Raw genomic sequence first — 72,089 nt, 5'->3', positions numbered from 1 at the left:
TATTAATAACACTATATTAATATTACACTAATTACCCTCCGGCTCGAAGGACCAATTGTAACTGAGGGGTACAATTCCCTGACTGTATTGTTAGATATGATACTTACTACCACTACCTCTTGTACTTTAGACTCTGGCCACCCAGTACTAGGCATAAATAATTATGGTAAACACTCCCACGTAGATGAAACGATCCAACACAAATGTACCAAGTCGAAAGTCTGCGTTTAATAATAATTAATACATAGCAAAAGGTATGTAGAGCAATCACTTAATTACATTTATGATTTGAAATAGGATGCACTTTTATGGCAAATGAGTATTCGTTGGTATATCAATAAAGAACGTCCAATCTCTGGTGGCGCAGGCGGTAAATATACAACCTGGAATATTTAAGGAATAATAGCAATGATACTTTAATGATTATAGAACTGGATACACTAGGGGGGAATTCCGGTCGCTTGTAAGACAACTGGAGAAGGGGGGGGGGGGGTAGAGTCTGGCTGTATCCGTCTGGCCGAGGGTATCCTGGGAGAACCCACGGTTGTGCGGCTCGGTGCCTCAGCGATCCTCGATCCACAGATGAAAGCAGTTGGACTCTCTGTGGGCCGGCTTCCTCCGGTCCACGATGGAGAGACGTGAAGCGACCTCGTCGTGTAGAGCGTCTCCTCACCTGTCGTCCTCTCCGGGGGGGGGTTTCCAACACACGGCAGTGTTGGTCTTTATCCATAGAATAATCACTGTATACAAAGCATAATCCGTGCCTGGGAAGGCGGGCTGTCGTCGGTAGAATAATCCGGTATGCAGGTCCACTCGCTCGTCGGCTCTGGGGCTCCTCGGGTGCAGCCTCACATGGGGTCGGCCACCCTGGATAAGCAGCCAGTTCTACCCGAAACGATGGGGGTACTGACTACGATAGTATTCTCACCGCACGAAGCACTACATATGAATAGACTATTATTAGCTTAATAGACTACGTCCAACTCGACGATATAGTGCCAAATATGACTATTCAAATATTAATATACACGATGTCTCAATACCGATGGTAGGCCGAACTTGGCCTTACTCCCACACGTGGCGTCGCGGGGAGGCTTTACGTCTGTCACTCTATTGGAGGGTAAGAAACTGGACTAAAGGAAAGTCCTACTTTAGTAGCGCAGTATATATACGCACTATGAACAAATAGTACCATTAGTGGTGCGGTAGCCAGATTCCTACGCGGAACTAGGACTTGTTCGTACATGTTGAGCGGTACGTTTGAACTGGGTCTGGGGGGTATGGCAGCCTGGCACCAAGGTCTCGACCAATAGTAGAATGGAGACTATTATGGGATGTTCAGTAGGCTAGAATGGATATTCAATGCATATTGTACAAGGAATATACAAGGGATATCAGGGAATATTAGAGAATATACAAATACAATTAAATATATATATATAAATAAATATATATATTCGGTTTAATCTGGCCCTTCACAACAGTAGATGTCGCCATAAGACACGTCTGGCCATTGAGTGGGATAATTTTTCCATTCTCCTGTTCGGCTGAAGGGACACTGGCCACCGAAGCAGAATTTTTTTTGCAAATACCGGCACTTGTCAGCAGCTGGCAAGGTACTGATATAGCTAGCCATTTTTAAAGTATTGTAACCTGCTGCTCACAAGCCCCCCCCCCCCCCTCTGATGGAAAATTCCAACGCGGCTCGCAAGCCTTCAGACGCCTTTGGCAATCTGTGCATGTGTATGGGTAGTAGGGGCTGAAAAAGTGACTATAGCTCGGCCGAGAAAGTTCCGATCGACTTGGAATTTGTATCTCCGTGTTCAGGAGACTCTGGCGTATAAAAGTATATTCAATCATGTCTCCAGCACCCCCACAGCCATACAACCACTTACATCAAGGCTCTCATCCACATTCATTAATTTGCTCCCCCCGCTCTCTCCTATAGTTTCAAGTTTCTTTAATAGTTGTCATACAGAAGTACAGAATACTTTTATACAAAATGCTTCTTACTGTTGCGCTCCAGAGACTGTGCAAGACAAGATAAGTATGAAATAAAATAACATAGTAAAATTAGAAGTAAAAAAAATGAGGTCACAGTGTTCAGTTTAGACATATGTACAATGTTCGATGCAGAATAGACGTAGTTACCATACAATATACAATACTGTGCAGTGTACTAATATACAATACTATATAGTGCAAGGCAGAAATGGAGAAATGGGACGAGGTGCAATTTAGGTACAATTCACAGTAGGTGTACGAGTTGTAGTGCAAATCCTTTATCAATAAATATAAAGTGTAAGTGTGTTTGTGTGATCTAAAGTGTGGAGAGTGGGTGCTGCAGTGTGTTGTTTGTTTGAGTGAGTGTGTGCGTGTGGGTGTGTGTGCTGTGTGCATTTGATGGTTGTTGCATAGTGATTATTGTTCGTTTAGCAGCCTGATGGCCTGGGGATAGAAGCTTCTTCTGAGTCTTTCTGTGCTCGCCTTAAGACTCCGGTATCGCTTGCCTGACCGCAGCAGTTCAAAGAGGCAGTTGTTCGGGTGGCTCGAGTCCTTAATAATTCTCTTAGCCTTCCCCTTGCACCGCTTGTTGTAAATGTTCTGGAGGGTGGGAAGCCCCCCTCCAATTGTGCGTTCGGCTGAACGTGTCACTCTTTGTAGTCTGCTACGGTCTTGTGCAGTGCTATTCCCAAACCAGGAGGTGATGTTGCCGGTCAGGATGCTCTCTATTGTACATGAGTAGAAGTTCCTAAGGATCTTCTGACTGACTTGGAACTTCCTTAGGCGCCTGAGGAAGTAGAGGCGTTGTCGTGCCTTCTTCACAACACTGTCAATGTGTGTGGTCCATGTCAAGTCCTCGGATATGTGGGCTCCGAGGTACTTGAAACTGTTCACTCTCTCAACTGGTGCCCCGTCGATGCTGAGGGGGCTGTAGTCCTTGACCCCCGACCTCCTGAAGTCCACAATCATCTCTTTTGTTTTGCTGACGTTCAGGGAGAGGCAGTTCTCCTGACACCACTGTGACAGGTTCTCTACCTCTTCCAGGTAGGCCCTTTCGTCGTTGGCAGAGATCAGGCCCACCACTACTGTGTCATCAGCTAATTTGATGATGGTGTTGTTGTTCCGCTGTGCTACGCAGTCATGTGTGTACAGGGAGTAGAGGAGGGGGCTCAGAACACAGCCCTGGGGGGCCCCTATGTTGAGCGTGATGGATGAGGAGGTGCAGTTGCCGGCTCTTACCACCTGGGGTCTGCCCGTCAGGAAGTCCAAGACCCACTGGCAGAGGTCATAGTTCAAGCCCAGGTCCCTGAGCTTGGCTATGAGTTTGGAGGGGACTATGGTATTGAATGCTGAGCTGTAGTCGATGAACAGCATTCTCACATAGTTCCCCTGCCTCTTGTCCAGGTGTGATGCTGCTGTGTGCAGCACATGGGCTATGGCGTCCTCCGTGGACCTGTTGGGGCGATATGCAAATTGCAGAGGGTCCAGGTTGATGGGGAGGGAGGAACAGATGTAGCCCTTCACTAGCTTCTCAAAGCACTTCATGGCTATGGAGGTGAGGGCTACAGGGCGGTAGTCGTTGAGGCAAGCGGGCGTAGATTTTTTGGGTACAGGGATGATGGTGGACTTCTTCAGACAGGTGGGGATGACAGCCTGTTCCAAGGACAGGTTGAAGATGTCAGTGAATATCGGGGCCAGTTGGTCGGCACAGACTTTTAGGACGCGGCCGGGGATGCCGTCCGGTCCTGCTGCCTTCCTGATATTCACTTTTTTAAAGATCCGTCTCACCTCATGCTCTGTTACCCTGAACACTGAGTCTCCATCAGCAGACCCCCCCCCCCCCCCCCATTGCCGTGGTTTGTAGGCTGGTGTTGTTATTCACAGCCTCAAACCTCGCATAGAAGGAATTGAGATCATTTGCTAAGGAGATGTCACTGTTCAGTTTGAGGGGGGTGCCTTTGTAGTCTGTCATTGTTCTGAGGCCCTGCCACATGCCTCTAGAGTCAGCCTGTTCAAACTGAAGTTCAACTTTATCCCTGTAACGCCGTTTTGCCTCTATTACTGCTCTCCTGACGTTGTATCTTGCCATCTTGTGTTCTTCCATGTTGCCTGTCACCAGCCCGGTGTTGTATGCTGATGTGCGCACTTTCAGAGCCTCACGGACGGATTTGTCTACCCAGGGCTTTTGATTTGGGTAGATTTTAATTTTGGTGGAGGGGATTGTTTCTTCTACCAGAGTACAGACATAGTCAATCACCGTTTCGGTGTATTCGTTAATATTGGCTGTGTTATCACGGAATACACTCCAGTCTGTGCATTCAAGTGCAGCTTGGAGTGACTCCTCTGACGTATAGGTCTATAGGCAACAGAGTTCAAAGTTCATACAGTATGAGTAACAGAGTCACATTTCATCAATTCGTGTGTGATGATGTGAGTACTCACAGTAGCTCTTTCAACATCTTTTTCATAATCTTTTTTAAAAACATAACCTCACTGTATAAAATGACCTTAGGGGCTAGATCCACAAAGAATGGATTGCACGAAGCAAGTTGCACCCTTACTTACAATTCATTATGAATTGAAAATGGGGGACCCTGATGTAAACAAGACGAAAGTCTTTCTCTGGTCTGCATCCCCTTAACAATTGTGTGTATTGAGCTGTACTGTATTGTACCCATTCTGCAATCTGTTAATACAATTTTCATTAAATCAATCACTGTGCAGATTGATTGATTGAATGAAAGTTTTATTATTAACAAATTGCAGAATGGGTACTGTTGTGAAGGATCAGATTAAACCGAATATGTATATTTATTTATATATATATATTTAATTGTATTTGTATATCGTTTGACATCCCCTGTATATTCCTTGTACAATATGCATTGAATATCCCCGTTTCTACTAAACAGCCCATAATAGTTTCATTCTACCATTGGACTAGAACCTGGCGCCAGGTTGCCATACCCCTAGGTTCAAGTTCAATCGTGCCGCCTAACATGTCGAGGCAGCCCCCGGTTCCGCGCAGTAATATGCCGGGCGAAATACGTGTGGTACTATTTGTTCATAGCGCATATATATATGACGCTCGTAAAGTAGAACTTTCTTTTAGTCCAGTTCTTTACCCTCCAACAGAGTGACAGACGCAAAAGCCTCCCCACGAAGCACGTGCGGTGTAGTAGGGCCTACTTGGCCCAGAATAGGCATTGAGATATCGTGTAGATTAATAGTTGAATGGTCATAGTTTGGCACCATACCGTCGAGTTGGACGTATTCTATTAAGCTAATAATAGTCTATTTATGTATGGTGCATCGTTCGGTTCGAGTTCTACAGTTATCAGTACCCCCATCGTTCCTGACGTTATCTGGACGCTTATCCAGGCTGGTCAGACCCCTAGTGGTGATTGCATCCGAGGAGCTCCGGGTCAAGAGCGACTGGACCTGTATATTGGATTACTCTACCCGACGACGGCGAGCCTTCCACGGCTCTTGGATTATGCTTTATGTGCTTTGATTATTCCATGGATAAAGGCCAACACTGTCGAGTGTTGGAATTACCCCCCGGAGAGGACTACAGGTGAGGCGGCGCTCTACACGTGAGGTCGCACCACGTCTCTCCGTTGTGGACCGGCAGATACCGTTCCACAGAGGGTCCAGCTGTGTTCGTCTACGGCCCGAGGTTCTGTGGGCACTGGGTCTAAGACTTTGGATTCTCCCAAGACACCGTCGGCCAGATGGGATACCGCCAGCGACTTCTCTAACCCCCCCCTCCTACTGTCTTACAACCAGCGGGACCCCCCCCCCCCCTTAGTGTATCCAGCTATAATTATTTAAGTACTATCGCTATCGTTTCCTAAATATTCCAGGTTGTATACTTACTCCCTGCGCAACCAGAGATTGGACATTCAATGTTGATTTACCTACGAATACTCATTTGCCATAAAAGTGCATACTTAACATTTCAAATCATAAATGTAATTAAGTGAATATTGTGTACACCCTTTGCTGTATTAAATATTCGATTTGGTCCATTTGTGTTGGTTCGTTTCATCAGGTGGGAAAGTGTTCATCATACTTATATCTTGTACTGGGTGGCCAGAAGTTAAAGTACATGAGGTAGTGGTATTAAATATCATATCTAACAATACAGTCAGGGAATTGTACCCCTCAGCTACAATTGGTCCTTCGAGCCGGAGGGTAACTAGTGTAATATTAATATAGTGTTATTAATATCGAAATGGCCTATGATGAACACTCCACGAAACGATCCTCCTAACCTAGAACGCCCGCGGCGCAGACGACAGACACCTCAGTACTTAGAGGCTTACACTGTCAGTCAACTACCTAGCCTTCGACAAACGGTAAACGTAGTAAAAGTAGAAAGTAAAATTATGTCTGACCTTAACGACCAGGTTTCCCCGACCACAGAGGCCCTAGTAGGTCCTAATGTAACTGACCAAGCCCACGGTGGAGACCAGGAGGGAATTGACATGCCTTTACCCCCCGCCACTACTAAAGAAGTAGTCCCCGACACGCCCCGGGAGGAAGACAACCCTACAGAGAGAGAACTCTGCACGGAAGAAGAAGAGGAGAGCGCCGAGGAACTAGAGCTCCAGGACTCCCCAACGAGTACCCCCAGGAGCGGTTCACGCAGGAGCGGCTCACCTCCACTACCGCCTTCCCCCAGCGAAGCGGAGAGGATACTACAACAGGCGTTCCTCGTCAGCCTGACAGCCTCTACCGAACGCGATCGGCTCCAAGCACAGACGCTTAGCGAGCGCGAACGTCTCCAAGCCCAGGCGACCAGCGAGCGCGAACACCTCCAAGCACAGCAACGGAGCGAAGAACAGCGCACAAGTCTGGAGATGAGACGCTTCCAGATGGAAGAGAATATGGCAAGAGACCGCGCCGACGCCCAGCGCACCGCTGCCGGTGCCCAAAGAGACGCAGAGCGCGACAGACTACAAGCGCAACTAATAGAGCAGCTGATCAAAAGGACAACTCCCTCTCCCTCCGCCAGGGGCTCAAGGAACTCGTCGAGACAGCAGTCAAGAGCAGCGTCACCGCAACGAGCAAGCGACCCTGAACTTGACCAACAGACCGAGTCTAGACCCCCCGCAGACCCCCTTCCCATACCGGTCCAAGCGAGACCCAGCTACAAGGAAGGAGCGGCCTACACTGCGGAGAAGCTAAATAAACGATTACAAGATCTGGAAGATTTGATAGAAGAAGAAGAGGGAGAAGAGGAGAACCAAGCCCGACGACAGCACAGTACTCCACCGGACCAGGAGGTCCCATACAGTCCAGGCTATACCCCCGCGGCGCTGCGCTACAGACCCCCGACTCTATTTACGGGTGAGCACGACGCACGACCAGCCCCGAGGAACAGTACCTGGACCAGCGGGCCATGGTACCCTGCCAGTACCGGCCCACAGCGAGGCGCAAGAGGGGACTCGCCCAGGAGGCCTCTCCCCCAACGCTCGCCGATGTATTCGCCATCCACGGCGTCATACAACGCCACGCCTTCAATCCCAGACTTCGCCTATGAGAGTCGAGCACAGTACACGGAGCTCCGGATGTGCTTAGAGACAATGCTGGCGGATGTCATTGATGAACGCCACAAGTATGCAATATTATTGAAGCACCTGAAAGTACAGCGAGCACACAATATAGCGCTAGCCTATGCTACCTCCTCGACCCCATACACAGCGGCCCTTGCAGCGCTGGATCAAAGATATGGACGTATATGGGATTACGTAATCCAGGAGATAAGGCATATTGACCGCCTACCCCCAGCCACAGACAATCGCTCACTAGATGACCTGTCAATCAAAGTGCAGTCCCTGGTGGGGATGCTGGGAGCTCAACGGGAGAAGGGCAGGCATGAGCTGTACGCCAACTCTAACGTTGAGAGGATTTTGGAGAAGCTGCCACCCGCAAGACAGGAGCGCTTTCGGCGGCAGAGGGACTACCGAGATCCCGACGGCCCCGAGCCATCCCTCCTTGATCTGGCCGACTTCCTGGCGAGAGAGGTCAGCAGCTTACGACTGGACACCTTCGGGCGGAGCACGCCAAGCTCCAGAGAGGGACCCAGGAGAATAAATGATGGAAGAAGATCGGTGACTGTCATGCACCAATCAGAGTCAGTACCGAGCAGTAAGAGTCACAGCACCCCCTCGAGGAAGGAGAAGTGGAAGATAGCGTGTCCCTACTGTGAGAAAGAACACTGGCTGTCACAATGTGACACATTCACAAAGATGAATGCAGAAGAAGTGAGCCAATGGATAAAGTCCAACCGGCGCTGTTATCGATGTGCGCGGCCCCACATGGCAGCCGAATGCCGCCTAAAGAAAAGGTGCAGCCGGTGCGATGGAGCCCATCTAGATATACTACACGATAGTAACGGAAGACGGCCTACACCTGCACCACGGAGCGGCACCAAGGCAAGTGTCATGTACATTGACCCCGCCAGCAGCAACGGAGCTCAAGTGCTCTTAAAGGTAGTCCGTGTGACATTGAGCTACCAGGATAAAGTCATGGACACTTACGCCGTCCTTGATGACGGGTCAGAGAAGACCCTTCTGCTCGCCTCCGCTGCGACTCAACTGGGACTGCGGGGGAGCAAGAACGAAATGACGATTCGGACAATAAGAAGAGATTTAAAGACGATAAAGGGCGAGAATGTCTCCTTCACTATCGCAGCCAACGGGCAGCCAGAGCGACAGTACAAGATCACAAATGCTTTCACCAGCCAAGAAATAGGACTCTCGCAGTACACCTACCCTGTCACCAAGTTGATGGATAAATATGTGCACCTGCGCCAATTACCTATCCCGCTCATAAACGGCGCTACCCCGACCCTGTTGATAGGCTCCGACCATGCAGAACTCATAGTCCCGATTGACCGGGTCCATACCGGTCCCCGAGGCTGTCCTGCAGCCGTCGAGACCCGCTTAGGATGGACATTACAAGGCCCCCTCGCTAAATCTCTCAACCGAACCGCAGCCACTAGCTGCTTCCACTCCCGAACGACAGAAGAAGACACCACTCTCCTGCAGCATGTCGAGAGGCTATGGACCCTAGAGACAATGCCCTTTAAGAACGAAAAGAAAGACATTCGCTCTAAAGAAGACATTTACGCCATCCACCTACTCGAGCAGGGGACAAAGAGAGTCACAGTCGGCGGAGTGATGAGATACGCAACTCCACTCCTGAGGAGAGAGGGAATGCCCCCCTTTCACGCAAAGAAAGACGCTACGGAGCGCTATCTACTGAACACAGAGCGGCGCCTAGCCAAAGACCCTGCTCAACAGAGTGTGTACCGAGCTGAGATTGAGAAGCTAATCACAGCGGGACACGTAACAAAGATTGACATTAAAGAGGCCGATCAGACGACCGAATCATGGTACGTGCCGCATCACAAGGTCCATCACAATGGCAAGGATCGCATTGTGTTTAACTGCAGCTACCAGATCGGATCCCAAAATCTGAATAAAGAGCTTTTGCCCGGCCCCACACTCGGCCCCTCCCTACTAGGCGTGCTACTGCGCTTCCGCCAGGACAAGGTGGCTATAAGCGGGGATATCAAAGGGATGTTCTTGCAAGTGAGACTAGTAGAGGAGGACAAGCCTCTGCTACGGTTCCTATGGAGAGAGAAGATCGGAGATGAGAACCCATCCATCTACCAGTGGGAAGTACTCCCCTTCGGAACCACATGCAGCCCGTGCTGTGCTACATTTGCACTACAGAAACACGTCACAGAGGACCCAGCAGCAGATGAAGAGGTCCAACACAGTGTGAAGAACAGTTTCTACGTAGACAACTGTCTACAACGCGTCTCGACTCAAGAAGAAGCCGAGGCTCTCCTAATCAAGTTACGCGCCTCCCTAATCAAAGGAGGCTTTGATCTCAGGCAGTGGGCCAGCAGTGACCCGCACGTATTGCGCAGCCTCTCCTCCGCAGACAAGGCTGCCAGCAGCGAGACCTGGATGGCGACAATCCCAGGAGAAGCCCAAGAAATGACACTAGGATTAGTCTGGCGCTTCAAAACAGACTCGCTCCACTATAGACACAAACCCTTGGCTCCAGAGCAAGGAAGGTCGGCGGCGATACCGACCACCAGACGGAGTGTGTACAGAACACTCGCCAGACAATATGACCCGCTGGGATGTATTCTACCTTACACCACCAGGGCAAAGATGATTGTACGAGCACTATGGGACAAGGACCAGGGCTGGGACGACCCAATACCCGCACACCTTGCCTCAACATGGAGAGAGTGGGAGACGGAACTCCGCTCACTCCCAGGTGTCCACAGTGAGGCCAGAGACATGCGAGATTGAGCTACATGTCTTCAGCGACGCCTCCGAAGTAGCCTACGGATCGGTTGCTTATTTGCGTGCCCAAGAGATGGGAGGAGAGATACACACTGCTTTCATACTGGCCCGCTCAAGGATAGCCCCACGTAAGCAACAATCTATCCCACGTCTAGAGCTCTGCGCAGCCCTCGCAGGAGCGCATCTAGCCACGTTAATCCAACGTGAACTCACCATTCCGGTGCATAGAACAATCTTGTGGTCAGATTCCACGACAGTACTCACATGGATTAAGTCTGATTCATGCAGATACAAAGTCTTCGTGGGAGTCAGAGTCACCGAGATTCAGGAACTAACAGAAGAAGCAAGCTGGAGATATGTGGATACCAAACACAACCCAGCTGACGTCATCACCCGGGGAATGTCCCTGGATGACCTAACCCGTCACAACATCTACAGTGACGGACCAGCATTCCTCCAGCTCCCGGAAGGAGATTGGCCTACGCCCACCCCGAGGGAAGCAAGTAGAGAGGAGGCTGAGAACAAGAAGCCTATGTTCTGTGGACTGAGCACTGTCGCCTCCACAGACCCGAACATAGATGACTGCATTACCCTAGAGAGTGCGCAACAAAGGACATTCCTGCAGCACCACCCAGGGATTCAGTCCACCACTGACATGTCAGCAGCTGACTACGAAGAAGCAGAACTTCTTCTACTACAACGAGCCCAGAGAGACTCGTTCCCCGATGAGCTAGACTGTCTACAGGGAGGAAACCCCATCCCATCAGACAGCAGACTGATTCACCTGGCACCAGAGAGTGACGCACATAATCTCATCAGAGTGGGTGGTCGCCTGCGGAGAGCCCCCGATCTACCAGATGACATTAAGCACCCGATCGTCTTGAACAGCCGACACAAGGTCACAGAGCTGATCATAAAGAAATACGACGAGGATGTGCACCACGCCGGAGCAGAGAGAGTCTTCGCGGAGATCAGACGTTGTTATTGGATATTACAAGGGAGAGAAGCAGTACGGCGCTTCCAGCGAACCTGTCTAGACTGCCGTAAGTGGCGCGCGCAGCCCAGCATACCACGGATGGCTGACCTACCCCCCTGTCGCCTCCGAATCGGCGACAAGCCATTCCACTCCACAGGCATGGACTGTTTTGGCCCGTTGTATATAAAAAGAGGAAGAGGCACCGAGAAGCGGTGGGGTATTGTATTCAAATGCATGACCACCAGAGCGATACATATCGAGCTCCTTCCGACCATGAGCACAGACTCATTCCTTATGGCCTTCCGGAGATTCATATCACGGAAAGGACAACCGTCTACATTGTTGTCTGATCACGGGACCAACTTCAAAGGCGGAGAAAGAGAGCTGAGAGAGAGCTTCCAAGCTATGGGCCCAGAACTTAAGACCCACCTCGCTCCAGCCCAGGTTGACTTCCAGTTTAATCCCCCGAACGCACCCCACTTCGGTGGAACCTGGGAACGAGAAGTACGTTCTATAAAGACAGCCCTGTATGCCGTACTCGGAGCCCAGACTGTGGCAGAGGAAGTCCTAATGACAGTCCTCACGGAGATCGAGGGAGTATTGAACTCCAAACCCCTCGGTTACGTCTCCAGTGATGTAGCAGATGTCGACCCAGTCACCCCCAACACACTCCTAATGGGCGGCTGGACCCCGCGCTACCCCAGACAATGTACAGGCCCGAAGAAGCGAACGGCCGAAGAATGTGGAGGTACAGCCAAGTACTAGCTGACAAGTTTTGGAGCAGCTTCCTACTTCACTACCTACCGTCTCTACAGACCCGCCAGAAGTGGGTAAAAGAGAGAGACAATTTGACAGAAGGAACAGTCGTCATTATAGTTGACCAGTCACTCCCCAGAGCTATGTGGCCGGCTGGCCGCGTAAGCAAAGTGATCACCGGTGCCGATGGCAAGGTCCGAGCAGCTGAAGTACTCGTCCAAGGGCGCACCTACACACGGCCCGTGGCGAGGCTCATAGAACTGCCCCGACTCCCAGATACTATCGATGATGACCATGACCCTATGACTTTGTGAGTTGACTGACCTTACAGCGGACCTTGAGTGGAAGACAGTGCGGTTAATCTGTCTCTGCTTAGCTAATTAGGTGGGACTAATTAGGGGGCGGCTGTTGTGAAGGATCAGATTAAACCGAATATGTATATTTATTTATATATATATATTTAATTGTATTTGTATATCGTTTGATATCCCCTGTATATTCCTTGTACAATATGCATTGAATATCCCCGTTTCTACTAAACAGCCCATAATAGTTTCATTCTACCATTGGACTAGAACCTGGCGCCAGGTTGCCATACCCCTAGGTTCAAGTTCAATCGTGCCGCCTAACATGTCGAGGCAGCCCCCGGTTCCGCGCAGTAATATGCCGGGCGAAATACGTGTGGTACTATTTGTTCATAGCGCATATATATATGACGCTCGTAAAGTAGAACTTTCTTTTAGTCCAGTTCTTTACCCTCCAACAGAGTGACAGACGCAAAAGCCTCCCCACGAAGCACGTGCGGTGTAGTAGGGCCTACTTGGCCCAGAATAGGCATTGAGATATCGTGTAGATTAATAGTTGAATGGTCATAGTTTGGCACCATACCGTCGAGTTGGACGTATTCTATTAAGCTAATAATAGTCTATTTATGTATGGTGCATCGTTCGGTTCGAGTTCTACAGTTATCAGTACCCCCATCGTTCCTGACGTTATCTGGACGCTTATCCAGGCTGGTCAGACCCCTAGTGGTGATTGCATCCGAGGAGCTCCGGGTCAAGAGCGACTGGACCTGTATATTGGATTACTCTACCCGACGACGGCGAGCCTTCCACGGCTCTTGGATTATGCTTTATGTGCTTTGATTATTCCATGGATAAAGGCCAACACTGTCGAGTGTTGGAATTACCCCCCGGAGAGGACTACAGGTGAGGCGGCGCTCTACACGTGAGGTCGCACCACGTCTCTCCGTTGTGGACCGGCAGATACCGTTCCACAGAGGGTCCAGCTGTGTTCGTCTACGGCCCGAGGTTCTGTGGGCACTGGGTCTAAGACTTTGGATTCTCCCAAGACACCGTCGGCCAGATGGGATACCGCCAGCGACTTCTCTAACCCCCCCCCTCCTACTGTCTTACAACCAGCGGGACCCCCCCCCCCCCCCTTAGTGTATCCAGCTATAATTATTTAAGTACTATCGCTATCGTTTCCTAAATATTCCAGGTTGTATACTTACTCCCTGCGCAACCAGAGATTGGACATTCAATGTTGATTTACCTACGAATACTCATTTGCCATAAAAGTGCATACTTAACATTTCAAATCATAAATGTAATTAAGTGAATATTGTGTACACCCTTTGCTGTATTAAATATTCGATTTGGTCCATTTGTGTTGGTTCGTTTCATCAGGTGGGAAAGTGTTCATCATACTTATATCTTGTACTGGGTGGCCAGAAGTTAAAGTACATGAGGTAGTGGTATTAAATATCATATCTAACAATACAGTCAGGGAATTGTACCCCTCAGCTACAGGTACAATACAGCACGGCTCAATACACACAATTGTTAAGGGGATGCAGACCAGAGAAAGACTTTCGTCTTGTTTACATCAGGGTCCCCCATTTTCAATTCATAATGAATTGTAAGTAAGGGTGCAACTTGCTTCGTGCAATCCATTCTTTTGTGCTATCAGAGTACCATGACACATTCCAGTTCACCTAAACTAGTGAATTAAAGACTGTTTTAGATGTTTGTATATATTTTCTTATATTATTGCAAATGGAAAAATATATGAATGTGTTTACTTTTTATTTGATGTCTTTCCACTTAGGGTTGTAGTGATGGTAAACTAAATTAAATACAGTACATTGCTTTTAGGTTACCCTTTTCAATTGCTGTCTATTCTGTTCATTATCGTATAATATATCTTTTATGCTGGCCTCTCATTTACTTGAAAGACATTCAATGTTCTACACAAATTAAATTAACATTCTCTGACTTTTCTGACAAGCCTTGTCAAGGTATGTCAATTAATGTTTAATTTCTATGTTCAGTGAAACCAGCTTTTTTTGTTTTGTTTTGTTTGCCTTTGCCAAAGAAACACAAAGAACACAATGAAACCACAAAGAAAAATGTGACCCGCCACTCGAGGGTCATTCCAGAATTGGAGGACAATTAGGCATCAACACTTTTGAAAAATGGACCCTTTATTTGATAATTTTCTGTTATGTATTTTATAAAAACAGGTATTAAACCATCAAATAATTGGATTCGTCCAGCTCAGGCATCAAAGGTACATTTTTTATGATACGTTTTATTTGTTGTGTGCTATGTTTGCCGCAACCCTGTTACAAATACTCAGGAAGCTGAAAAAAGTACATTTAAAAATATTTCTAATAAATCCTTTACAATTAAGTAAAGAAAGTCACATGCTTACTGAATACTGATTTAATTTCAGATAAGACTTCACTTATATTAATTTAAGCAACTTTGAAATCGATCTTGCCCAACTTTTCAATAGTCACATATTTCTTTTTACTAATTTCAGTATTTAATTTCAAATATTTGTTCAAATACATTATGCATTTAATCATGCAAACTATTACATTTACAATAGGTTAAACCACTGTGAGCTGAGAAAATCATGTATGATTATTTGAATAAAAATGATATGGCAACAGCCTTCAAATTAGAGTAACAGGGTTGCGCTAAGTAACAGTTACTTTACTTTTGATTGTAGATCATGACATATGTGACAAATACATACTCAGGACCACAGGAATGTTATTTAATAATATTATTTTATTTTGGGACTCAACAGGATGAGTAGGAATGATACAAAATAAACATGTCAACAAAACCACAAACTGGATCAGAACAGGCCAACAACCTGGCATTCTTGCTGCATTCCTCACCTGAATAAGCATATCAACAATAGTAATGAACTGATATATTGGGAATAATACAAAATAAACATGTCAACAAAACCACAAACTGGATCAGAACAGGCCAACAACCTGGCATTCTTGCTGCATTCCTCACCTGAATGAGCATATCAAAAATAGTAATGAACTGATCAATCTTTTAGAAAGCTGATTTTATGTTCAGATTTCATTTTTCGTGGCTGGCCAGATTATCCCATACCTCTCTTGCTATAGCCATGTGGCGCAAGGTAACGTTCTCTAGGGGAGGAATGAGGGTCAGCATATCCTCTGAGGGATACCAGTGGAGATTATCCCTCAATGGCCAGAAAAAAATGGTTTGCCCCCACTCTATGCATACATTTCACCTGGCAGTGGGTCTCATTCACCTCCTGGATGATCCCAGGGTAGATGGTGTGGTCGTACAGCAGGGCACACCATTTCCCCACAACGCCTGGACTGAGCCACTGCACTTCTTCACATACACGTGTGCTGTGTATGGGGTCTTCTGTGTGGTCATCTGTGGGATTAAAGCTGAAGCTTTTTGGCAATCACACTCCAGATTCCCTGTTGCAGAACATATGCAGCTGACATTGTGGTAGAGCATTTTCCCAGGTGAAAGAGTGACCACCTGGTGGAGTCTCATAGTGGACGGTACGGCTGGAAGGTCAGCTGGCATTTCTTTCACTGCATTATCCACAGCTTGCTCCTGAATGTAAAACAATTTCACTTTTGATTGTTCCTTACTCAGAGCTTGGTACAGGGATAGTGCCGTAGGGATATCAACTCCTTGGGCGACAAGCCTGTCGGCCCTCCTCTGCAATGTGCCACCCACACCATCTGGGGCACCTTTTCCATGGCTGGCTTCAAAGTAGTTCCATGATCGTCTTGTAAACCCCCTTTTGAAGATTTCAGTACAAAACAGGTAAAAATTGGCACGCTGCTTGTACTGTGTGCAGGGTCCGTCGCTAAGAAAATGGATGGTTTTCACATCTGGGAGTTTCTCTCTGATTTCCCTCAGGATGGGCTGCAGGTGTTGCCATATGGCAGGTGGTCCCTTCAGTCTGGATGCTGATACAGTGCAGAAGGAGGTAGGGGCAGATGCCTCCCCCACATAGTAAACCCCAGTGTGCAAAGTGGCCTGTTGGTGTGATGCACCAAAATGGATAGCCTGTACTGACGTACTTTACTATGTGGGGGAGGCATCTGCCCCTACCTCCTTCTGCACTGTATCAGCATCCAGACTGAAGGGACCACCTGCCATATGGCAACACCTGCAGCCCATCCTGAAGGAAATCAGAGAGAAACTCCTAGATGTGAAAACCATCCATTTTCTTAGCGACGGACCCTGCACACAGTACTTGCAGCTGTAGTTCTCTGATAAGTCGATATGGACTGCACATTAATTTGCAGGGAGGTCCAGCTTCAGGACCCGCGAGAAAGCATATTGCTGCCTGATGTTGTAGAGATGGCGCCTGAACTTCTGGAGCAAAATCTGAAACGTTTCCACCAGCTCTTCTTGGGAGCATTCAAATTCTTTTTTCAAAGTGACCTTTGAGGCTGCTCCAGGATCATTTGTGTGCTCTTTGTCCACAGTGGCCCACTGAAGGTAGGAGACAGATCGGTGGCTCTGTAGTGGCTTGTGAGTGTATAGGTATTGTTGCTGCAGTTCTCACATTCCCCATACATACATTGCTTGCTTGTGGTGTCACACATGATGGCTTGTGTCAGGCTCTCCAAATTGGATGTGTCAATGATGTGCATCTGGTGAAGCCTTTTGGCAATAAAGCCTAGATTTTCATTTTGTTTGCACATGCAGGTTTCACAATCTGCCAATGTTGGATGCACAATCCAGTAGGGGCGAAGCGTGCAGAACAGTGAGTATGATAGATAGAGGTTGGTGTGCTCAGCCAGGAACTTCAAATGGAGGTGGTTCTTCATTGAATCCATCAGTAACCTTTTCTGCATTTTCTTTTTTTCTTTTGTCAGCGTTTGCTTTTTTCCAGTTGTGATCCTGCTGACATCGTCACGTGAAAAGAACAATCTCACCGTTGACCTCAGTGTAGCAGATAAACCCTTGTGTTTCTTCCTCTGGTACTTGCAGACATTTTCATTTGCCAGTTTTGTCCACCTTCTCATTGAAAAACCATAAACTTCCTCTGCCAATCTCTGCAGCCTGTACTTCTTCAGGACTTTGTTGGTGACTATTCCTGCAATGACCTGTTTGTCACTCTCTCTCTTTGAATGTGCATACTTGCCACATACTTCCTCAGCTACCGCTGTGTGGAACAACAGGGTTCTCCTTAGGGTTGTGACCGAGATGTGTCGAATCAACTTGTTGACTTTGGATCTTGGAGATGGATTGTTCTTTTTCAAACGTTGGAGTCGCTTTCTGTATTTTGCTGCCCTCTGTTCAGCTTTCCTCAATGTATCCTGTACTTTCTGGAACTCCCTGTTTAACTTTGCTTTGGTAGCCCTCAATGTTCTTCTCCCAGCATCACGTTGCCTAAAAGAAAGATATAAACATAAATACATTGTCACATAATCATTTCACTTGCATGTACTTTTTCCCAATTGTAGTTTTGCACCAAACAAAGTAATTACCAGGATTAGATGGGCCTAATAATTACTGAGTACATATATCAAGTAAATTAAATGGTAAATGGTGCATTTACTGTACAGCACTTTTATCCAAAGCACTTTACAATGTTTTGTAAAAGATTTAATGATATTTTTTTAATTAAATTACCTTGAAGTCCCAGTTTGAGAGCTGACTGGGGATTCTGGCCTGACTGGAACGTCTGGACTGACTGGGGCATCAGGGCTGACTGGAGGGGTGTTCAACCTTCAAGTACACTTTTCCTGGCATCACTCCTCTTATGAGCCTCCTTCCATTTTTTACGCTGGGCACGCTGCTCTCTCATACTGCAGTCTTTTAGCCTTTTCTTCTTCCCTGTTTCTACATCTTTTCTCCACTTATCTTTCTCTTTTTCTAAGTACTGCTGTCTCCTCTGTTCATCAGCATCACGCATGGCACGGTAGCGCCTCTGATTTTCAGCAGTGCTCAATGGTGTGGAAGAACTCTGTAGAAATCAATTACATTTCAAACAAAATGTCTATTAACCTTTGATAAAATAATGATTTGGGTAACACCTTACATTAAGTCTGCATTCACTACTATTAGGCACTAATAACATAGTTGTTACTAGTACACGTAAGTACAGTTAGTTACAGATGGAACAAGACATCTAATAATTACAAAGAAATGTGTGTAATTACACATGTTCATGTTCTACTTCTGTAAAGACATACTGCTGAACTGAAGGAGATGCAACCCTGTTACTGTAGTGCAACCCTGTTACTCTAATTATAGTAACAGGGTTGCAAGTAACAGGGTTGCAAATCAATGCTAATGTTAGCTTTTACTTCAGGAAAAGATGCTAGATGAGGAATGTAAGTTACTGTCAATGTCAAGGTTAAACATAGTTATATGAAGAAAGAAAGACAAATTTGAAATAAATGTGTCTTATTGTGATAATATGAGTAACAGGGTTGTGTTGGCTAGAGTGACACAGTCAATCAAGGCTGAAAAGATTAGAAAAATATAAAAAGTAGAAGAGAGTACTTACCTTTGGTCTAACCATTTTGTTAGCAGATGGCTTGATGATGTCATTTCCTGTGTCATGTGACTCACTGTTTTTATTTTTTTCCCTCTATCAGGTGAAATAGGTTTCGGTAACAGGGTTGCACACATGTTGTGGGACACAACTTCAGTGCATAATTACTATTATTTAAAATATGTTGATGAATAAACAAATTGTTTTTATAATTACAAGAGACATATATCAACAATATAATACCAAAAAAGTATATTTAAAACATATATTTAAATGTTATATTGGACATGCAAGTTGGTCATCAAGAAGGTGGGAGAAGAGAAAAGTGCCATTTTAGGGGGTGTTCAAGAGCTATTTGGTATTTTAAATAATATTTTGGAACCACTTTTTCCACAACCATATTTACATTTAGTCTCAGGACAAGTACAATTTACATAACAAGTGCATGTTTTAGTATTTTGTGCATGGATTGTTTGGAATTTCATGGGTGGGACTGAAAATGTCCTCCAATTCTGGAATGTCATTTTTGTACTGACAGGCACTAACGTTACAAGTCATTCTGCATTCTAATGTGCTGTCGTGACCTGAGAGATTATATAAAAGGATGGTGGATGAGAGACACAGCACCAGATATTTGAAGCAGGGAGTTGAGTTTCAGGCACCATGTTTTCTTCTACACTGGTGTTCTTAATCCAGCTACTGGCCTCATTGGCGTCTGCAAGTCATTACGGTGGCGGCTCCACGACCTTCAACACCAAAAGAATAAATGATGGAACATTTAGGGTGAGAGATTCAACTTAATAATATTAACAATATTACAATAATAATAATTAATAGCATAGTCAAGTCAAGTTTTCCTTTATTAATCCCCTTGGGGAAGTTCAAGTGTAATTGCAGCATGGAGGGGTACAGGTAGGTAGGATTATAATAATAATAATAATAATAATAATAATAATAATAATAATAATAATAATAATAATAATAATAATAATAATAATAATAATAATAATAATAATAATAATAATAATAATAATAATAATAATAATAATAATAAAATATAGAACAAAGTGCAAAGTAATAATGATAATAGTGATAATGTTGCACCCTTAAAACAGAAGCTAAAAACTTTTTTTGTATAAAGAACATTTACAAAGAATGCTTGGTATGGAATTAATGTTTCGGACGGCATCATATGAAAGGGTGACATTTGCAGGGAGAGAGGATATCTTTGCTGAGGTGTGGGATCACTTTTTACACCTAACTGAACGGCCTGGAGACGAATAAAAGCTCTGTTTCTGTAATATCAATGATCACTGTGAGAAATAGGATCTGATCTGATGGTACCTGTGTTTTATTTGTATTGTGTACATGTATATATATTCTATGTCTGGTTGGTGTGATTATGGCTTAGCCAATTGTTATGTCATACTCTCACATGAGGCACACACACTCTATACACATAGCTGATACATACATATTTGAGGCACACATACTCTCATACACATAGCTGATACATACATATTTGAGGCACACATACTCATATACACATATCTGAGACACACCCACATATCTGAGACATACATACACATATATATTCACATACACATCTGAATCACACACACTTGCATACACATATCTGAGATATACACACATCTGAGGCATACATGTACACATCTGAGACATACACACATAAATATCTGAGACACATACTTACATACACATCTGAGACACACACACTCACATTCATACACATACCGGAGACCTACACAATCTGAGACACATACTGTACACATATCTGAGACACGCACATACTATAGACGCACATACACATGTATATGTATATATGTATATAATATTACTTTTTGTAATAATTTTTTTATTTATATGTCTGTTTTTGGTATGTCTGTGGTTAAATAATTTGTTCGTTTTGTATGTTTATAAAAAAATAAAAAATAAAAATAAAAAAATACAAACCCTGTCACCCTCTCTCCTCTGTCGGTCCTGCGTTGACCGAAAATGCTATAAATAAAATATTAAAAAAAAATATATATATATATATTGAAATTCCTGTAAGATTTGTGCAAACATATAAAAAAAAAAAAAAAAAGTGCTTTGTTCTGTTACAAAGCATATTTAGCTTCTAGCCACTTTTCAGTCTACTGCTTTGGGTCTCGCTGCCACAGCGCTGCACACACACCTGCTTCAGAACTATTCAAGAGACAACGCTCCTCTTGGTGTTTATTAGTCAGATAGTCCTAACAGTTCACCAGCCGTTATGTGCTCCAGTAATTGTGGTGACAGAGGGCACAAATGTGGTGACAGTGGCTCAGGAGGTAGAACGGTCGTCTGGTAATCAGACGGTTCCCGGGTTCGACTCCGGCTCCTCCCGGGAACTGTGTTGAAGTGTCCTTGAGCAAGACACTTAATCCCTAACTGCTCCTAATGAGCAGGTCAGCATCCTGCATGATGGTCGCCTCCGCCGTCTGTGTGTGAATGTGTGAGTGAATGGGTGAGTGAATGGGTGAGTGAATGTGTGAGTGAATGTGTGAGTGAATGGGTGAGTGAATGTGTGAGTGAATGTGTGAGTGAATGTGTGAGTGAATGTGTGAGTGAATGGGTGAGTGAATGTGTGAGTGAATGGGTGAGTGAATGTGTGAGTGAATGTGTGAGTGAATGGGTGAGTGAATGTGTGAGTGAATGGGTGAGTGAATGTGTGAGTGAATGTGTGAGTGAATGTGTGAGTGAATGGGTGAGTGAATGTGTGAGTGAATGGGTGAGTGAATGTGTGAGTGAATGGGTGAGTGAATGGGTGAGTGAATGTGTGAGTGAATGTGTGAGTGAATGGGTGAGTGAATGTGTGAGTGAATGGGTGAGTGAATGTGTGAGTGAATGTGTGAGTGAATGTGTGAGTGAATGGGTGAGTGAATGTGTGAGTGAATGGGTGAGTGAATGTGTGAGTGAATGGGTGAGTGAATGGGTGAGTGAATGGGTGAATGTGAGGCATAAGTTGTAAAGCGCTTTGGATAAAAGCTGTTATATAAATGCAGTCCATTTGCCAATTGGCAGCAGTCCATGCCCACGGTTGTGGACAATACAGATTCTACTTTTAAGTTTCCTAGTTGGAATTTGTACTTTGAGTGCGGTTCCATTGTATTCTTCCTAGTAGGAGGTTGGACTTTTCTGCAGTTGGAGCCAACTGGTAATGCAATGTAACAAATGTTGGTCCTCCAAGTGCACTCCAACTATATGTAACAGCAGGAACCCTTCTCTATTCACTTACACAATGTCAGGAAACTCCTATTACATTATTATACATTCACATAATGATCTTGTTCCACAGGTGGATCTTCGCTTCAGGTGGACCTTTTTTGGTGGGTGTCATCCATTCAGTTTTAATTTCTGTACCCATGGCAACTGTGGGTTTATAGTCAGGGTTCAAATCGGAACAATCGACGGCGAATCTGGACAAAATTCGTGGTGTGAATCCGAGAGAGTCGTGACAAGAGTTGTTCAAACTAACAGTCCTTTTGAACTGAGGTGGGTCATTTCACTCAGATGATGGAATTATAAGACTATAGTTATGATGTGATGATGTTTACTTATGGAATGTGACTGTTTTCTTCTGTATGTATCAACACACCAGCGCTAGAAGCTGTTGTTGGATCACCACGGTTAACAATGTTGGATCATGGAGACTACTGACACACGTGGATTTGGGAACAAGATCTGATACTGGGGAACCAAACAGATCTCCAGATATCGCCATTTTTCCTTTCTTACGGTAATGGAATTAATTTCTCAGAGTATTTCTTCATACTGAAACCTTTTGCCTCGGGTCATCATTTCAAATACCATAGGCCTACTAACCTGAAATAAGAAAATGCCATTTTTTGGAATACATAGAATACAAGGTAACCATTTGATTAGAAATGACACATGATTGATTGATTGATTGATTGAAAAGTTTATTAACAGATTGCAGAATGGGTACAGTACAGTACAGCTCAATACATACAATTGTTAAGGGGATGCAGACCAGAGAAAGACTTTCGACTTGTTTACATCAGGGTCCCCCATTTTCAATTCATCATAACATATATGACATACATGACATACAGATAGACAGTACTGCTACATCTATACATTTATGACATATCAGATTTGCAAATACAGTACTGTTTGTGATACAAAAGTGTCCAGAAAAGGAGTGTATATACATTTGGCATAGAAACTGTACATTGGAGGAGGTTGGTTGGGTGGGGTGGGGTTGGGTGAGGGCTGTACATTGGAGGTGGGGGGGGGGGGGGGGGGGGGGGTTGGGAAGGGGACACACACACATTTTACACTGTACATTGGAATACTGACAAAGCCTTACTTGGTCATTTACTGTACAACTAGGTTAGGACATTTGTAGGGGCCAGTTTCGAATTGCAGTCTCACGTAGGTGTTTTTTGAGAGTGTTTTTGAAGGTGGGTAGTGATTCACATTCCTTTACAGCTTTAGGCAGGGCGTTCCACATTGATGTGGCATAATTGCGAAACGTGTTTAGTCCCTTGTTTGATCCGAATCTGGGTTTTACATGATTTGTGGAGCTCCCTCTGGTGTTGTGATCGTGGTATTCACTGACCTTTGGGAAGTATTTTGACATGTACATGGGTACCTTGGTCGCGTAGTGTATCTTGTAGACCAGGCCCATTGCAAGTTGCTGTACTCTGTCGTCTACTCTAAGCCATCCTAGGTTGTCAAAGTGGGCAGGGGTGAGGTGGGTTCTAGGAGTCAGGTCAAGTAGTAGTCTGACTAGCTTGTTTTGAGATGTTTGTAATTTGTTTTTTAGTGCCTTTGAGGTGCTTTGGTACCATGAGGTGCAAGCATAGTCGTAGTACCCTTGAATGAGTGCTCCTGCTAGAGTCTTCAGGGTATTCTTGTTTACCAGAGCGGAGATCCGGTACAAGAATCGCGTTCGTTGGTTGACTTTTTTTATTACATTGGATGCCATTTTGTCACAGGAAAGATTAGCCTCTAGGATGGAACCCAGGTAGGTAATTTCATCTTTCCTTGTGATAATATTGTCACCCACTGTAACCGAGAAGCCGTCGGTCTTGCTGAGTTTGTTATTTGAACCGAAGAGAATGGACTCTGTTTTGCCCATGTGTAATGATAGTTTGTTGTCGGCGAGCCATATGCAGATTTTGCCTAGTTCCGAGCTGAGGGCTTTTTCAACCTGTAACTTGTTCTTGTCAGAGACCAGCAGGGCTGAGTCGTCCGCAAACAGGAACAAGTTGCAGTCACAAGCTGACGACATGTCATTTGCATAAATTAGGAATAGTAGCGGTCCTAGTATGCTTCCTTGTGGAACACCACAGCTCACTGTGAGGGGGGGGGATAGTGTACCGTTTACTTCCACCATCTGTTCCCTCCCCTCCAGGTAGGATTGTATCCAGCTCACTGATAAACTATCAAAACCAATTGCTTTTAGCTTGTCAATCAGAATGGTGTGATTGACAGTGTCGAAGGCCTTTTGTAGGTCCAGCATGACCATGCCGCAGTATTTGCCCGCGTCCACCAAATGTTTTGTGGCAGCCATCTTGTATCCCTCTTAAAAATAATTGCTTAAAGGGGAATGCCACCCATTTAAGAATTCATATACTGTGTCCTTCCTGTGCCCAAGAACAGTTGAGTCAGTATTTGTGAACATGCACCACTCTTTCCCAAGGCTAGAAATCAGATAGAGAACCCTCTAACTGGTGATGTCACAGAATGTAAAATCTGACAATGAAATGCAAATTTGGTTTATATTCTAGCATTGCTGATTTCTAGCTTTAGGAGAGAGTCGTGGTGCCTGTTCACAAATACTGACTGAACTGAACAGTCATTTCCACATTGTCTTTCTAGAATTCTGACATGGATAAATGCTTATCATGATAAGGCACTTGGGGTAGTGTGTCATGCTCCACATACACAGGGGTGCGTTGGTCACGGGTCTGTGAGCAGAAGCACGCGCGTGCACACATGCAGGAATGCACTGCACTCGACTGATGCGCCAACTCGCCAAGTAACCACCTGGCTACTTTGCATAACAATAGCTCAGGTCGTCAGGTGTGTTAATACATCCTCAGATACATTCACACAACTTGTGAATGAAATGTGTTACATTCCATTCCTATAGGCAATTAGGCATTGTCTTTATTCTGTGCGCACCCGAGGGAACATTTATGCGCGTGCACGTGGCGTCATTAAAACACAGTGCAACCAGGTATGAAATCACCAACGCACCACTGCACATACAGAGTTGGTTGCTTTTTCCAACCTTCTGATTTTATTCTTGTCTGTAAGTGACTCTTGGACTTCTATTCAGGTGACTAACTGTTACCTTCTGCTTGTGTTAACAAATGTATTCAGAGTTCGTCAGAATTGCCCAAGATTATACAACCTGATGGCCTTTGACCCGGATGGGGACCAGGTCTTGTGCAGATATGGAACTGCCAGAGGAACAGAGTGTAACAGGTGCAGCCAACCCTCAGGATTTCACATTAATCAGGTTGGTTAGCAAATCAATATGTTCAGTGCCGTATCAAATACTTTTTTTTTTTTTTTTTTGCTTCAACCAACTGCAGTATCTAACCTTTTTTAGGGCTCCTGCACATTACACTATAACCACACCTTGAGACCTGGTGTCTATGGATTTGAGATGGTGGTGGAGGACTTCCCAACACATAACATCTCCCTGGCCTACACAAATGGTTCTTCATCTGTCAGGTCTCCACTGAGTACATCTACTACCACAACTAGGCCGACTGCCTCCTCTCCTCCCCTCAGTAAACTTCCTTTGCAGTTCTCTCTCCTTGGTAAGTCATCCTCTCCTGCTGTGCTTGCATGGCATTTTATACACAGCGTATGATTGATAAATAGAAAGATACAATGTCTTGGTAAAGCTCAGGTAGTGATTTTATGATGAATTGAAAATGGGGGACCCTGATGTAAACAAGATGAAAGTCTTTCTCTGGGCTGCATCCCCTTAATAACAATTGTGTGTATTGAGCCGTACTGTATTGTACCCATTCTGCAATCTGTTAATACAATTTTCAATCAATCAATCAATCAATAGTATACTGTATTTTGGAGCAGTTAGATACAATTATATGGTCGATTATCTGGTAAAGATAATGGACCTCATGCTCGAATGGACTTACGAGAAAGTTATGAACAAATTTCTTCGTAACTCGACATACGAACTTCTCGGGCCGATTTTGGCATGATTGAACAGTTTCATTACGGAGATTCTGTTAGGGATTGTGTTGGCAGAGGACCCAAACGCAAACAGAGACGAGGGAGAGGTAGATGTAGATTGTCGAATATGAGCACTGCTCCTTTAATTCGAGACACTTGGAAAATGAAAAGCAAGGTGAGAGCAAGTCTCCAAAAATGTACAAAACAAATGACACGTCACAAGACGGTGCTGTAAATACTCACAGGAGAGACACTTGAAAAATAAAGAAAGCCAAAACAAACAGTAACGACACTAAACTGAGAAACTATAAAATAAACGAAAACAAAATACAGCAAAGCTGGAGAGGCACACGGTGCAAAAACATTAGCAGGTGAGAGAGCCAGGATACACAGGGAGACAAGAACTAATCCGCAAACGGCAGGAACTGACCAAGGGCAACAAGGCAGGAAACGCAATGACGCCACCGGGAGACAACACAGGCATAAATACACAGGCTGATTAACACAAGGGGGTATTTGGTAACAAGACACACCTGAGAGGGAAGGTAGGACTAACCACAGGGGAATAAACTATACTAGAACACAATACAACACAGGGCCGAAATACAAATACCACACTGAACACCACAAGACTAAGGCAGGGGAAACAATGCAAACAACAGAATAACAGGCAAGGACACTAAGGAGGTAAAATACTGAATAATCACAAAACATACTGGGGACAAAACACTAAAGACAATAATCAAGCTATACCAGACAAGAGAAAACAAGGGGCAATAGGTACACAGGGATAGACAGCAGGATGGTGAGAACACTCAGAAAGACAGACAGTTTGAGCAGAAATAAATGTACAAGGTGCAATGTTGAGAATTGTCCAGCAGGCGGAGGAATATTGTTCATGAGTGGAGGGAGACCATGGGAGAGAATGTGAAAAAGTGGGGGCTCTTGAGGAGTACAGACAGGGGAGAAAGGTCTTGGGAATTGTGGACCCTTACAGATTCGTTCATAGCTACAAACAGGATTTAAGTCATAAGTCGGACAGACTAGTGTGTGCCCGTGTTTCTAAGGGCTTAATTTGGGTGAAATCATGGTGATTACATTCACGTCGATTCTACAGACATCCTTGGAATTCAATAATTATAATAATAATAAATACGACAAAATTTGTATCATTAACAATTACGTTTTGCATTATAGTCATGACTCAACGAGGTATTGTGAAATAAATAAATAAGAATTCAAACAAATCTCACGGATATAGCTATAGTGGAATCGACTAATAGTCCATATACCGTCTTGTTCTTTATTGTTGGTTTTATTTATGTATTACATTGCTTAGTGTGCACATCGTAGGAGCCAGTGAACAAACATGCCACTGCTCATCTTACTGTTCACACAAATGACAATAGACACAAAGGATAAGTTCAACAAATTCTTTATAAATCTATAGCTTATGCAGGTGGCTTGGTGAGGATGCATAAGGAGCACTCCTGGCACACACACACATACTGTATACGTGTTTACTCACATTTCTGTTTACTAAATCCAGATTTAACTCTGCCATTGGAAAGAAGAGATTAGGCCCGATTCATAGATGTATGACTTGGCCACAATAAGGTCATTTATAGGCCTGATATTTTATATTCTATATTCATATTTCAATGGCCATGTGTCCGGATGGCAAAATTCTGTACTGTATCTACAAAACCTCCTGTAAATCATCATTTGCTTTGATATTTTGTACATTTGATCTCAAGAAGGTGCTGAATGAGCTCAGTGGCAATTCTGGTCAATGTTAGCATAGTGTTATTCACCGTGAAAGATGGAAAAAAAGTATAATAATAATAATTGATATTCTCCTTTGGTTCATTACAATTTACTCAAGCATAGTAACATACACAATATATGTGACACTGGGAATACATTCCCTGAGGTTTATAGATGTCCCTAGATACCAAAAACATGCAAATTAACCTTGTAGAAGTGGAGAAATCTTCCATTTACCTAGGTATGTACTTTTAGGCAAATTTTCTGAAAATATGGCTAGGGCTTAAACAGGCTACTGGTTATATGCAGGGAAGCATGTATCTTGGTGTTTACATTTATCTTCATTTGAATTGCAGTGGATTCAGCTGCTCCATCTTGCGTTGATGGAGTATATTTTCCCAAGTTCCTGCACCCAACACCCAGAAATGGGGAGCGACTCCATGCTGAAGTCAACCAGGAGGTGGAGATAAGAGTCAAAGCACAAGCTACAAACGCAATGTAAGGGAAATAGGGAGGTGTAGTGGTTACGTTATTGCTGTTTCCGGCCGGTCCACCATCTTAAAAACGCAATGTAATTCCCCATTGACCATTTCTAAATCGTCTCGTTTAAAACAAATAAAGCATTACTATTTGCATGGTGTACCTTTCTGTGCGTATTCATCCACAATCTAAGGATAAGGATAATGGTATCTTTTATTAATCCCTCACGGGGAAATTCCAGTGACATACACATACAGCTCATCGTCTCATTAACAACATCATATCACAATCATTACATTTTTACAGTAACAATGGCACACCATAAATTCAAACAGGCATGTACATTTGTTGACACATGTCGACTACAGAATGCCTGAGACACCATATGCGATTGTCGGCTGCAGCAACACCGGGGTGTTGTTGCGCCAGGCGGGAGGGAGGGAGGAGAGATTGTCCAGAAACCACAATTGCAGAAACGGGAGGGGCGGGGATTTATGACACTAACTACAATGCCGTCAGCTGGGGGATAGGACTTTGGTGATGAGACAGTCTTAGGCTCCCCCCTCCAGCATGCGTACTAGTCGGCTGCCGTCACCATCACGTGGGATAGGCGCCGGGCGTACACGCGGGAGGGGGGATTGGGTATAGGGATTGGGGGTGGGCGGGGCCGCTTGCCACTCTTATCTGCCAGAGGGCTTTCGACTCTAGCAGCTCCCTGATTCGACCTTGGTCCAGGAATTTGTTTTGGCTGAACTGGCAACATTTCTCCCAGCCACGTCACTTTAAATTTGATTTGAGTAGAGTGAAATATAACTCTATTGATTTGAGTGGAGTGAGTTTTAACAACTGACTGAATGCATTAGTCCAAGTGTCCAAGTGTCTTAATCAGTTCATTTTGGTATGTCCGCGGTAAACAGATCCAAAATCTTCTTATTGCAGTCCAAAAGCTTCGATAATCCAAAAATGACCACGTCTTCAAGTTGGTAGCCCGATTATGATGTCGCAAAAGGCAGAGAGGGTTAGCCTTATTCTGCTTCTTGACGAAAATAAGCAATCCACTGATTAGATCCATTTCGAGTTGATTTGAGTATAGTCCGGCAACCGGCACGAAGCACAGAGCTTCATGGAGCAGTAGAGGCGGCAGTAGGAATGGCCTTGAGGAGCCTGGGGAGAGGAGAGAAATGCGACTGTCTCTGGGAAGGGCTGGGAAGGAAGGATCTCATCTATAGTTCAACATGAAAATATTCGCAATTAATCGTAAAAACAATTATTTTCTTTTTCACCACTTTTTTAAGCTCTTTTTAGTCCTATTTTAGCTCTTTTTTTTATCCCTGTGTACTTGTCCATCTTGTTTTTAACAACTAATAAGTGTATGTTATGTATGTTATGTATAAACTGTTTTTTAATTGCTGTTTTTAAATTGCTGTTATGCTGTTAATGCTGTAAAGGACATCTGAATCTCCCCTCGGGATAAATAAAGGTTTTCAATTCAATTCAATTCAATTCAATGTAGGCTGGTGTTGGCAAATATCTGCATTTAGTAAGCCAGATATACAAAAAAGTCAGTGATTATAATAAAATCGGGACATGTTTGTTTCATCTTTGTCTACAGAGTATATGATGTCCGCATCAGTGGACCTCTTAACATCACCAAGCACAGGACCACACATGATGAGTATGTTATCAGATGGACTCCTGTTGAAGAGGACCTGGGAGACCATTTCCCCATTTGCTTTGTCGCTCAGTCAGTAACTGGGTGAGCATTATATTTATTTTCTTCCAAGAAAGATGCAGCATCCCCACATTTTAGAAGTGTGTGTGAGAGAGTCTAAACTGTGTGAGTCGTTGGCAAACTGATTCTCCAGCCTGGGGTTGTACTGTGACCTGGCAGTGATGATGACACAGTTGAACTTACGTTTGGTTTGGTGATATTCATCCCCAGGGCCGGACTGGGGAAATAATTCATACCGGGGGATATAGCATGAAATATAGCCCCAGTCAAGCCACTTTTTAAGCGGGGGGTCTGGGGTCCCCCACCAGGACATTTTTAGTTACAAAGACTTAATTTCCTGCATTCTGGTGAATTTTAGTGCATGTGAATCACAAACGAATGAGCCAACAATTGCTTAGTACAATGTACTGTTATGAAACTCAAATAAAACTGTTATGGCACTAGCAATGCTACTCTCTCCACCTTCAAAAAGAAAAAAGCAAGAGCACAACATATTTTTCTATTTACTATTATAATACAGTTAACCCTCTCCACCTATTCAAATACCATATTCATACCATTGAGCAAGAGCACAATACCATATTCAGTTTACTGATGCACTACCCATCAACAGTTAAATAGCCCTTTACACAAACATTAAATAACAGACCTTTCATTACAATACTATAATAACAGTAGCCACTGCCAGAATAGTAACACATGTATCGCACAACGAAGACAGAAGATTGCGTTGTCTCAATAATTTTAACTATAAAATGAGCTCAAAGTATGAGCTCACTGACTGAAATTTCCAACAAAAAGCATCAATTGTCAAATAATATTGATCACATTAACTAGATAGATGTTTTTGAGGAAATTAGAAAGGGAACAACAACTTAACCCTTGTGTCTGATCAGATTCTTATTTTTTTGATAACTTGTAGCCAATATATGTGGCAAAGGTGTGTAATCTTTGAATTATCTTGGATTTTTTTTTACTCTTTCTTTCATAAATTGTTTATTCAACTTCAGCCCGATCATAACCACCACATATTGTTTTTTGTAATGTCAGATTTAACAACTCCTTTCAGAAAAGTGGGAGTATTTCATTTTTAATCAGAAGTTGAATAAAATATTTATGGAAAAGAAAGTGGGAAATTATTTTAACATATATTCTTTTTATGGCGTTTTTCAATTTAGTCCCCCTTTAGTTTTCAGACACAAGGGTTAAATTATTTGTTTCTTGGCAGATTTAACATTGGGCTTTTGTTTTGACAGGGGAGATGATGCATTGCATGGCTTATTTTGATCACTGACTAACCTGCTGGTTCCTTGACCTTGGTGCAAGAAAACATTTGATAAATGTTGCCGGATTTAGCAGCATCTGCTGTAAGGGCCTTTCTTTTTCTTTGTTTTATCCCTCTCTCCTCCACCCTTTCTCTTTCTTCCACTGTCCATCTTGACATCAACGTTAATTGACTTTCGCTCTACTGTATCTCTCCCGAGTCCCTCACTACCTGGCTCACTGCCTGGCTGTTATTCTGCAGAAAGCCATCTGCCATTCCATTCGCCGCCTCCGCTGTCAATCAGTTGTATCGCCTGGTCCCGCCTCCACCAATCACAAGCGGCAGCACGGCTCCATTTGTGTGTGTGTGTGAGCCCCGAGAGGGAGAGAGTCAAGAGAGATAGTTCTCCAACTCTGTCGCAGACAGTGAAATCCTGGTTGTTCCCCACCCACCTAGGCTATCTAACTATCGCGCAGCCACAACTAGAAACAATGGCCTTGCAAAAAAAAATTATAATAATAATAATACATTATTATTATTATTTTTTTTAAATATAATAATAATTTTGTTTGTATCTGTGCAGGCCAGGCCACGGGGAAAACTCCCGGTGCTCCCGATGGCCAGTCCGGGCCTGTTAATCCCCACCCTTTCCTTGAGCTCCTTGATGTTCTTCAGGACCCTGAGCTCCTCAGTATTTCCTCCAGACATTTAACACTAGCACAGCCGACAAGGGGTCACATGACTAAATGTATCCTTGTCTCTCGGTCGAGCTCCAGCTCTGTCACTCAATGACTTTTCCTAAAAGTACCAGTTTTATCTGGCACGGTTTCTGAAATTTCTAAATGTCTTCAGGAAAATGGAATTAGAACGTTATTTCAGCTATTTCTGCTGAGCGGCCACCTCCCTCCCTCCTTGACCCTCCCTCCCTCCCTTTCACTCTCTCCCTCCCTTTCTCTCTCTCCCTTTCTCTCCCCCCTCCCTTTCTCTCCCTCCCTCCCTCTCTCTCCGTCCCTCTCCCTCCCCCTCTCTCTCTCTCTCTCCCTCTCTCTATACCTCCCTCTCCCTCCTTCTCACTTCATCTCCCTCCCTCCCTCCCTCCCTCCCTCCCTCCCTCCCTCCCTCCCTCCCTCCCTCATTGACCCTCCCTCCCTTCTCTCCCTCCCATCTCCATTCTAAAGGCTGTCAGGTCTTCTGACCCGTTCCCGGCGGGAATTAGTGTCATTTTCTCCATGGCTGTGCTAGTGTTAAGAAGCATTAATGTCAAATTGCAATAATGCCCCTTCTGCCAATCTGCAATTTTTTTTGTAAATGCAAATAAATAAATAGGCCTTAACAATATGATTGTAGGGAATAGCTGTTCTTATTCAATCATATAAAAAAAGTAAAAAACACAAGGTTTATAATAGATGTATTTTCTAATGACTCAGGAACGGCGTGCCCAGTCCATCTCCAGCCAGTCACCACCACAGCTACAATCCCACAGTTTCTGCACAGTAAGTTACCTTCTTCTTTCTTTCTACATTGTGTCTAGGAAAATGTTTCAAATCAAATCAAATGTATTTGTAAGGCCCGACAACACACGTTAATGTCCCCATGGGCCGGATACGTCTTCTTTATACAAGTCAAGAAGAAACATCACAATAAATCAAGAACAAAACAAAAACACTATAAAGTCCAATTTTTTTTTATAAATAAAATAAATGAATGCAACACTCCCAGACATACCCCACACGAAGGTAAGGAAAAACTCACTAAAAGCTAGCAATAGGAAAAAATGCACCACAGGCAATTTGGAGGAGAGACACTTTAGAAGGGCCGTTCAAGGGGGGATCTCCCTTCTTAGATGTCGGTGATAGTAGTGTTGCAGTAAAACAGGTGAAACAGTTGGTAAGCGTGCACTCATACAGATGCAGCACTCAAAAATCAAACCAATTGTGCTGCTTGTGTGCTGCTTGTGCCACTTAAGTCTAGCACTCAGGTGTTAATTTGCGGGGGCTGGTGGCTGGGTCTAAACGTGAACAAACGGGGGGTACTTAACTTAAGTGCTTCCCCAGGGAGGGGGTCAGTGGCTACTGCCCTCAGACCCCCAAGATAATTTGTATATGGGCAGTCTGACTTGGGGTACTGACCATATATTAGTGTTGCAATCAGGGCTTGATATTGGCACCTGCCCACCCGCCAGATGCCGTTAGAATTCCCCTGTGGCGTGTACCTCTGTCATTCTACCCGCCCCAGTGGCTAGTGGCTTAAAGGTCTGTCTGTGTGTATGTGTGTGTGTATGTGTGTGTGTTCATGTGTGTGTGTTTAGTGTCTTTTTCCCCGTGCGTTCTAAAAATAAAAATAAATCTCTGCCTTTGATTGGATATAACACGTTCATTATGCAAAGACCAGCCCTGATCTGCCTCTGATTGGCTTTGATCATCACCCTGATGCTGAATGACAGAATAAACAAAAGAGCCAGGTGGTGAAACCTGAAACCTCTCTTCAAAGTTATTTTCACACTGAGTCGCGCCGTCGTTCATTTATCGACCCGTTTTCTGCCAATCAAGCTGGCGGGCTTGTTGAACACAGCTGCCTACAACCTCCACAAGTCTCTGTAAGTAAGCTAGCTAATGGCTAATGCATCCTTACACTACTGGCAAGTATTTTCATATCTTAACCAGCGCTGCAACTTGCAAGACGCTTATAATGAAACGTTCCAACGGCGACATTGTTCATCAATTGATTCAACCTAGAACCTACGTGCTCTCTTTCTCTCTCTCTCTCTCTCTCTCTCTCTCTCTCTCTCTCTCTCTCTCTCTCTCTCTCTCTCTCTCTCTCTCTCTCTCTCTCTCTCTCTCTCTCTCTCTCTCTCTCTCTCTCTATATATGAATTGAAAATGGGGGACCCTGATGGAAACAAGACAAAAGTCTTTCTCAGGTCTGCATCCCCTTAACAATTGTATGTATTGAGCCGTACTGTTTTGTACCCATTCTGCAATCTGTTAAATAAAGTTTTTCATTCATTCATTCACTCTCTCTCTCTGTCTCTGTCTCTCTCTCTGTCTCTCTCCCTCTCTCTCTGTCTCTCTCTCTGCCTCTCTCTCTGTCTCTCTCTCTCTCTCTCTCTCTCTCTCTCTCTCTCTCTCTCTCTCTCTCTCTCTCTCTCTCTCTCTCTGATTGATTGATTGATTGAAAACTGTATTAACAGATTGCAGAATGGGTACAGTACAGTACGGCTCAATACATACAATTGTTAAGGGGATGCAGACCAGAGAAAGACTTTTGTCTTGTTTACATCAGGGTCCCCCATTTTCAATTAATCAGGACATATAATGACATACATGACATACAGATAGACAGTACTGCTACATCTATCCATTTATGACATACCAGATTTGCAATACAGTACTGTTCGTGATACAAAAAGTGTCCAGAAAAGAGTGTATACATTTGACGTAGAAACTGTACATTGGAGGAGGTCTCTCATTCATCACGGTGGTGAAAAAAGTTAGTCTGGAGCCCATTTTCACATGTCCATTTTAATAATCACATTATTACCATTGTTGGGTTATGATCGGCGTGTTTGGGGATTTTTGGCTGGTGAAAATGCTGAGTGGCTAGTGACTTTGGAAAACCACTAGCCACAGTGGCTAGTGAGCCAAAAGGTTAATGTCAAGCCCTGGTTGCAATGCATGATAAGTAAAGAGTGAAAAAAGCTAAGGAATCGGATGGAGCTGGGACATTTGGGACGAATACAAATTTAAGATGAAAACCTCCCCAGCCTGTGGGAGGCAGTGGAGGTGTGAAATAGGAGTCACAAAATCACAGCAGGAGAGGCAGGAGAGGAGCGGGAGATGAGCAGGAGAGGTTTGATTTTTGAGTGCTGCATCTGTATGTGTTTCTCTGAATACTGTCTCTGTAGGCAAGTTGGGAGTGTATTATAGATGTTTGTATGAGTTGGAGGATCATACTGGTAAGGAAGTAGTTATTATGTAGTGCAGTGGTTCTCAACATGGATCCAGGGACCCCCAGGCAACCTTGAGGGGGTTCTAGGGGGTGCCCATTAAACATTCTGATTTCACTATTATTTAGTTGCCTAGAAGTCAACTTGATGAGAGTGTATAAAGAATGACAATTCAGATAGTTATCCCTCCACTGTCCTCAACTACAATATGATAGGATAGTTATGGGGAAACTATTTTATTGATAATTTCTAACAATAACCATCTTCTCAGATGGGGGTCCCTGAGAGAAATTTGTATTAAATGGGGTCGTACTGTAATGCATATCAATTTGAGGTTTGCGAACCGTCTCAACAGTTGAGAGCTACTGATGTAGTGAATAGCCTGGCAAGCTGCTAGCAATCTCAAATAGCCATGGAGAGGTCATGGTTAAAGTGGTAATTCTTTATTTTTTATTTAACCTTTATTTTAACCAGGAAGTCCCATTGAGATACAAGATCTGTTAGCAATCTCAAATTGCCATGATGAGGTCATGGTTAAAGTGGTAATCTGCTAGCAATCTCAAATAACCATGATGAGGTCAGTTTTAAAATAGTATAGATATCTGCAATATCCACATTTTGGCAACATCTATTGGTGATAATCAGTGTTGGGACTAACTCGTTACAAACTTAAAAGTAACGTGTTACAGTAACGCCATTACTTTTGGCAGTAACTAACTAGTACTCTAACGCATAACTTTTTTTAATTCAGTAACTCAATTACTGTTACTAAATGACGTGACTGTGTTATTTTTATGTAGATTGGCGAGTGGTAGCGAGCTGCAGCACAGTCCTGACTCCTGTGTCACATGCAGAGACACGTTGTGGGCATGTTTGTGTTTACTCTAGTCTAGACTGTCATGGCGGCGCCCACTAAGTCGAGTTTTTACACATGGAGATATTCTCACTATTTCTCTTTTGTCGAGCACAAAGAAAATAACGTTTTAGTTAAATGTAAATTGTGACTTGGCTCAAAGATCCTATCTACTGCCCAAAACAGCAATTCAAATCTGTTGAAGCACCAGGAGAAAGAACATGCTTCAACGAAGCTAGTAGCTGAGTCTGACGCTAAAGACCCGGACTCATCCCACTCATACAAAAATGGAAAATTAGCTAAAGAAAAGGTTTGAGGGGCTGGACTACATCTCGACCACCGCAGACATTTGGTCCGTCCACAACAAAGGCTTCCTCGGGATAACATCTCACTGGATAAACCCCACTACTTTACAATGTCAGAAAGCTGCATTGGCCTGTAAAAGGATAAAGGGTAGGCACACGTACAATGTCATTGCTGGTGAGATTGACCACATTCAAGCGATTGAAATAATGTTGTTTTAGTTTTTTAAGTAACTAAAAAGTTACTTTTCACACTAACACATTACTTTTTGGTGTAAGTAATCAGTGAAGTAACTGAGTTACTTTTGAAATTAAGTAACTATTAATGGTAACTACTATTTTTCAGTAACTTGCACAACACTGGTGATAATCGATTCATGGTAAAACGTGACATAAAACGTATCCCTTCCTGTGTGCCAGATGATTTTCCTGGGAATGTCCACCCAGTGTTTGTAATAGCAGAGGACAACAAATGTAAAAAAAAAAGAAAAAAAAAAAATGACTAAAAGACATTTTATTTATATAAAAAGTATTAATATATGAATCAATAGATAAGAGTTGAAGTTGTGAATTTAGTCAAAATCAATTCAGTAAATTTTTACAGAAAAACAGAAAGTACAATAAACCTTGACCACATCTTAAGACTGTGGAAGAATTTAACCGGAGCTAAGAATGTACTCAGTCAAATATAGACTTAGTTAACACAGATTTATTTAAGGGTGAAGGAGAGAGGATGGGTGACCGGATGTTAAAGTGAGCTAGGAAGGGGAAGGAGGGGGTAGACAAGGGGGGATGGTAAAGGTAGAGACAATGGGTAAAAAAAATCAAGCAAAGCAAATTAATAAAGGGCAGATGATTTACAGGGGGTTTTGTACATACAGTACAGAATTTTGCCATTTTTTTCGAGACGTTCAAAGAAAGGTAAAGAAACAAACTATGTTGTATTTTATGGCAATAACGTTCAGGTTTATTTGACTCTTGAGATATAATCACGGAAATAACGTAAGAGTTTTTCGCAAATAATATTTTCAACAGCTTTGACAGAGCCTGGTGTGAGCTGGGTATTGTAGTTTTGTGAAATGTCGATGTCCATCGAAAGCCCTGGGTCTCCTCTCTCTTTTTTTTTTTAAACTTCATTTTTTAGCGTTTATCGCTTTTTCTGGTCAAGCATGACCGACAGAAACAGGTTGAATGGGATATAGATCAGGGGAAGACACTCTGAGAAAATACGGCGAGTCCGGGAGTCGCACTTGTGTACCCCAGATCCGTGACGCGCACGGTTGTCCCCGACGCCGAAATGGCGCCGAGATACGCGGTGAGCTACTGGAGCTCCCCGGGTCTCCTCTCTCTTAGGACTACAGCGGTTTCATGACGCATTATTTCCTTGCGTCTAATTCATCCGATATCCGCCGGGATGCACAGAGATATTTATAAACTCATATTTCGCTAATAACACTTAAATACATTGGTAAACAAACGTAGTGCTGAAAATATAAATCTTTGATAGGGTTAGGGTCTTTACTCTTGGCTACATTTGAAAACTGTATTGATCTATTTATCAGACCCCGGACTGACCCAGGACTGTATTGATCTATTTATGACAAGATATTAATTCCGTCGGGCTTAAGGGGTTAAAGTAAGTTGATTAACTAATTTATGAACTTATCTACGTGGTCCTCATTTCACACAGTCCAGCAATGAGAACCTTGTGGACTCAACCACTACATGATGAGGACTGTGTGGAGTACTCAACCACTAAATAATGAGCCCATTCCACACAATTGTGTGTGTGGTTGAGTCTGATGTGTAGTGATATTTGTATATTTTTTTCAGGTCTGACATCTATCAGTCCGAGATGAGATGTGTTTTGGTTGAGGTTGGGCGGAAAAACAGTAAGTGATATTGTTTAGATCTGGCAAGTTGTGTAAAAAATTATCATTGCATCCTAAAGCATTAAATGAGTGTGTAAGTTCTAGATAGCCAATGGTTTTGGGTCCTAATCACAAGAGAAGTGGAAGTTGATGGCAAAATCCCATTCAACCTCTTCCTGATTCACTAATGCTAACGACAGGTTATGTATATAACCTAGTTATATGAGTACTAGCTAAGCGTCCCGCTCTTAAGCCATACCGAGATATACCTCATCTCATGTACCTAGTGTACTCCATCAACGAATAAAAACCAATACACCCAGCACCTGCCAGGCCCCGCCCTACTGACATACTATATAGTACTAGGCGTGGTCACCACTCACTCTTCCTCGGAAAATCGTTTCCAAAGAAAAGATTCCTCAAACGGGAACTCAGGGCACGCTAAGAGCGGGACGCTTAGCCAGTACTCATATAACTAGGTTATATACATAACCTGTCGTTATATACTCGTACTGGCATCGCGTCCCGCTCTTAAGCCATACTGAGATATGGGGTAGAGGGGGCCCGACAAATGCACCCCCTGAGGACCCGTAAGCCCACATCAGGGGGGGGGGGGGGAGTCCCGTCACCCCACTCTTCCTAATGAAGAGGGGACGGCAGTCAACTCCACCCGAGTGCGAACAAGAGGGAACTAGAACCTCTTGAACGCACAGCACAGGCGGAACCACGTGTGACCTAACACATTGTGGCCCACACCCACACACGCCTGCTACCCCACCAAAGGACGGGAAGCAGGAGAGGCCACAGACCTCAGAACCGCCTGGGAGACAGAACCCCCGGTCATGTCCATGAGGTAAAACCTTACGAAGGGACCCGGTGAGGACCATGAAGCCGCAGCACAGATGTCCTCCACCGAGGCCCCACCCCGGAGAGCGGCAGAGGCCGCCACCCCACGAGTGGAGTGCACCCTGACGCCCCCAGGGGGAGCCAGCCCGGCCAACGTGTAGCAAAGGGCAATGCCCTCGCACAACCAATGGGACAGGCGCTGTTTCGACAGTGCCTTACCAGCACGAGAGCCACCGTAACAGACAAGAGCTGATCGGTAGCCCTGAGGCCCTGAGTACGGCTGAGGTAAACCCCCAAAGCCCGGACCGGACATGACAGGTGAAGGCCCGCCTCCAACTCACTAGCGTGAGGAGGCGGATGAAACGCCTGAACCATAATATCCCTGGAGCGGAAAGCACTCCGGATATTTTTAGGCACGAAGGCTGGATTAGGCCGCAGAGTGGCACCGCTATCGGAACGAAAAGACAGGCACTCTGGCCGTACCGAGAGAGCACAAAGCACACCCACGCGTTTAGCGGAGGTGATGGCCAGCAAGAACGCAGTCTTGAACGACAGCCGTTCCAACAGCGCTTGCTCAAGAGGCTCAAACGGGGCCAAGGACAACCGACCGAGGACCAATTGAAGATCCCAGCTCGGAGCCAAAGAGCGTTTCACCGGCTTAAGGCGTCGAGCGCCAAGCAGGAAACGCTTCACAAGAGGGTGGCCTTACACCACTCTTGGAAAATACGCCACCTACCCGCGTAACCCGCGATAGTGGAGGGAGCATGCGCGTTCCGGATGGTACCAACCACAGAAGGATCCATCCTCTCCAGACTCACCCTCTCACCAGCCAACCCACCAGCAGCTGGCCCAGCACAGGGAACTAACACAGAGACCCGTGCGCTTGAGAGAGGGCCCGCGATGACCAAGGAACAGGCCATGACGGGATACCAAGAGCTGGATCAGGACCGGGAACCACACAGCTGCGCCCCGGTCCGGCGCAATCAGGATCAAGGACCTGCGCTCCTCAACGTACCCGCCCCAACAACTGACCTAACAGATGTATGGGGGAAAGAATCCCAGGCGGCACGGCATCGGTCCCAGACCTGCCTGACTATGTCCGGACGTAATCCCCACCCGTCAGGGTGAGGACCGCCCCGCGACATCACACCTGTACCCACATTCACCCTGCCGGGGATGTGGAGAGCCCTCAGGCCGCGCAGATGGAGAACGCCCATAGCCAGCCGCCCGCCGCCCGGTGCAGATGGGGGGAGCGTACTCCTCCCTGTCTGTCGATATACGACACTGACGTCGTATTGTCTGTCCTGATCAACACCGTTTGAGGACCAGAAGGAACGCTTTCAATACCAACACATTGAACGTAGCGCAGACCAGGCAGCATGGCTTGCCAGCTGCCCCCTACTGCGTTGGCCCGACGCGTCTCCAGCGAGGGAGGCGTAGGTGAAAAACGTGACGTGTGACAGCCTACTGCCCAGGCCCTCCCCAGGGGCGAGGTCCCCCAGTACTGACACGGGAACCTTAACCGCTTCCACTTGCCTCTCACCGGGTCTATTTCCATACTGGAAAACCCACCTCCGTAACCCCCTCCTGGGGTGAAGAGGAGGCCAAGAGGGACCACGGAATGAGCAGATGCCATCATACCGAGCAGGCGTATCACGGACAGCGCCGTAACCGTCCTAGGGCGGAACCTCCCGAGCGTGTCGACAACACGCTCTGAGAGGGATGCCCATAGCACTCCACCCGTGGACTGGGAAGAGGAGTACTCCACTTCCAGTCTACAGCAAACCCCAGGCTGGTAGGAACCTGCCTGGTACGAGACCTGACGATCCACCTTGACCGCCAAGGACCAGAATGTTGTCAGGGCAGAATACACTTCGTAACCCCTGACGACGCAGAGGCCCCAGTGCGGCCTCCACGCACTTGGTGAAGATGCAGGGAGCCAGAGAAAAGCCGAACGGCAGCCTCTGGTACTCATACGCTAACCCTGCAAAGGAAGCGTAGGTAAGGACGGAAGATCCGGGATGCGAATACGCATCGTACAGGTCTATGGAGGAGAACCAGTACACACCGTAGCCCTGCAGTGATATACTACCACCCAAATCACGCGCGCCTGCGAGACCACTGCCAATCTTTCAGGAGTGGGAGGCACCAACATGATACCTGGCTTGGCGAAGGCGAGGTCGGGGAAGCCCGCACTGTGTGCCTCAAAAAGGTTTCGAGTCCCCCTGCTGACAACACTTATAGTTGACAGACGTAACACCAGGCTCAACCAAACACAGCTTATGGTGTGGGAGCCGCTTGACAGCACAACATTCTCACGGACAGACCCAGGCTCAGCCATCAACTGGGTGTCAGCCCCTGTCCCCATGAGAAGCGAAAAGTGGGGCCGCACGCGCTTCAACGAAGGCACGCGGCCCGCAGCCAAAGGAAACAATCAGAGCCCCTTTTCCGCTGGTGTTGGGGGAGGGAGTGATCGGAGAGCGGGCTGCTCGCGGCAGGACGGCGACGGCTTGTATATTCTAAGCCGAGCTCATCCAACATGGCCGATCCCTCGGCCGCCAAGGCTGTCGGCCTTGTGGACACCTGTCGATTCAACGCCCAGGATACCTCTGGCGGGGGAAAACATGGCCGCCTGTCGAGGGCCTCGTCATCGCCGCTGACGAGGCCGTGCTCTCTCTTCTTCTGGCTGCGCGGTGTGAGGCGGTGTGGGGCCTAGGACAAATACCGCCCGCGCTCCAGCGGAAGACCAAGATCCTCTGCGGAGAGGGGAGCCCTGAGCGGTTATAGCTTGCGGCTAGGTCAAAGCTAATAACGTCAACAACCTCGCGCGATGTGTCGACGTCGGCTGGCCCTCAAGGCCCCGCCACCATTTCTTGATAGAAAAAACAGCAATTCGAACACAGTTACTAATCGCTGCCAATTCCATACCGTGGCGGTACAGGCTTTAGCAGCCCACCAGCCACTCGCCGGGCCGACCCACCTCATGGCGTCGGCCGGGCGGGGCACTGTTTCAACATGTCAAAAGCAAAGGACTGATGCTAACACGGAGCACCAGTGGTGGTTGCAACCAGCAACCTCCACTGTGGTGTGCACCATGAAGGGGTTAATGAATAAATGAACTAACACCACGAATATACTGTAGAATGGGCAAGCCCATGCACACAACGTTAAGGGGATGCGGACCAGAGAGAACCAGTCCCGCATTCATTCATAATATTCACAACAGCACACCAGCCCTAGACCTCAGCCCATTTACCCATGAAAGGTAAACAAAGCCCCCCCCGCAATACTCCCCCAGTAGACACCGATTGACCGTCAGCATGAATGGTTGAGAGGAGGGAAGACTGTAGTATCGACAGACATTCCCGTAGCAGGGAGACAGAACAGAAACAGTATCCCAATATAGCATAGCGTTAGCCGCACGCTCCAGGATAACGGGGAAAACAACAACGTTTACCCAGATATCCCGCCGCTTGCGCCAATACACAACTCGGTTGTCTCTCGGGACAACTCGAGCACATCACAAACGCCAGCATTGTCATGCCTAGTGACATCCCACAGCGGGGAACAGTAGAACAGTGACCCAGCATTTATAGCATTTAGTATTAGCAGCGCGCTCCAGGACAGCCTGGGAAACGTCCACCTCAGAGGGACGTTTACCCAAACATCCTGCCCCTGGCGCAGATATACAACTCACAACAAGCAGCATTTACTAACACCAGCGATAATGCCTAGTGGCGCAAGTCCTACCTTGTGCGAGGTAGCTCGATAGCTACACCTCACACGCTGTCCCTCTGTCTGCTGTCAACAAGACAAGGAGACTACAGAACTCGACGCTGAGATGCATCGAAATGCATCCCGCTGCAGAGTCGCAGAACCCATACGAGCGCCGCCAGAACATGCCGCGAAGATTTCAGGGGTAGGCAAATCTTTGGTAAGCACTCAACCTAATTTCTCTAAACTTTTTATATCAACTAGTTGCATAGGGTGCACGCATCCGCTATGATGGAAACGAAAATAGAGGAGGAGTGAGTGGTGACCACGCCTAGTACTATATAGTACGTCAGTAGGGCGGGGCCTGGCACGTGCTGGGTGTATTGGTTTTTATTCATTGATGGAGTACACTAGGTACATGAGATGAGGTATATCTCGGTATGGCTTAAGAGCGGGACGCGATGCCAGTACGAGTATATAACAGTCTCTATAGCCTGGGCTGCACGTGACAGCAAAACATGAGTTTTACAAGGCTTTTGAGGCTGTAATATGGTTGTTTACATTATTAATTGAAAAAGAAACATCCCTGTGAATGAAGTTGTGATGAGCAAAGAATGGTGAATTCCATATTGTAGCTTAGACAGTTTATAAAAATAAAAAGGATCACAATTTGGAATAGATGCCACAATGTGATATTTGTTATTCCAGTTGAAGCACATGTGATTTGCAAGGAGAACACCATGACAGTAGAGGTGACCAAAGTGTCATTCCGAGGACTTGATGAAGATCACCTGCGTCTCAGTGACCCCAGCAACACAGTCTGCAGCCTCCAGACCCACTCCAACAGCACTCATATCATCGCTGTCTTCCCCCTCAATGCTTGTGGCACTCAGATCGAGGTACTGTCACTCTTTCTATTAGGCTTCTTGTTTCATGATTTACAAGCGTTCCTTAGTTTAGTTTAGTTTATTTGGTTTATGAAAAGGACAGTGTGCATGTACAGTGTGCATATATAGTCCTAGACCATTAAGGGATACTCGATATTGGCTTTTTTACCGATACCGATATACCGATATTGTCCAAATCTTAATTTCCGATACCGATATCAACCGATATCAACCGATACCGATATATGCAGGGTTTCCCCCCCCCCAAAAAACGGGATAATTTCAGGTAATTAACATTACTTATTACATGGCGTTTTAACATTCGCCGAAATGCTTGATTGTGATTGGTCAATAGCGCTCGTCAGAGGTCCGTTATTACTCGATAACGGACCTCTGCCGAGCAATAATGACCGCTGTGCGCAGCTGGACCAATCAAGCCCACTGACATCAGTGCAAAGCTGCCGGCAATGACAGCGGGAGCGACAGAACAGAACTGCGTCTGCATTTGATCTCGTCTTGTCGATGGTGTAAAAAATTAGGTATATTGTAAGTTAGCCATGTAATAAGCGGGATAATGTATAGCCTATACTCGGTCATTGTCGCAAAATAATTGACCTTCACTGACGTTTAAAACACCTCGGCGAGGCGCCTCGGTATTTTAAACTCTGTGTCGGTCAATTATTTTGCGACAATGACCTCGTAGCTATACATTATCCCTTACATATCTCTTGTTGTGTAATTAACACAACATTATGCATACTTTGACAATAAATAAAATAATATTTTGTTCTTACTTGCTTGCCTGGGTAAATAAAGGTTAAATAAATGTAAAAAATTATAATAATAATAATAATAATAATAATAATAATAAATAAAACAATTTGAAAACCGATACCGATATTTTCCGATATCACATTTGTATGCCAATATCGGTAGGCCGATAATATCGGACATCCCTGAATTAACACATACACACAAAAAACACATACAGTACAAAACAGTGATATACAGTAAGAGTACAAAGAATACAAAAAACAAGAATACAGTCATAAAAAGCCCATCCCCCCACCCTCCACTCCTCCCTTCCACCTTACAATAAAAAGCACAATATTATAATATCTAATGTATTACAGGAAACAATAGAAGCACCCTACATAATAGGCAAAATTTAAGAACTCATTACATAAGAAAGGTGCTGAATGCTGAATCCTGAAAGTGTGGCTGTCAGCATTCATCCCAACAACACGGTAGATGATGTTCTCCCACCGTTCAGAAGGATTGTTTACCACGCTCTCCCTTGTTGGGCAACAACACCCAGTCACCAACTTCAACAGATGTCAGCATGCCTCCTCAACTGCTTGACCACAGTGACTTGTGCTTTATTATATAGTTTCCTCCAGATCCTTCCACAAGAGCTGGACATACTTATCATAGTTCACATAGTCGTCGATGTTTAACCCCTTGAGCATGAGATTTATTTCACGTCATAAATAGATTAATACAGTCTGTATTATTTAATGTAGCGTTTTTCTTTCAAATGTAGCCAAGAGTAAAGACCCTAACCCTATCAAAACAGCAGTCAAAGTGTATACTGTATCAAGTTCAAGTTTCAAGTTTGTTTATTAGTTGTCACAATAAAATACATGTACTTAACGGTGAAATGCTTGGTTCTGTATGAGCCCCTGAGAGTGTGCTTCATACAGTAAAACAAGTAAGTAAAAAAAAGTAAGTAAAAAAGTAAGTAAAAGAGGAATATACAATATACAATACAATATACAATCTAAAGTACAGCCTAATTACAATCTAGGTACAGTGAGTAAAAATGTGTAAACAGTGAGGTACAAATGCAGACAGTGAGGTACAGAACTTTAAGGTAAGGTGCAAATGCAAATGAGGTATGAATTAATTTAATCTAATAAATAGATTGTGTAAAAATAAAAGTGTCTAAAGTGAGTGTTAATAAGGTAATAAGTGTTTGTTTAAAAGTGAGTGTGCACGTGCATGTGGATGTGTGCGCAATGAGTGTAGATGATGGGTTGTTACATAGAGTCATTGAGCATCCTGATGGCCTGGAGGCGTCTATGCCAAATACAACGCTGTTCGGTTTCCGGGTTCCTCTGATTGGCCACTAAGCCCACGTGACCACGCGCTAGCACGCCCCCCTTATCGCCCACTCTTGCGCTGTGAAGCGGAAGAGCCAGCGGGGGCGAGGCGGTGGTTTCTCCCCGGCTCCGTGCGCCGCTGACTCGGTCCAGCTCCAGCAGCAGCGGCCGTCTTCTTCCGAGGCGGCTCGTTCTTATTAATCCCCCATTGTTCAGGTCGACATGGTCGCACAAACACCCGTTGGAGGAGTAGTGGGGGAGAAGGAGAGGAATATTTTTAAATAGCAAGAATTATCGACTGGCAACTCTGTGCTCGTCAGACATGTTAATGTCATGTATGTTGTGTGTGTCATAAATGTCGATATGAATTGAAAATGGGGGACCCTGATGTAAACAAGACAAACGTCTTTCTCTGGTCTGCAATCTGTTAAATAAAGTTTTCATTCATTCATTCATTTCTCCCCCACTACTCCTCCAACGGGTGTTTGTGCGACCATGTCGACCTGAACAATGGGGGATTAATAAGAACGAGCCGCCTCGGAGAGAAGACGGCCGCTGCTGCTGGAGCTGGACCGAGTCAGCGACGCACGGAGCCGGGGAGAAACCACCGCCTCGCCCCCGCTGGCTCTTCCGCTTCACAGCGAGAGAGTGGGCGATAAGGGGGGCATGCTAGCGCGCGGTCACGTGGGCTTAGTGGGCAATCAGAGGAACCCGGAAACCAAACGGCGTTGTATTTGGCATAGACGCGGCCTGGAGATAGAAGCTCCTTCTGAGTCTCTCTGTACTTGCCATGAGACTCCGGTAGCGCTTGCCTGACCGCAGCAGTTCAATGAGGCAGTTGTTTGGGTGACTAGAGTCTTTTGTTATTCTCTTAGCCTTGGCCCTGCAACGCTTGTTATAAATGTCCTGGGCCCTCATTTATCAATAATGCATAGAAAGTGTTCTATTTTCGTTCCCATATGCACAGAATTTTTAACACTCCTTCCTGTAATAGTCATGGCAAAATCTTCTAACTCAACAAACAAGCCATCCACCCATAGCCCTCACCTCAACTTTGCCGCCAACAAGTTTCTGCATGAAACAGATCGTCGTAAGGGGAAAGCTTCTGTGTGTTCTGCATTACAACTTCAGTCTCCGTCCTCATTTCTTCGCACACACTCTTATAAATGGACTCTAAATCATCATCTCCCCCCCCCCCGTATGTGCGGTAATGTGCTAGTGCTGACCCAGCTGCAAGAGAGAAAACACAAACTTGTTTTCAATCTGATAAATTAACCAATATTGTCACCTTGTGGTGAATGTGCAATAAACTTCTGGAATGGGGCGAATCCCTCACTCAATGACGATTCCAGAAGCACGATCACGGCACCATTCTAACCAACTTTTATTTGTGTTGTGCTTTTACATTATTATTTTTTTATTAACGACAGACACTTGCTTCTCGGTCTTTGGTGATTTATTCTGGATAATAGACAAACGTGGATTGGATAATTATTGTGTAATGATTATAATAACATCCAGTATTCCTCTTGTAATGATACCACTCTTACGTAAACACTGGTGTAGTAGCTCACAAGGAAACGCCGACCAGCCAATGAGAATCCTTAGAACAAAGTAAACACTATTCTATTGGTTATTAGTTACCTTGGCAAGTGGAATCACAATCAACTCCGTTACACCCAGAATACTGTTTTTGAACTCACAAGAAAAACAATGAAAGTGATGGGTTTTTTTAGTCTGGGAGCAGCCTGTTCTTTGATGGCTTTATATGAAAAGAAAGTTTGAGAAAAAGCGGAGCCTTGTCTTGGAACACTGCAGTCACCCCTAGAGGTGGACATAGAGGCTCTGCTCAGTGACTGAGAGCGAGACTGCACAAATTAATTCAGCAGGGGGGTGGTACCTGGTAGGATCATAGCGTTCAGATAGGTCTTTGTGGTTTCAACGTAGTCAGGGCTGCCTGCGATAATGCCTATGCCTGAGATGTATTCAATTGGTTAAATTGGGCCCCCCATATCACCTCAAATCTAAAGTCTATGGGCCATTAGAAGAACCTGCTGGCCCCAGGGCCTGGGACAACATGGCAGCTACGATTAGCGTTGCTCTGTTCAGCAGCAGTGTCACCATAAGCACTGCTTACGTGATTAACTTCTTTCATTGCAGGAGGATGACGATAGCCTTCACTTCAGGAATGAAATCACCAGCATTGACAACATCACTGACATCATCACCAGGAGACACCATGTGGAAGTGAAGTTCTGCTGCCAGTGTACATGGAAATGTGGGTGTTTCTTTGTATTTAAAACAGTTATGCTAATCATATTATACATATTATATGTGCCCATATATGTCTTTTATTTGTGCCAACAAGGTGGTTGGCTGATGTTGGGGCTCTCACATAGGTTCAGTGAGGGAGGGGGGCGGGTAGGCAGTGGAAACCATCTCAGGTTTTACATCTGAAAGAGAGAGGAAATAAGTTGTGTATTCCTTTACCTTAAACAATTATCTCTATTTTGATTTATACTGGGAGTATATCCGAAGCCATTTTAGTTACAAGTGACTTGTGTACTCTCTTCCTGTGCCTGGGGTGAATGTATTTGGGAGTGTGTGATTGCTGGCAGACTTGGCCCAGTGACATTGTGTCTGCCAATCAAGGATTTCTGTTTATTAAAATATTTTCTTGCTATGTTTATTGGACAATGTTATCTATAATGTAATTATTCTTATTATGCTCATTGGTTGATATGTTATGCTATTCTCACTTCATGGCTGAATCCTGGGCTCAGATAGTCACCTAAACTTCTATATGGGTTAACTACCTTACAATTTACAGGTATGAACTGAAAGAAGCCATCTATTTAGCCACAATCAATGAAATAAACATTATGTAGCCTGTGTTAAATTACTTCCACGTTCAATCTCACACACACACACACACACACACACACACACACACACACACACACACACACACACACACACACACACACACACACACACACACACACACACACACACACACACACACACACACACACACACACACACAATGACCACAGTTGAAATAAACCACTGACATATTATGCCTCATTTACCATGCACGCACAAATTGATTGGTAAATAAAGAGATGATAATCCACTCCCCTTGGTAATTTATCTTGAGCAAGACTGGCATGATTTGATTCTAGGCCAACAAGGGTACATAGGAGGGGTCTGAACCACTACACTATCTGAGCAGGAGACAGGGGAGGGGTCTGAACCACTACACTATCTGAGCAGGAGACAGAGGAGGGGTCTGAACCACTACACTATCTGAGCAGGAGAGGAGAGGAGGGGTCTGAACCACTACACTATCTGAGCAGGAGACAGAGGAGGGGTCTGAACCACTACACTATCTGAGCAGGAGACAGAGGAGGGGTCTGAACCACTACACTATCTGAGTCTGAGAGGAGGGGTCTGAACCACTACACTATCTGAGCAGGAGACAGAGGAGGGGTCTGAACCACTACACTATCTGAGCAGGAGAGGAGGGGTCTGAACCACTACACTATCTGAGCAGGAGAGAAGAGGAGGGGTCTGAACCACTACACTATCTGAGTCTGAGAGGAGAGGAGGGGTCTGAACCACTACACTATCTGAGTCTGAGAGGAGAGGAGGGGTCTGAACCACTACACTATCTGAGTCTGAGAGGAGAGGAGGGGTCTGAACCACTACACTATCTGAGAGGAGAGGAGAGGAGGGGTCTGAACCACTACACTATCTGAGTCTGAGAGGAGAGGAGGGGTCTGAACCACTACACTATCTGAGAGGAGAGGAGAGGAGGGGTCTGAACCACTACACTATCTGAGTCTGAGAGGAGAGGAGGGGTCTGAACCACTACACTATCTGAGAGGAGACAGAGGAGGGGTCTGAACCACTACACTATCTGAGAGGAGACAGAGGAGGGGTCTGAACCACTACACTATCTGAGAGGAGACAGAGGAGGGGTCTGAACCACTACACTATCTGAGTCTGAGAGGAGAGGAGGGGTCTGAACCACTACACTATCTGAGAGGAGAGGAGAGGAGGGGTCTGAACCACTACACTATCTGAGCAGGAGAGGAGAGGAGGGGTCTGAACCACTACACTATCTGAGCAGGAGAGGAGAGGAGGGGTCTGAACCACTACACTATCTGAGTCTGAGCAGGAGAGGAGGGGTCTGAACCACTACACTATCTGAGAGGAGAGGAGGGGGTCTGAACCACTACACTATCTGAGCAGGAGAGGAGAGGAGGGGTCTGAACCACTACACTATCTGAGTCTGAGAGGAGAGGAGGGGTCTGAACCACTACACTATCTGAGTCTGAGAGGAGAGGAGGGGTCTGAACCACTACACTATCTGAGCAGGAGAGGAGAGGAGGGGTCTGAACCACTACACTATCTGAGAGGAGAGGAGGGGTCTGAACCACTACACTATCTGAGTCTGAGAGGAGAGGAGGGGTCTGAACCACTACACTATCTGAGCAGGAGAGGAGAGGAGGGGTCTGAACCACTACACTATCTGAGAGGAGAGGAGGGGTCTGAACCACTACACTATCTGAGAGGAGAGGAGAGGAGGGGTCTGAACCACTACACTATCTGAGTCTGAGAGGAGGGGTCTGAACCACTACACTATCTGAGCAGGAGAGGAGGGGGTCTGAACCACTACACTATCTGAGTCTGAGAGGAGAGGAGGGGTCTGAACCACTACACTATCTGAGCAGGAGAGGAGGGGTCTGAACCACTACACTATCTGAGTCTGAGAGGAGAGGAGGGGTCTGAACCACTACACTATCTGAGTCTGAGAGGAGAGGGGGGGTCTGAACCACTACACTATCTGAGTCTGAGAGGAGAGGAGGGGTCTGAACCACTACACTATCTGAGAGGAGAGGAGAGGAGGGGGTCTGAACCACTACACTATCTGAGCAGGAGAGGAGAGGAGGGGTCTGAACCACTACACTATCTGAGTCTGAGAGGAGAGGAGGGGTCTGAACCACTACACTATCTGAGTCTGAGAGGAGAGGAGGGGTCTGAACCACTACACTATCTGAGCAGGAGAGGAGAGGAGGGGTCTGAACCACTACACTATCTGAGAGGAGAGGAGAGGAGGGGTCTGAACCACTACACTATCTGAGAGGAGAGGAGAGGAGGGGTCTGAACCACTACACTATCTGAGCAGGAGAGGAGAGGAGGGGTCTGAACCACTACACTATCTGAGAGGAGAGGAGAGGAGGGGTCTGAACCACTACACTATCTGAGAGGAGAGGAGGGGAGGGGTCTGAACCACTACACTATCTGAGCAGGAGAGGATGGGTCTGAACCACTACACTATCTGAGAGGAGATGAGAGGAGGGGTCTGAACCACTACACTATCTGAGTCTGAGAGGAGAGGAGGGGTCTGAACCACCACACTATCTGAGTCTGAGAGGAGAGGAGGGGTCTGAACCACTACACTATCTGAGCAGGAGAGGAGGGGTCTGAACCACTACACTATCTGAGAGGAGAGGAGGGGTCTGAACCACTACACTATCTGAGAGGAGAGGAGGGGTCTGAACCACTACACTATCTGAGTCTGAGCAGGAGAGGAGGGGTCTGAACCACTACACTATCTGAGCAGGAGAGGAGGGGTCTGAACCACTACACTATCTGAGTCTGAGAGGAGAGGAGGGGTCTGAACCACTACACTATCTGAGAGGAGAGGAGGGGTCTGAACCACTACACTATCTGAGTCTGAGAGGAGAGGAGGGGTCTGAACCACTACACTATCTGAGTCTGAGAGGAGAGGAGGGGTCTGAACCACTACACTATCTGAGCAGGAGAGGAGAGGAGGGGTCTGAACCACTACACTATCTGAGCAGGAGAGGAGGGGTCTGAACCACTACACTATCTGAGTCTGAGAGGAGAGGAGGGGTCTGAACCACTACACTATCTGAGAGGAGAGGAGAGGAGGGGTCTGAACCACTACACTATCTGAGTCTGAGAGGAGAGGAGGGGTCTGAACCACTACACTATCTGAGTCTGAGAGGAGAGGAGGGGTCTGAACCACTACACTATCTGAGCAGGAGAGGAGAGGAGGGGTCTGAACCACTACACTATCTGAGTCTGAGCAGGAGAGGAGGGGTCTGAACCACTACACTATCTGAGCAGGAGAGGAGAGGAGGGGTCTGAACCACTACACTATCTGAGAGGAGAGGAGAGGAGGGGTCTGAACCACTACACTATCTGAGAGGAGAGGAGAGGAGGGGTCTGAACCACTACACTATCTGAGTCTGAGAGGAGAGGAGGGGTCTGAACCACTACACTATCTGAGCAGGAGAGGAGAGGAGGGGTCTGAACCACTACACTATCTGAGAGGAGAGGAGGGGTCTGAACCACTACACTATCTGAGAGGAGAGGAGAGGAGGGGTCTGAACCACTACACTATCTGAGTCTGAGAGGAGAGGAGGGGTCTGAACCACTACACTATCTGAGCAGGAGAGGAGGGGTCTGAACCACTACACTATCTGAGCAGGAGAGGAGAGGAGGGGTCTGAACCACTACACTATCTGAGTCTGAGAGGAGAGGAGGGGTCTGAACCACTACACTATCTGAGAGGAGAGGAGAGGAGGGGTCTGAACCACTACACTATCTGAGTCTGAGAGGAGAGGAGGGGTCTGAACCACTACACTATCTGAGCAGGAGAGGAGAGGAGGGGTCTGAACCACTACACTATCTGAGAGGAGAGGAGAGGAGGGGTCTGAACCACTACACTATCTGAGCAGGAGAGGAGAGGAGGGGTCTGAACCACTACACTATCTGAGCAGGAGAGGAGAGGAGGGGTCTGAACCACTACACTATCTGAGTCTGAGAGGAGAGGAGGGGTCTGAACCACTACACTATCTGAGAGGAGAGGAGGGGTCTGAACCACTACACTATCTGAGCAGGAGAGGAGAGGAGGGGTCTGAACCACTACACTATCTGAGCAGGAGAGGAGAGGAGGGGTCTGAACCACTACACTATCTGAGAGGAGAGGAGAGGAGGGGTCTGAACCACTACACTATCTGAGAGGAGAGGAGAGGAGGGGTCTGAACCACTACACTATCTGAGCAGGAGAGGAGAGGAGGGGTCTGAACCACTACACTATCTGAGTCTGAGAGGAGAGGAGGGGTCTGAACCACTACACTATCTGAGCAGGAGAGGAGAGGAGGGGTCTGAACCACTACACTATCTGAGAGGAGAGGAGAGGAGGGGTCTGAACCACTACACTATCTGAGCAGGAGAGGAGAGGAGGGGTCTGAACCACTACACTATCTGAGCAGGAGAGGAGAGGAGGGGTCTGAACCACTACACTATCTGAGTCTGAGCAGGAGAGGAGGGGTCTGAACCACTACACTATCTGAGCAGGAGAGGAGGGGTCTGAACCACTACACTATCTGAGCAGGAGAGGAGAGGAGGGGTCTGAACCACTACACTATCTGAGCAGGAGAGGAGGGGTCTGAACCACTACACTATCTGAGTCTGAGAGGAGAGGAGGGGTCTGAACCACTACACTATCTGAGTCTGAGAGGAGAGGAGGGGTCTGAACCACTACACTATCTGAGTCTGAGAGGAGAGGAGGGGTCTGAACCACTACACTATCTGAGCAGGAGAGGAGAGGAGGGGTCTGAACCACTACACTATCTGAGCAGGAGAGGAGGGGTCTGAACCACTACACTATCTGAGAGGAGAGGAGGGGTCTGAACCACTACACTATCTGAGCAGGAGAGGAGAGGAGGGGTCTGAACCACTACACTATCTGAGAGGAGAGGAGAGGAGGGGTCTGAACCACTACACTATCTGAGCAGGAGAGGAGAGGAGGGGTCTGAACCACTACACTATCTGAGTCTGAGAGGAGAGGAGGGGTCTGAACCACTACACTATCTGAGTCTGAGAGGAGAGGAGGGGTCTGAACCACTACACTATCTGAGCAGGAGAGGAGAGGAGGGGTCTGAACCACTACACTATCTGAGTCTGAGAGGAGAGGAGGGGTCTGAACCACTACACTATCTGAGTCTGAGAGGAGAGGAGGGGTCTGAACCACTACACTATCTGAGTCTGAGAGGAGAGGAGGGGTCTGAACCACTACACTATCTGAGAGGAGAGGAGAGGAGGGGTCTGAACCACTACACTATCTGAGAGGAGAGGAGAGGAGGGGTCTGAACCACTACACTATCTGAGTCTGAGAGGAGAGGAGGGGTCTGAACCACTACACTATCTGAGCAGGAGAGGAGAGGAGGGGTCTGAACCACTACACTATCTGAGAGGAGAGGAGGGGTCTGAACCACTACACTATCTGAGAGGAGAGGAGAGGAGGGGTCTGAACCACTACACTGTCTGAGTCTGAGCAGGAGAGGAGGGGTCTGAACCACTACACTATCTGAGCAGGAGAGGAGAGGAGGGGTCTGAACCACTACACTATCTGAGAGGAGAGGAGAGGAGGGGTCTGAACCACTACACTATCTGAGAGGAGAGGAGAGGAGGGGTCTGAACCACTACACTATCTGAGAGGAGAGGAGAGGAGGGGTCTGAACCACTACACTATCTGAGAGGAGAGGAGAGGAGGGGTCTGAACCACTACACTATCTGAGCAGGAGAGGAGGGGTCTGAACCACTACACTATCTGAGAGGAGAGGAGAGGAGGGGTCTGAACCACTACACTATCTGAGTCTGAGAGGAGAGGAGGGGTCTGAACCACCACACTATCTGAGTCTGAGAGGAGAGGAGGGGTCTGAACCACTACACTATCTGAGCAGGAGAGGAGGGGTCTGAACCACTACACTATCTGAGAGGAGAGGAGGGGTCTGAACCACTACACTATCTGAGTCTGAGCAGGAGAGGAGGGGTCTGAACCACTACACTATCTGAGCAGGAGAGGAGGGGTCTGAACCACTACACTATCTGAGTCTGAGAGGAGAGGAGGGGTCTGAACCACTACACTATCTGAGAGGAGAGGAGGGGTCTGAACCACTACACTATCTGAGTCTGAGAGGAGAGGAGGGGTCTGAACCACTACACTATCTGAGTCTGAGAGGAGAGGAGGGGTCTGAACCACTACACTATCTGAGCAGGAGAGGAGAGGAGGGGTCTGAACCACTACACTATCTGAGCAGGAGAGGAGGGGTCTGAACCACTACACTATCTGAGTCTGAGAGGAGAGGAGGGGTCTGAACCACTACACTATCTGAGAGGAGAGGAGAGGAGGGGTCTGAACCACTACACTATCTGAGAGGAGAGGAGAGGAGGGGTCTGAACCACTACACTATCTGAGAGGAGAGGAGAGGAGGGGTCTGAACCACTACACTATCTGAGCAGGAGAGGAGGGGTCTGAACCACTACACTATCTGAGAGGAGAGGAGAGGAGGGGTCTGAACCACTACACTATCTGAGTCTGAGAGGAGAGGAGGGGTCTGAACCACCACACTATCTGAGTCTGAGAGGAGAGGAGGGGTCTGAACCACTACACTATCTGAGCAGGAGAGGAGGGGTCTGAACCACTACACTATCTGAGAGGAGAGGAGGGGTCTGAACCACTACACTATCTGAGTCTGAGCAGGAGAGGAGGGGTCTGAACCACTACACTATCTGAGCAGGAGAGGAGGGGTCTGAACCACTACACTATCTGAGTCTGAGAGGAGAGGAGGGGTCTGAACCACTACACTATCTGAGAGGAGAGGAGGGGTCTGAACCACTACACTATCTGAGTCTGAGAGGAGAGGAGGGGTCTGAACCACTACACTATCTGAGTCTGAGAGGAGAGGAGGGGTCTGAACCACTACACTATCTGAGCAGGAGAGGAGAGGAGGGGTCTGAACCACTACACTATCTGAGCAGGAGAGGAGGGGTCTGAACCACTACACTATCTGAGTCTGAGAGGAGAGGAGGGGTCTGAACCACTACACTATCTGAGAGGAGAGGAGAGGAGGGGTCTGAACCACTACACTATCTGAGTCTGAGAGGAGAGGAGGGGTCTGAACCACTACACTATCTGAGTCTGAGAGGAGAGGAGGGGTCTGAACCACTACACTATCTGAGTCTGAGCAGGAGAGGAGGGGTCTGAACCACTACACTATCTGAGCAGGAGAGGAGAGGAGGGGTCTGAACCACTACACTATCTGAGAGGAGAGGAGAGGAGGGGTCTGAACCACTACACTATCTGAGAGGAGAGGAGAGGAGGGGTCTGAACCACTACACTATCTGAGTCTGAGAGGAGAGGAGGGGTCTGAACCACTACACTATCTGAGCAGGAGAGGAGAGGAGGGGTCTGAACCACTACACTATCTGAGAGGAGAGGAGAGGAGGGGTCTGAACCACTACACTATCTGAGAGGAGAGGAGAGGAGGGGTCTGAACCACTACACTATCTGAGTCTGAGAGGAGAGGAGGGGTCTGAACCACTACACTATCTGAGCAGGAGAGGAGAGGAGGGGTCTGAACCACTACACTATCTGAGAGGAGAGGAGAGGAGGGGTCTGAACCACTACACTATCTGAGCAGGAGAGGAGAGGAGGGGTCTGAACCACTACACTATCTGAGCAGGAGAGGAGAGGAGGGGTCTGAACCACTACACTATCTGAGTCTGAGAGGAGAGGAGGGGTCTGAACCACTACACTATCTGAGAGGAGAGGAGGGGTCTGAACCACTACACTATCTGAGCAGGAGAGGAGAGGAGGGGTCTGAACCACTACACTATCTGAGCAGGAGAGGAGAGGAGGGGTCTGAACCACTACACTATCTGAGAGGAGAGGAGAGGAGGGGTCTGAACCACTACACTATCTGAGAGGAGAGGAGAGGAGGGGTCTGAACCACTACACTATCTGAGCAGGAGAGGAGAGGAGGGGTCTGAACCACTACACTATCTGAGTCTGAGCAGGAGAGGAGGGGTCTGAACCACTACACTATCTGAGCAGGAGAGGAGGGGTCTGAACCACTACACTATCTGAGTCTGAGAGGAGAGGAGGGGTCTGAACCACTACACTATCTGAGAGGAGAGGAGGGGTCTGAACCACTACACTATCTGAGTCTGAGAGGAGAGGAGGGGTCTGAACCACTACACTATCTGAGTCTGAGAGGAGAGGAGGGGTCTGAACCACTACACTATCTGAGCAGGAGAGGAGAGGAGGGGTCTGAACCACTACACTATCTGAGCAGGAGAGGAGGGGTCTGAACCACTACACTATCTGAGTCTGAGAGGAGAGGAGGGGTCTGAACCACTACACTATCTGAGAGGAGAGGAGAGGAGGGGTCTGAACCACTACACTATCTGAGAGGAGAGGAGAGGAGGGGTCTGAACCACTACACTATCTGAGAGGAGAGGAGAGGAGGGGTCTGAACCACTACACTATCTGAGCAGGAGAGGAGGGGTCTGAACCACTACACTATCTGAGAGGAGAGGAGAGGAGGGGTCTGAACCACTACACTATCTGAGTCTGAGAGGAGAGGAGGGGTCTGAACCACCACACTATCTGAGTCTGAGAGGAGAGGAGGGGTCTGAACCACTACACTATCTGAGCAGGAGAGGAGGGGTCTGAACCACTACACTATCTGAGAGGAGAGGAGGGGTCTGAACCACTACACTATCTGAGTCTGAGCAGGAGAGGAGGGGTCTGAACCACTACACTATCTGAGCAGGAGAGGAGGGGTCTGAACCACTACACTATCTGAGTCTGAGAGGAGAGGAGGGGTCTGAACCACTACACTATCTGAGAGGAGAGGAGGGGTCTGAACCACTACACTATCTGAGTCTGAGAGGAGAGGAGGGGTCTGAACCACTACACTATCTGAGTCTGAGAGGAGAGGAGGGGTCTGAACCACTACACTATCTGAGCAGGAGAGGAGAGGAGGGGTCTGAACCACTACACTATCTGAGCAGGAGAGGAGGGGTCTGAACCACTACACTATCTGAGTCTGAGAGGAGAGGAGGGGTCTGAACCACTACACTATCTGAGAGGAGAGGAGAGGAGGGGTCTGAACCACTACACTATCTGAGTCTGAGAGGAGAGGAGGGGTCTGAACCACTACACTATCTGAGTCTGAGAGGAGAGGAGGGGTCTGAACCACTACACTATCTGAGTCTGAGCAGGAGAGGAGGGGTCTGAACCACTACACTATCTGAGCAGGAGAGGAGAGGAGGGGTCTGAACCACTACACTATCTGAGAGGAGAGGAGAGGAGGGGTCTGAACCACTACACTATCTGAGAGGAGAGGAGAGGAGGGGTCTGAACCACTACACTATCTGAGTCTGAGAGGAGAGGAGGGGTCTGAACCACTACACTATCTGAGCAGGAGAGGAGAGGAGGGGTCTGAACCACTACACTATCTGAGAGGAGAGGAGAGGAGGGGTCTGAACCACTACACTATCTGAGAGGAGAGGAGAGGAGGGGTCTGAACCACTACACTATCTGAGTCTGAGAGGAGAGGAGGGGTCTGAACCACTACACTATCTGAGCAGGAGAGGAGAGGAGGGGTCTGAACCACTACACTATCTGAGAGGAGAGGAGAGGAGGGGTCTGAACCACTACACTATCTGAGCAGGAGAGGAGAGGAGGGGTCTGAACCACTACACTATCTGAGCAGGAGAGGAGAGGAGGGGTCTGAACCACTACACTATCTGAGTCTGAGAGGAGAGGAGGGGTCTGAACCACTACACTATCTGAGAGGAGAGGAGGGGTCTGAACCACTACACTATCTGAGCAGGAGAGGAGAGGAGGGGTCTGAACCACTACACTATCTGAGCAGGAGAGGAGAGGAGGGGTCTGAACCACTACACTATCTGAGAGGAGAGGAGAGGAGGGGTCTGAACCACTACACTATCTGAGAGGAGAGGAGAGGAGGGGTCTGAACCACTACACTATCTGAGCAGGAGAGGAGAGGAGGGGTCTGAACCACTACACTATCTGAGTCTGAGAGGAGAGGAGGGGTCTGAACCACTACACTATCTGAGAGGAGAGGAGAGGAGGGGTCTGAACCACTACACTATCTGAGCAGGAGAGGAGAGGAGGGGTCTGAACCACTACACTATCTGAGAGGAGAGGAGAGGAGGGGTCTGAACCACTACACTATCTGAGCAGGAGAGGAGAGGAGGGGTCTGAACCACTACACTATCTGAGCAGGAGAGGAGAGGAGGGGTCTGAACCACTACACTATCTGAGTCTGAGCAGGAGAGGAGGGGTCTGAACCACTACACTATCTGAGCAGGAGAGGAGGGGTCTGAACCACTACACTATCTGAGCAGGAGAGGAGAGGAGGGGTCTGAACCACTACACTATCTGAGCAGGAGAGGAGGGGTCTGAACCACTACACTATCTGAGTCTGAGAGGAGAGGAGGGGTCTGAACCACTACACTATCTGAGTCTGAGAGGAGAGGAGGGGTCTGAACCTGAACCATATGAGTGTAGCAGGGTGGATTATCCCTGCTTCGTGGGAACTGTGGTGCACGGTCACTAGGTAGCGAGACACAGTAGAACTCTGGCCAGCTGCACCTCCGTCTTTGGGGTCCGGAGCGTCAACTGGAGGCTGGCAGTGGGAGTGTATGAGGCTCAGGATTTACAAACCTGGTCCGGTACTCTGGTCTTCCTCCCTCTCTCTTGGGCAGTCAGCAGTACTCCCCAATAGAATAGAATAATAGAATAGATCTTTATTGTCATTGTTACAGTTGTTACAACGAAATAAAAAATGCAACCCTAGGTGCTAGTAGCACCGAGTGTTACACCACCAGTGTTGGGACTAACGCGTTACAAAGTAACGCGTTACAGAAACGAAGTTACTTTTTGCCGCAACTAGTACTCTAACGCATTACTTTTGAAATTCAGTAACGCTACTTACGTTACTGAATGGTTTGTTAGTTCGTTACTGCGTTCTTTTTATGTAGATTCATAGCGAGCGTCCTTATTTCGCCTGCGTTTGTTTTGTTTACTGTAGACTGAAAGGCGCTATATAAAACGAAGTATTATTATTATTATTATTTCTTTCCGTAGCCTCATTCTGGTTTTCGCACTTCTGATTGGCCACTGACGTTCTGAAAGAAATAGACGCTCTCTACAGTAAACAACAAGAGGACGCTATGAATCTACATAATAAGAACGCAGTAATAATAACGAACTAACAAACCATTTAGCAACTACTTGGAGAGATAATTAATATACAACATGGAAACGAGATAAAGAACATGTTTGAAGGGCTGCTGGAGTCAACTGGACTAACGTTACATCTCGACCACCGCAGACTGGTGACGGTGAGTGCAATGTGTTCACTGAAACTCAAGATCAACGGATTTTGACTGTACGAAATCTGCCAGGGAATCTCATAATACTAATCAAACAATATAAATATAGTCCTTTCATGCACAATTGATATCCTAACTATTCTAACGTTGCAATGCTTTGATTGATATCTTAAACAACGCTGCAAGATGGTTATGAATGAATTAATGAATGGATGAATGAATGAATGAATGAAAACTTTATTTAACAGATTGCAGAATGGGTACAATACAGTACGGCTCAATACATACAATTGTTAAGGGGATGCAGACCTGAGAAAGACGTTTGTCTTGTTTCCATCAGGGTCCCCCATTTTCAATTCATATAGACATTTATGACATACACAACATACATGACATTTATGGCATAGGGACATATAGGTATTTAGTACTGATACATTTGTGACATAAGCGGTATTCAAATATACAGTACTGTTACCCCTAGATCCTGACAGAGTATATACATATGATGGGGAGGGGACTGTACATTAGGAGGGGGTGGGTGGGTGGGAGAGAAATATACATACAGCGGGGAGGGAATATATAATGAAACGCTCTAGACCACATTGCTTAGCAGAGTTCGGTGATGTGAATGGAAACTGTCAAGTTGATCAACCGATTTTGAGTATATGGGGCATGGGACTTGAGCAATTTTTTTTTTTTTTTTTTTTTTTTAATAACTAAATAGTTACTTTTCACAGTAACTCATTACTTTTGGGTGTAAGTAACTAGTACAGTAACGAAGTTACTTTGAAATGAAGTAACTAGTAAAGTAACTGAGTTACTATTTTTCAGTAACTAGCCCAACACTGTACACCACACACCCTCACTCTCCACAATTGTCTCCTTAGCCCCCCCCACACCTAATGACTGGATGGTAAAGAAATAACTTGGTTCCCCCCGCAAGCAGTACCCTCCCTCAGTAACACCAGAAACCTTACAGTGGGAAAGGGAAGGTTGAATAGGAAGGGGTTAATAATGGATATATTACCCGCATCAAAGGGTTAGGGTTAGGCTCAATAAAAGACACGCACACCGTGCTCCCGTTCAGTTCTGAGTATTATTATAGCATTGGCCTAGTTACAACATAGCTACGTCTGGTGATTATGACACCATGGGTATCCTCATACAATGCTTGCAGTCTGGTAATTACATAATTACACCTAGGCACCAAGTGCTCTCACTGTACACGGACCAAGTACTGTCCACTGTACACAGACCAAATACTGCCCACGTCTGGGTTGGACACAGTATCTACCTTCCCTAAGGGTTTTACCTATACTGCTCCAGGTCAGTACTATGGGGAAAGGACGGGGAACATAGGGGAGGAAAATAGAAGGATTCACTGAACGGGAAATATTATGAAACACACATGTTATCACGCTCAAAGGAAATGAAAATAAAACAAAATGTGAGCCCACAGTTACCAAAACAAAAGCCCTATGCTAATGCCGGCATGTAATGTTTGGGGTCCGTAATTAGCAACGTTAACTTCGCCCCGCAGGCTGCACCACACTGTGTATGATGTAAGGATCCGGAGCATAGCGTTTATACTCATCAAAAATGGCCGCCTCGCCGCGCCACTGTTGTCCGTGAGGCAAGATGGCGTCGAACACTCTCGGCGAGAACACCAGCAGGCGGAGCTGGAGCAGAGAGGCAGTGTTGGCTGAGAGCGTGTGCTGGGCGATGCCGACCTCTGCTGGTCGGCGCGCAGTACTCCCGTGCTGCAGGCAACCAGGTGCAGAGCGGATGCAGGACGCCGGTGAAGACAGCTGCTGACGGCCGGAGCAGACTGTTTGCAGGTCCAACCGTATCTGGCTCGCAATCTATACCGGCACAGTAACTGCTATAACCCGACTACTGTGAACTCAGATATATTATTAGCCGCACGCTACCTATACCGCTCACTGTAACTACTATAACTCGAGTACTCCTATGCTAACCCACCGTTGCTCTGGTGGGGCTCTCTGATGGTTCCTCCACGGGGCTTCCACGGGCACCTCCCGTTTTAGCTGCGACTGTTCACAACAACGATCCAAGCAGCAGAGGCTCTCCTTCCGGCTCTCTCCCCCATATATGTCCTCGCATCTCTCTCTGTCTGCTACTGCCCCCTGCTGGTCCCGCCTGCCAGTCACACCAGGGAAGGATGGTGAATATAATCCAATAGTTATAATCCATATTCCAGTGCTCTTCGGAAGGGGACGCTTGTGTCATTGTTCGTGTGAATATCAATGAAACTAGTTAGAATGTCTTGGTGTAGAAAGGGGAGACAAAAGGCAAGTCAGCAGCTCTGAATAATAAGCAATACTTCAGGCTGCTACATGAGTATGCTGCAGGTGGTGGGCGCCCTGGCCAGTGATAGGTGCATAATTCAGTGTGCGCTAAATGCATCCAAGTGTCCAATCATATAAATAGGGTTATGAAATAACTACTGTTCTAACTAATAGAGTACGCTCAGTAGAGCACAAATCTCCACCAGGCGGTATGCCTATATTCTGGAGTCGATAGATGAGGGCTGTTGCAGACGGTTTAGAATGCCAATTTGTCCTCCATGTTGGAAGAAAAAACTGTTTCTATGAAAAACAACAGCTATTATCTAGTCTAACTAGATTAAAACGTCCAGTCAGACAGTGTGTTCAATGTGCCTGCCTCATCCTCTGGACATCCCAAGGGGGACTCAACATAGCACACAAGTAGTTCAACAAACCAATGTAGTATAACTCTAGTTATATGAATGCAGGAAAAGCATCTCGCCTATTGGACAGCTCTGTGTGACAATAGCGCACCAGCTGAAATAATGTACTAATGCACCTCTCTCAGACCAGGGCTATGCACACCCCCAGCTAGTATATACACAGGGGGAGTAGCCTGAAACTACCTTCTGTAGTACTAGAAAAAAGCTGCTTTGCCCGCATTCATATTATTAGTTATACTACATAACTAGCATTATATATCATGTGGGTTCCACATATTTTATTTACATTTTTTTATTTAACCTTTATTTATCCAGGCAAGCAATTTTTTATCTTGCTTTTCCTATTGGACTAATAGGCAAAGCGAGAGCGTAGCCCTGATCAATTTACCGCCTATTGGCCCTAAGACCAAAAAAGAGAAGAGAATAAACCAGAAACTCTGGTAGAATAGGTTACAATATATGAAGCAGGTGGGTTCAAATGCAAACAGCCATAAATAAAAACTGACAAGGTAGCAGAGAATGGCTGAATAGGGAAGACAAACCATGCCCTTGCCAAAACTAAAAGTAGGCAATGGGAAGGTATAAGAAACGTATTGGTTTAAAAAATACAAATGGGGTCAAACATTAGGAGAGTGTAAAAATGCAGCAGTCGTGTATCCTAAATGACAAAGTTCTTTTATAAAGGCTGTCCTGTAAAAACCTAAAAGAAGGACACTAGACACCTGGATAAGCCTAAAAGACTATCATAAGGAGAGAAAAAAACAGTTGGGATGAAGACAGGTAGTCTACAAAGGCATTTTGTAACAAGAGAGGAGTAGGGAACCGTATTCCTCATATGTGTTACAAAAACAGTTCCGTGCGAATCAAATAAATTATATCTGTCTCAATGAGAGGAGAAGCATAAAATGGAAATAAGAAAGAGGGTCTGCTGTTGCATCTCTGCTGTGTTGATCCTTGTATTCAATAGGTAGCACAGAACCGATTTGTGACTGATCACAATTCGATTAGATTACAGCACAAGTACAATACAACATCCAACCAGAGTGCAAATGTTGTTATGGTCGAACAAAGTGGTCAAATGTGGCAGTACCCCAGAACAGAGAGACACAGGAGACAGATGTATAAATAAACCAAATTTAATAAAATGGAATACAAGGGGAATAAACAAACCTATACTAACAGGACCTAAGTGGGGGTAGTGTGTGGATGCCAGCGGCGAAAATGTGAATGAGGTGTGTAAGACAGTTTATCGTATGTGTATGGATGCGTGTGTCTAGCGTGTAAAACTAATGTGGTGTAATATGTAGATGTGCAGGGCTGTTGTTCGTTTGTGTGTACTAACCAGTCCAGTAACAGAGGGAGGGGGAATATCCAGGAAGTTTGTCCATCCGTGAGGAACGGGGGAGAAGTCCAGAGATGCAAGTGGGAGAGAGCGAGCGCGTGGGAAGCGACACAGTGATTTCCGGGGGTGGGGGTATCCTTGAAGGAGAGAGAAGACAACGCCGGTTAGAAAAACAAAAGAACAAAACACTGGGAAAACAAAGTAACGAATCCGGGTTAGTCTAAAACATGAGAGAAATATGCTACGACTTGAATATAAGTCAAGTCAAGTCATTTATTTATGAAGCACGTTTAAGAACTCAAGAGCCAACCAAAGTGCTGTACAATCAAAGCATAAAATGTCATAATATAAAATACAAAAAATACAAAAAGGCACAGCAGGACAAGACAGTACATTCAGGGAATAGGACAACAGTACACATGGATAGGGAAGCACAAAGTACAATATAGCACACATGGGACAGAGGAGCACAAGAAGAGATACAAGGGGGAGGGGGCAAGATAAAATTGCATGGGAGTGTGTGAGTTAGGGTGTGGGAGAATCAGGGTTTATTGAAGGCTAGGGAGTAAAAGTGCATTTTTAATCTGGCCTTAAATGTCTCCAGCGAGGGGGCAGATCGTATCTCCAGGGGTAGCTGGTTCCACAGCTTGGGGGCCACGGCCTTGAAAGAGCGATCGCCTGGTGTGGGGGGGGGGGACCAGCCGAGCCTGGTTGGAGGATCTTAGTGACCTGGGTGCTGAGTAGGGTGTGATGAGCTCTGTTATGTATAGGGGTGCTGCACCTAATAGTGCCTTAAAGGTCAGGAGGAGGATTTTAAAATCTATTCTAAGTGGGACGGGGAGCTGGGGAGGCTAGAACTGGTGAAAAGTGTTCTCTCTTTTTGGTGCCGGTAAGGAACCTAGCTGCCGAGTGTTGTACGATTTGGAGGCGGGACTCGTCGGGTGACCAGATGCAAAAAGTCCAAAACAGTAAGATTTTGGTGGGACAAAGTGGGACAGATAGATAATGTAAATTTTTTTATTAGAATAACTGGTCTTCACCGAATAGATAAAAATAAATACAAATTAAATACAAAATTATATCTCTCCACATTCGTTTGGCACTGGCAGCCGGCTTGTTACCACCTAACATCTGTTTTAAATATTCAAATGTTATCACTTGACAGGAATGTCTTGTGTTCGATATTCCCTGTTAACACAGAACTAGGGAAAACAGTGTATAATACAAAAATAATAATACAAATAAATTGTGTTTCTGTGAGGATTGGCCCATTCCCGCCACACGCTTCAAGGTACTGTGAGGAGGATTGGCTCATTGCCACCACACGCTTCTAGGTCAAGTACCAATTGCCGTCACGCACCTGTCGGTTGTTTGTAATCAGCGCCCAAATCAAATCAAATTCAAATCAAATTTATTTATAAGGCCCGACAACACGTGTTAATGTCCCCATGGGCCGTACAGGTCTTCTTTAAACAAGTCAAGAAGAAAACATAACAATAAGTCAAGAACAGAACAAGAACACCATAAGGTCCAAACATTTTTAGATGAATGCAAAAAATTAAAATTAAAAATTAAAGAATGCAAGCACTCCCAGACATACCCCACGCAAAGGTAAGGAAAAACTCACTAAAACCTAACAATAGGTAAAAATGCTCCACAGGCAGTGTGGAGGAGAGAAACCTTAGAAGGGCCATTCAAGGGGGGATCTCCCTTCTTAGATGTTGGTGATAGTAGTGTTGCAGACGGACAGTTGGTAAGCATGCACTCATGTGTGTAGTGAAACACAGATGAGTGCATGCAATAGCAACTGAACATTTTGAAAGATTAAAGATAAAGCAAATAGCGATAGCAACTGAACATTTTGAAAGATTAAAGATAGAGCTGATAGCGGATCTATTTGAGGCAGAGGGGCGGCGCAAAGAGGGTAACGTCCTCCCCGTCTTAGTCACGGGACATTCAACACTCCGGTCATTGCTCAAGGACAGCCGGAGACAGGGAGATAGGGGGCGGCGCAGAGAGGGTCGCAAACTCCCCGACATCATCGCGGGACGTCCGGCACTCCGGTCACCACTACGAGACCTCCGGAGACAGGGGGGCACGCAGAGGGGGTCGCAACCTCCCGGCCTTCATCACGGGATGTCCGACACTCCGGTCAGCACTCCAGGACAGCAAGTCATAGGGGGACAGGGAGACGGGACAGGCGTTAGACAGCTCATGTGATTGTAGTGGGCGGACATAGCAATAGATACAAGTGGTAAGCATATATGTGAATGGAGTAGATATATGAAGTAAGCATATTATGTGAATAGAATAGAAGTACTTAACCCAGCAATGAAACCGCATTGACTGTTAATCTGTTAACAGTCTGTTAATGCTGTTAATCAGTTGACAGGACCACGGACAGACGACGGTAAATAACTGATCCAAGGCCTCGGAGGTGCATGTAGAGCAGTCACTACAATCTTGGCCAAGACCCCGAGGCATCCATCACCTTAGTCAGCGCCAGGAGACGGGCACTCAGAGAGATGGGGGAGGGAGGGCCCAGAGCCCTTCATATACTCGGGTCTTTCTGTCAATCGTTGTCGGGTCGTTTTGGATTACCACTGCTACTGCCTGTTCCCCCCGTTGTTGTGCCTCGTCTGTTTTTCTTCAGGACGTCTATGGAAGTCGCTGCTGTTGTGTATCTCTATCATCCGTTGGAGCTGTGCCTCATTGCCCGCTTTGCGCATTTGCGCTTTGGTGAGTTTTTGGAACAAACCTTTTGGATTCTCTGTTTTCTGTGTGTTTGGATAACACTGAAGATTTGCCGTTTTTGTTTTGTACTGGACTCAGCTAAACTTGTGTGTTGGTAACACTGAAGATTAAGTCACGTGGGATTGTACTGGGCTCAGCTAAACTTGTGTGTTGGTAACACTGAAGATTAAGTCACGTGTGTTTATACTGGACTCAGCTAAGGAGGACTGGACTGCCTCTGTAATCCGTTGGCTTGTTTATTGACCACTCTCTCTCTCTCTCCGTTCCTCCCCGAGTTGGATCCTGGAGTAGCTGCAGAGCCGCAGAGGCAGTGGCGCTACGCCGCTTCACCATCTCAATACCGGGACGATCTGCAGACAACTCTGCCAAGAACATTCTCCCCTTTGTTTTGTTGTTATTGTTATTCCGCTCATTCCTGTTTCAGAAATAAATACGCCATAGTCTTTGGCTAACTCTGAACTACCTGTCTGTGCCGTGCTGTTGGGGTCGGTTTCAAACCATAACAGTTTCTCTATTAGAATAACTGGTCTTCACCGAATAGTTAAATAAAAATAACCAAAACGACTTACAAGTTCTGTACGACAAGTCATCAGGAAGGGTACAACTCTATCAGCTGAGTAACAATTTTCATCAAAGTGTTTATCTCTCGTCGTATATCTCTCCACATTCGTCTTGGCACTGGCAGCCAGCATGTGTGCCCAGATTTTGCGCTAGATTTTGACAGCACACTAGACTTGAGCGAGCCAAATAAGGCATAGATGGGTTTCCACTACCCCACATGGAGGAACTGTTTACAGAATTGAGGGGCGCAACACTGTTTTCGACATTAGACCTTCAGAGTGCTTATCACCAGGTTACACTACACGAGGACAGCCGTAGCTTGACAACATTCATTACTCGTGATGGACTGTTTCGCTTTAAGAGAGTGCCGTACGGACTGGCGTCGGCACCTAGCTGCTTCCAACGAATGATGTCAATAATCCTCAAAGGTCAGTCGGGGGTCCAGTGCTATCTCGATGACATCATTGTCACAGGTACATCAGTGGAGGAGCATGACCGGAATCTGACTGCGGTGCTGTGAAGCATAGACAACGCGGGGCTCAAGCTCAACTACTCCAAGTGCCACGTCAGGAAAACAGAGCTGACTTTCCTGGGGCACACAGTGTCAGCAAAGGGACTACAACCTGACGCATCTCACGCTGCTGTGTCTGAGTTACCCCCACCTACAGATCTCATCAGGCTGAGGTCATTCCTGGGGCTCACAGGGTGGTATTCAAAATTCATTCCAGACTACGCCGTTGTCGTGGAGCCGCTGCGAGCGCTGCTCCGAGGGTCAGCAACATTCGACTGGACTCCTGAGGCTCAGCAGAGTTTTGAGGCAGTTAAAGGACTCATAGTTGATAGCCCTGCACTCTCACTATTTGACCCTGAGCTGCCCACGGTCGTCACTACAGACGCATCAGAAAAAAAGAGGCGCTGGACTGTGTGTGGGCAACGGAAAAGTGGAGGACATACCTGTGGGGGAGACACTACCCAGCTCAGAACCTAACCAGGAGGAGGATGTGGAAGTGGTAGCCCTTGTCTCTAATCTCTCAGCTATCACTGCGGCTGAGTTCAAAGCTGCATGCACTGCCTGCCCGGTGCAACTGAAACTACGTGAAATACTCACCTCCAGATGGCCTAAATCCGAAAAGGATCTAGACCCAGACCTACGGATGTTCTTCAAACTACAGAACGAAATCTCTCTACAGGATGACTGTGCACATATAGACGTCATGTAACCACAGCGCGACTATTTCAATCGCATTTGCCCCTAAAAATAGATAGAATTAGTCATAGATAATAGATATGTGCAAACTGGAAAAAGTTATTTAGGAGGCTTCGCGCAGTGGGCGTGTCAACACGCAATTGTCATTTCATAATAAACACATATCACCGCGGCGCACAGCAAGTTTCAATTTCAGTTCCTGGCATTTTTAACCAGTGGAGAAAGGTAAGAGATGTCCCTATCGTTTTTCTTATATGAATTATTCTACGTTAATAAAACATACCTGGTGATCAACTACAGTTTGCTGTAAACATTATGATATGCGTGTAGTGTTATGATAACGACGGCTGCAGCGGTGGATGGACGGGAGGACGGGAGGACGGCTGCAGCAGTGGATTTGCGAATAGCATGCAGCTGCAGAGCCGCAGAGCCAGCGGCGCTTTCAGGTCTGGTCACAGGCCCGTCAAACATCGCCCCTCCACCCAACGGCTGAAAGCTGTGACCAGACCTGAAAGCGCCGCTGGCTCTGCGGCTCTGCAGCTACATATGCTTCTAGCAAAATCCAGCATCCAGCCCCGCTGTTTGCAATGGGAGCAGCACGGACTCTGGACTTATTTTATTTGGAATATAATGACTTTATACGCAAAAGTAGCCTAGTTTTAAGTTAAAATATTATAAATCTACAATGCCTACATGTCATTCTTTATATAGCCTGCCTATCAGGCAAAAAAAATTATTCTAACGGAAACACTGATACCGTGATATATACCGTTACCGGCTATGCTTCAAATTATACCGTGATATAAATTTTAGACCATACCGTCCACCCCTAATATACATAGATCCAAAAGGACTAAGATCAACACTTAAATCCAAAGAGAAGAGGGTCTATCCCAGAGAAAACAAAGTAGCAAGGAGCCAACGGCCGACATCAGCTAAATAGGCTAACTGCAAATAGAGTAGCCAGGTACTGACACCAGGTACACACCGTTAGCTACCACAGCTAGCCGGCCCGTTTGGCTCAATATAACGTTAGCTACGTTAGCTAGCCGGCCCGCTTTGGCTCAATATAACATTAGCTACGACAGCTAGCCGGCCCGTTTGGCTCAATATAACGTTAGCTACGTTAGCTAGCCGGCCCACTTGGCTCAACATAACGTCTACGACAGCTAGCCGGCCCGCTAGCTCAACATAACGTTGGCTACGATAGTTAGCCGGCCCGCTAGCTCAACATAACATTAGCTACGATAGCTAGCCGGCCCGCTAGCTCAACATAAGGTTAGCAACAATAGCTAGCCGGCCCGCTGGTCCAACAGAACGTCAGCTACAATAGCTAGCCGGCCCGCTGGCTCCACATAACGTTAGCCAACATAACGTTAGCCATGATAGCTAGCCGGCCCGAGAGAGAGAGAGAGAGAGATATCTCCACGGCGGGAATAGAATAGAGTGCATTAAAAACTCACCAAACGTCCAAGAGGATGGAGACAACCGCGTGCAGTTGACGAAGTTCATCTGCCAAACGACCGTCCTCTTCATCTTGGCATAACAATGCTGCACGCGCTCTCTCTAGGTTAGCTAACGCTAGTTAGCCTTTAGCTAAGCTACTAGCCGACATGGCTATACCGACTGAACCACACGTTAGCACTCGATATTATAACGTAGCTAAAGCTAACTAGCTGTCCCTGCCTTTAGCTAAGCCGACATGGCTAGCCTGACTGAACTTTCTAACATGCAACAACTTTCATCTTCAGTCCATCTGCCGAACGACCGTCCTCTTCGTCTTGGCTGGCATAACCTCCAATGCTGCACGCGCGAAATAGTCAGACGCAGCTGACGCAAGCCGGCCGACTGTACACATGTAACCCCTCCCTTCATTGAAACCAATAGTATGTCTGCTGCAGAGCCCCAGAGCTCCAATAGTGTATCTGCAGAGCCGCAGAGCCAGGAACAAGTCAGACACATTCTACAAACGTGTCTAATGTGAAATATATAAGCATATAAGCAAAACTAGATTTTAGGTCTGTGATGAAAAAGGGCCTCGCGGGAAGGGGGGCATCACAAAAAAAGATAAAATAAAAAATAATAATAATAATAATAAAAATAAAAATAAAAAAAAAAATTATTTTTATTTCATTTTTTTTGTGCGAGGCCCCCCTTCCCGCGAGGCCCTGTGCGACCGCACTGCTCCCACACCCCCTGAGGCAGCCCTGGGCGGACTACTCACAAATGTTTATTGTCATGCCCAAACAGGCTAACTGGCCATTGCCCATCCAAACTAGCGGGGCATCCCAATGACTTCTGTTACTTGCTAATGCTGACCTCATGGTCGTACGTGTGTGTCGCCTCTATGAAAGCTAGCGAGCTAGCTGGACAATGTACATAACAGATACTAGCGTGCTGGCTGGATTCATCACTAGCTTACGCGCTAGCCTCGGGCTAACTAGCATGCTATGTCTATCGCCCGCACCGAGTCATTCGGGACCTGTTAATGTTTACGTATTTTGGCTGTTGTTGCTGTTTAAGTGGCATATGTTTGCACAATTTAACTGTGATTGGGTCCTGCCTTAACTATCTTCTGGTATGCTTTATTTTTAATTTTTAATTTTTTAATTTTCTTTTATCCATTTGTGCTATAGCATTGCAACGTTGATACGCAGATTCAGAAGTAGTTGGTTACAGGGATGGCGTTGAGTTATTATATAATAATAGCAAATTTTCCCCTTATAGTTGGCTCATATTAGGGCCAAGGCTCACGTTTGTTTTCGCTAGTAACACCTTCGGTTGATCTGTTGTTTTCCTTGTCTAGACAGGGGTTGGCTGTTTTTGAGCCTTAGGCTCCGGTCGTTGAAGGTCGGTTATATTTATATATGCAATATATAATAACAGGTTGTGTCAGGTATAGCTTATTACTACCCCCGGGTTAATGAAGGTGTTTACTTCTATTCTTATATAGGATTTTGTCATTCCAGCCTTTGTGCCTGACCAGAGGGACTGTGGAATGCTTGCACCTTGACCAATAACTTTATTTTTATTTTTAATTTTTGTTTCTTGGACTAGTGGGGGGTTTAATCAGGGTTTTATCTAGAGAGGGGGTCGGAGTGGAGAGCGTCTTATTGGATCCATGATTCCAGTGGGAAACGATAGGAAGATGACCATCCTTAGTGGATGGAGCATAGGGAGGGGATTGGAGAGTGGGTATAGGAGGGTTAATATTAGGATGGGTGGGTTAGGGTATAGAGTAGAAGTAGGGGGGGTTGTAACTGGGGTGGTATTTTTCTGTGTTTTCTGTACTGTTGTCCTATATGTGTGTAATTGTTCCTCCTCTGAACTCTTGGGATTGACCGTCTGGGCCCGCCTGGATCA

General features: G+C 46.1%; 1 protein-coding gene across 1 annotated transcript; it reads left to right on the top strand.

Annotated features, from left to right (window-relative positions):
* Nucleotides 1-19,535: 19,535 nt before the first annotated feature.
* On the top strand, nt 19,536-48,565 carry LOC311224540 (uncharacterized protein). The gene is made up of 11 exons (XM_084309572.1): nt 19,536-19,671; nt 22,229-22,425; nt 22,532-22,669; nt 25,288-25,426; nt 25,520-25,733; nt 28,239-28,380; nt 29,975-30,118; nt 32,786-32,851; nt 38,292-38,350; nt 43,598-43,788; nt 48,039-48,565. The coding sequence occupies exons 1-11, from the start codon at nt 19,552-19,554 to the stop codon at nt 48,333-48,335; spliced, it is 1,707 nt and encodes a 568-aa protein (XP_084165698.1). The 5' UTR covers nt 19,536-19,551; the 3' UTR covers nt 48,336-48,565.
* Nucleotides 48,566-72,089: the final 23,524 nt, after the last annotated feature.

The sequence above is a fragment of the Notolepis coatsorum genome, assembly GCF_963971535.1.
Source record: "Notolepis coatsorum genome assembly, chromosome: 3".
In the NCBI taxonomy this organism is placed as follows: Eukaryota; Metazoa; Chordata; class Actinopteri; order Aulopiformes; family Paralepididae; genus Notolepis; species Notolepis coatsorum.
The sequence above is the reverse complement of the archived record's forward strand: the minus strand, read 5'-3'. Positions and strand labels throughout refer to the sequence as shown.

Excerpts from the sequence above, each read along its gene's own strand:
- LOC311224540 (XM_084309572.1), top strand. The coding sequence starts at position 19,552 with ATGTTTTCTTCTACACTGGTGTTCTTAATCCAGCTACTGGCCTCATTG. Across the intron at positions 25,427-25,519 it reads CAGGATTTCACATTAATCAG|GGCTCCTGCACATTACACTA; the intron begins GTTGGTTAGCAA and ends AACCTTTTTTAG. Across the intron at positions 28,381-29,974 it reads GCACAAGCTACAAACGCAAT|AGTATATGATGTCCGCATCA; the intron begins GTAAGGGAAATA and ends CTTTGTCTACAG.